This window comes from Zea mays, chromosome 2, assembly GCF_902167145.1.
Source record: "Zea mays cultivar B73 chromosome 2, Zm-B73-REFERENCE-NAM-5.0, whole genome shotgun sequence".
In the NCBI taxonomy this organism is placed as follows: domain Eukaryota; kingdom Viridiplantae; phylum Streptophyta; class Magnoliopsida; order Poales; family Poaceae; genus Zea; species Zea mays.
The window spans coordinates 19,603,165-19,673,169 of NC_050097.1; the positions used below are offsets into that span (position 1 = coordinate 19,603,165).

At 44.8% G+C, this 70,005-nt stretch overlaps 4 protein-coding genes and 1 pseudogene across 8 annotated transcripts; 3 read left to right on the plus strand and 2 right to left on the minus strand.

Moving 5' to 3' along the window:
* Nucleotides 1-16,709: 16,709 nt before the first annotated feature.
* Nucleotides 16,710-24,497, plus strand: LOC112935967 (U-box pseudogene; annotated as a pseudogene). 3 transcript variants are annotated; one of them, NR_157845.1, is made up of 5 exons: nt 16,712-16,846; nt 17,007-18,050; nt 20,364-20,546; nt 23,819-24,003; nt 24,088-24,319. The product of NR_157845.1 is annotated as a U-box pseudogene, transcript variant 1 (transcript). The 3 variants fall into 3 exon arrangements; NR_157847.1 differs by lacking the exon at nt 20,364-20,546 and having other exon boundaries at nt 16,775-16,846; nt 17,007-17,231; nt 17,828-18,050; nt 23,819-24,011; nt 24,088-24,497; NR_157846.1 differs by lacking the exon at nt 20,364-20,546 and having other exon boundaries at nt 16,710-16,846; nt 24,088-24,361.
* Nucleotides 18,423-24,092, minus strand: LOC103648456 (U-box domain-containing protein 33). Its single transcript, XM_035965205.1, has 8 exons — nt 23,801-24,092; nt 21,735-21,862; nt 21,463-21,584; nt 20,938-21,042; nt 20,257-20,719; nt 20,058-20,168; nt 19,446-19,973; nt 18,423-19,360 (listed from the first exon to the last, which is right to left on the minus strand). Exons 1-8 carry the CDS (start codon nt 24,060-24,062, stop codon nt 18,536-18,538), a joined length of 2,544 nt encoding a protein of 847 aa, XP_035821098.1. The 5' UTR covers nt 24,063-24,092; the 3' UTR covers nt 18,423-18,535.
* Nucleotides 24,498-24,692: 195 nt separating the features above from the next.
* LOC100283367 (branched-chain-amino-acid aminotransferase) lies at nt 24,693-31,746 on the plus strand. Of its 2 annotated transcripts, NM_001156268.2 has the most exons (10): nt 24,693-24,946; nt 25,054-25,148; nt 26,972-27,149; nt 27,240-27,416; nt 27,492-27,623; nt 27,710-27,808; nt 28,341-28,457; nt 30,752-30,847; nt 30,962-31,074; nt 31,431-31,691. In NM_001156268.2, exons 1-10 carry the CDS (start codon nt 24,857-24,859, stop codon nt 31,549-31,551), a joined length of 1,218 nt encoding a protein of 405 aa, NP_001149740.2. In that variant the 5' UTR covers nt 24,693-24,856; the 3' UTR covers nt 31,552-31,691. The 2 variants fall into 2 exon arrangements, 1 of the variants encoding a protein (NP_001149740.2); NR_158662.1 differs by having other exon boundaries at nt 24,766-24,946; nt 25,054-25,238; nt 27,240-27,623; nt 27,710-27,834; nt 31,431-31,746.
* A 20,052-nt stretch (nt 31,747-51,798) lies between these two features.
* LOC103646084 (Phosphatidylinositol N-acetyglucosaminlytransferase subunit P-related) lies at nt 51,799-57,632 on the plus strand. The gene is made up of 7 exons (XM_008670810.3): nt 51,799-52,993; nt 53,410-53,593; nt 53,716-53,768; nt 54,400-55,873; nt 56,246-56,340; nt 56,435-56,681; nt 56,767-57,632. The coding sequence occupies exons 2-7, from the start codon at nt 53,458-53,460 to the stop codon at nt 57,342-57,344; spliced, it is 2,583 nt and encodes an 860-aa protein (XP_008669032.1). The 5' UTR covers nt 51,799-52,993; nt 53,410-53,457; the 3' UTR covers nt 57,345-57,632.
* A 264-nt stretch (nt 57,633-57,896) lies between these two features.
* LOC100382507 (Rop guanine nucleotide exchange factor 2) lies at nt 57,897-60,118 on the minus strand. The gene is made up of 7 exons (NM_001175244.1): nt 59,683-60,118; nt 59,473-59,589; nt 59,229-59,383; nt 59,065-59,139; nt 58,701-58,988; nt 58,287-58,610; nt 57,897-58,195 (listed from the first exon to the last, which is right to left on the minus strand). Exons 1-7 carry the CDS (start codon nt 59,990-59,992, stop codon nt 58,076-58,078), a joined length of 1,389 nt encoding a protein of 462 aa, NP_001168715.1. The 5' UTR covers nt 59,993-60,118; the 3' UTR covers nt 57,897-58,075.
* Nucleotides 60,119-70,005: the final 9,887 nt, after the last annotated feature.

Consider the following 70,005-nt stretch of genomic DNA (forward strand, 5'->3'; position numbering starts at 1 on the left):
ATGCTAATCTCCCATTAATCCTCTCATCCTCCCACTAATCCTCTCATCCCTCCCCCTAATCCCCCCACCATGGCTATAAATAGAGGGGCAAGGGCCTCCTCTCTTCCCACCCCAAGCCATTTCATGGCAACTCTCTCCCCCCCACACACACCCACTCCATGTTCCACACAAGCACACACTAGCACAAGGATCGTTCGATCGTTCTTCGATCGTTCGTCCCCTGTTCTTAGTTTGTTCGTTCGTTCGTCCGATCGTTCGATCGTTCGTCCGATCGTTCATGGTTCGTTCGTCCGTTCGTCCGTTCGTTCGTCCAAATAATCTTTTTCCTACCGTTATGCTGCCGAAATTCCGATCGTTCGTTCATTCGATCATTCGATCGTTCATCGTTCGTTCATAGTTCCTATTCATCGTTCATCGTTCGTTCATAGTCCCTATTTATCGTTCTTCCAGATAATCTTTGTCCTGCCGTTATGCTGCCGAAATTCCGATCGTTCGTTCGTTCGATCATTCGATCGTTCATCGTTCGTTCATAGTCACTATTCATCGTTCATCGTTCGTTCATAGTCCATATTCATCGTTCTTCCAGATAATCTTTGTCCTGCCGTTATGCTGCCGAAATTCCGATCGTTCGTTCGTACGATCATTCAATCGTTCGTCCGTTCGTTCGTCCAAATAATCTTTTCCTGCCGTTATGCTGCCGAAATCCCGATCGTTCGTTCGTCCGTTCGTTCATAGTTCCTATTCATCGTTCATCGTTCGTTCATACGAACTATTCACTATCACTATTCACCATTACTATTCACCATTACTATTCATCGTTACTATTCACATACACTATTCATCATCGTTACTATTTATCATTACTATTCATCATCGTTACTATTCATCATCGTTACTATTCATCGATGATATCTATAATTTCTTTTCCATCGCCACTATTCATCGTTACTAATCATCGTTACTATTCATCAGTCATCTAGTCATCCCAAATTTCAACTACTCATCCATCATGCTGTCCAGTCCACCTAAGACCAGCCAGACCCATGTTCCAATCATACGAACTCCGGTGACTGTGGTTCTCCTTCCAGTGGGAACTTCCCATCTGGTCACCCATCCCAGGTTTCTCCAAGTTGAGCACGCTTAACTTTGAGATTCCTTCGAACCAGGCTCCCAAACTCAGATTCCAATAATTCTCGTTTCTAAATTCTTATCAAACTATTCCCTATCCAACCATGTCATCCCTTAAGCATGGTCCATATTCTAGAAAACTCCCAAAATACTCTTGTCCCATATCCTGCCTATAACTCTTCTGTTCATACTAAGTCAGACGATTCATTCGTCACTATTCTCACCAACAGTGAACTTCACTGTGCTACACCACATACACCCAGCTATAAATACACCCAGCTACCCTCTCCCTCTCCACACACACTCAACACCCTCAGCCAAGGCAAACACTCCACCCACTCAGTTACTCTGCTCTGCCGGCTACACGCATAGTGTCGCTTCGCCTCCAGTCCACCCTCCTGGTAAGCACCTCCGCTCCACCACTAGTAGTATCACAACACCACATGACACATATTCTACTCAAGACTCTACCCATCCATGTATCACTATTCTGACCACTATACTAAATATTTGTTGGTATACTTGCTCGTTTGTATGTTTGCTTGTTCATGTTGCATAGTTATCGGAGCGTTCGTGCTGTCTCGTGGAGGCCAGATCCACGAGTCTACGCTAAGCGGTGGAGCCAGAAGCCAGTTCTGCGAGCTCCCCTTCCCCCTTCGCCGAATAAGCACGGCAAGCTCACTGGATCCCTTTGATGCATAAATTACCTATGTTTTACAACCACAACCCTCAGCCTGTTATTTTATGCATGATATGATTTTAAGACGAGTTATTATGGCCACCCAGCCGCTTGCCGCAATCAATCCCTGATATATTTGTTACAAAAGATTTGAGGAAAGGTGTGAGTTTTCAAAAGAAAATGTTTTTCAAAATGTGTATGATGAAGGGTTTTCACCCTTATCACCTTTGAGTAGGGATAATCAGGGACTCCCTGGTTTAGGGGAGGGCCTAAGGTGTTGGCTCAGCTGGTTTAGGCGTGAGCAGAAGGATTGTCCCCTCATATAAGGACCGGTTTGTCATATTCACTACCTGTACTCTTTAATAGTACAACCACTCGAGACTGTGTGGGCAGTCACTCAATCTGAACTCGTACAGTCCAACCCCAGGGTTATGAAGGTTGGGGAGCACCGGGAGGATAAGGAGGGGGAAAGTTTTGTCCGGTTTGGACATGGCGGTGGCCTGACTCCTTCCGGATAACCGTTAAGGTTAGGACGTGCGAGGAAAGAAAGAGATTCGGATTCGGATCTCATTGATCATGAGATCGCAGAGCCGGACTAGTGGGTAAAGTGTACACCTCTGCGCAGAGTTTGAAAACCTATTCGAATAGTCTGTGTCCACAGGAATGGACGAGTCTGGTATGGTATGGCAATTAATGTTTTATTTTCCAAAAAAAAGAGATGCTTTTGAGAAAAGTGGTTTCTAAAAAGGTTCGGCGGTTGAGCCGTGAGCTATGGTGGACGGGAAGTCCAGTAGCTGTTTTTGAAAAGGAAAACCAGTGGGAAACTGCTGAGATACCTGGATGGTTTAGTCCAGGGGATTTTGTTATAATACTGAAAAACTTCCTGCTCCTTTTGGAGAGGATGCGCTTTGCAAAAATACAAAATGTTTTTCAAAACAACCCTGCATAAAATATTGTTGTTTCTGCAAATATCCTGAGCTCTACATATTCCATGCATTATATCTGATTTCCCCATTCCACGGGTGAAGGTGGGCTGCTGAGTACGTTTGTACTCACCCTTGCTTATTTGTTGTTTTTTCAGAAAAAGGAGATCGGGTAAGAGTTACGACTGTTCCCAACCTTGCCTGTGGCTGTTGGACCGCTGAATTGCTTCGCTGCGTATATTGGGCTGCTTCAGCCCCACTCTGATGTTATGTCCCGAGTTGTGGACCAACTCTTAAAGTTGTTCGCCACCTTTGTAGGTTTGTCTCGTTTAAGCATATTTGGTATCATCTGATGTATAAATGTGTTTACTAGCCTCCTGGGACTAGTAATTGTATCACATTTGAGTCCCAGAGGATTGGGGACGCTTCACTATCCGTCTGTTTATATAGAGATGCAGTTAAGAAGGTGAATCGCCAGGATTTTTACACCAGGCGAACAGCTGCTTGCACCCGCTGCAAGGTGGGACCGCTACGCGCTCGGAAACTAAATCGTTTCTCGACAACGAGCTCAGGGAAGGTGTTTTTTGGACCTTCGGCTTCCCGAAGCCTAAGAGACTTTTTTCATGGATCAAGCTTGTTACGAAAAACGATCTAGCACCGTGAAGGGGCTACTGTTGGGACTATGCTTCGTCGCCGGAGGTCTTGTAGGGAGAAACAGCTTCGGCTGAAGCTGTCCGCATGTGATGACCGAAGGTTCCTCTGTATGAAGCTTCAGAATTACAAACCGACTTAAGAGTAGAATGACCTTTTAGTCCATAAATGTTTGAGTCGCTGTTGTAATTCCTTATGAGGGACATAACTGTAATTCCTCACAGGCTGTGTCTCGTGCCTATAAATAGTGAACAGTATTCCTTTACTGTTCACGCATTCCTGTAATTGCAATCGCATCATTCGAGAATCAACCTTTGTCAAGGCAAAGGTATAATTGTATTCAATGCTTAAATATATTAAATCAATTTAATATGTAAGTAGTGTTATTCATTTGTAATTTATTTACCTTCGACGCTTCGTATTCTATATTTACTTTATTCAATCTATTACGAAGATTTAACCTTCGTAATTGTATTGCCTTTAACCTTCGTCCAAAGTTCATTAATCCTTAAGGGAATAATGCTTCGTTGGACGAAGGGCATCAACATTTAACACTTTGTGTTGCCTTGTTCTTAATTCATAGCATTTGAGAACAAGTCCCCAACAATCACGATGCCCAAGAGGGGGGGGGGGTGAATTGGGCTTTTCTAAAAATCAACACTAATTAAAACCTAAGCAAGAGCTAAGCAAGAGCCCAACTTCACCCCAACAACTAGCACTAAAAATATAATACTAGAAATGCAACAATACTAAGACAATACTTCAAATACTTGCTAAACAAAATACACAATGTAAAGTGCTTGAATTAAGTGCGGAATGTAAAGCAAGGTTTAGAAGACTCCTCCAATTTTTTCCCGAGGTATCGAAGAGTCGGCACTCTCCACTAGTCCTCGTTGGAGCACCCGCGCAAGGGTATCGCTCCCCCTTGGTCCTCGCAAGAACCAAGTGCTCACTACGAGATGATCCTTTGCCACTCCGGCGCGGTGGATCCCTCGAGACCGCTTACAAACTTGAGTCGGGTCACCAACAAGATCTTCACAGTGATCACCGAGCTCCCAACGCCACCAAGCCGTCTAGGTGATGCCGATCACCAAGAGTAACAAGCCGTAGACTTTCGCTTGACCAAGAGAAGCCTAATGCAAGTGGTGTGTGCTCTAGATGGCTCTCGCTAGTTGAAAGTCGCCTAGAGGGGGGTGAATAGGGCGAAACTGAAATTCTCAAAAATAATCACAACTACAATTCGGGTTAGCGTTAGAAATATAATAGAGTCGCGAGAGAGGGTGCAAAACAAATCGCAAACGAATAATGAAGTGAGACACGCGGATTTGTTTTACCGAGGTTCGGTTCTCTCAAACCTACTCCCCGTTGAGGAGGCCACAAAGGCCGGGTCTCTTTCAACCCTTACCCTCTCTCAAACGGTCCCTTGGACCGTGTGAGCTTTCTCTTCTCAATCACTTGGAACACAAAGTTCCTACAAGGACCACCACAAGATTGGTGTCTCTTGCCTCAATTACAAGTGAGTTTGATCGCAATGAAGAATCAAGAAAGAAGAAAGCAATCCAAGCGCAAGAGCTCGAAAGAACACAAGCAAATCTCTTTCACTAATCTCTAGGGCGTTGTGTGGAATTTGGAGAGGATTTGATCACTTTGGTGTGTCTAGAATTGAATGTTAGAGCTCTTGTAAGTAGTTGGGAAGTGGAAAACTTGGATGTCTTGAATGTGGAGTGGTTGGGGGTATTTATAGCCCCAACCACCAAACTAGCCGTTTGGTGAGGCTGTCTGTTCGATGGTGCACCAGACAGTCCGGTGCACACCGGACATGTCCGGTGCGACAGCCACGTCACCAAAGCCGTTGGGTTCCGACCGTTGGAGCTCTGTCTTCTAGGCCCGCCTGGATGTTCGATGGCGCACCGGACATGTACTGTAGGGTGTCCGGTGCGCCAGCATGGGCGTGCCTGACCTCTGCGCGCGCTGGCGCGCATTTAATGCATCGCAGGTAGCCGTTGGCGCCAGAAGTAGCCGTTGCTCCGCAGTTACACCGGACAGTCCGATGAATTATAGCGGAGCAGCTTAAATGAATTCCCGAGGCTAGCGAGTTCCGGAGGCCGCTCTTCCTTGGAGCACCGGACATGTCCGGTGTACACCGGACAGTCCGGTGAATTATAGCGGAGTTGCCTCTGGAATTTCCCGAAGGTGACGAGTTTGAAATTGGAGTCCTCTGGTGCACCGGACATGTCCGGTGGCACACCGGACAGTCCGGTGCGCCAGACCAAAGGTGCCTTCGGTTGTCCCTTTGCTCTTTTGTTGAACCTAATACTTGGTCTTTTTATTGGCTAAGTGTGAACCTTTGGCACCTGTATAACTTATGCACTAGAGCAAACTAGTTAGTCCATTTATTTGTGTTGGGCAATTCAACCACCAAAATTAATTAGGGACTAGGTGTAAGCCTAATTCCCTTTCAATCTCCCCCTTTTTGGTGATTGATGCCAACACAAACCAAAGCAAATGTAAAAGTGCATAATTGAACTAGTTTGCATAATGTAAGTGCAAAGGTTGCTTGGAATTGAGCCAATATAAATACTTACAAGATATGCATGGATTGTTTCTTTATTATTAACATTTTGGACCACGCTTGCACCACATGTTTTGTTTTTGCAAATTCTTTTTGTAAATCCTTTTCAAAGTCTTTTGCAAATAGTCAAAGGTAAATGAATAGAATTTTGAGAAGCATTTTCAAGTTTTGAAATTTTCTCCCCTTGTTTGAAATGCTTTTCCTTTGACTAAACAAAACTCCCCCTCAAATAAATTCTCCTCTTAGTGTTCAAGAGGGTTTTTAAGATATCAAGTTTTGAAAATACTACTTGCTCCCCCTTTAGAACACAAAGAGATACTAATTTGAAATTTACCAATTGAAAACCATTAATTTTAAAATTAGGGTGGTGGTGCGGTCCTTTTGCTTTGGGCCAATACTTTCTCCCCCTTTGGCATGAATCGCCAAAAACGGATACTTGGAATGAAATATAGGCCCTTTCCTAACTACTTTCTCCCCTTTGGCAAATAAAACATATGAGTGAAGATTATACCAAAGATGGAGAGTGATGTGGAGCGACGGCGAGGAATGAGTAGTAGAGTGGAGTGGAAGCCTTTGTCTTCGCCGAAGACTCCTATTCCCTTTCAATATACCTATGACTTGGTTTGAGATACACTTGAAAACACATTAGTCATAGCATATATCAAAGAGACATGATCAAAGGTATACTTAAGAGCTATGTGTGCAAATTAGCAAAAGAAATTTCTCGAATCAAGAATATTGAGCTCATGCCTAAGTTTGGTGAAAGATTGTTCATCAAGTGGCTTGGTAAAGATATCGGCTAATTGATCTTTAGTGTTAATGTATGCAATCTCGATATCCCCCTTTTGTTGGTGATCCCTAATAAAATGATACCGAATGGCTATGTGTTTAGTGCGACTATGCTCAACGGGATTATCCGCCATGCGGATTGCACTCTCATTATCACATAGAAGTGGAACTTTGGTTAGTTTGTAACCATAGTCCCGCAGGGTTTGCCTCATCCAAAGCAATTGCGCGCAACAATGTCCAGCGGCAATGTACTCAGCTTCGGCGGTAGAAAGAGCGACCGAATTTTGCTTCTTTGAAGCCCAAGACACCAAGGATCTTCCCAAGAACTGGCAAGTCCCCGATGTGCTCTTTCTATTAATCTTACACCCTGCCCAATCGGCATCCGAATAACCAATCAAATCAAATGTGGATCCCCGAGGGTACCAAAGCCCAAACTTAGGAGTATAAGCCAAATATCTCAAGATTCGTTTTACGGCCGTAAGGTGGGATTCCTTAGGGTCGGATTGGAATCTTGCACACATGCATACGGAAAGCATAATGTCCGGTCGAGATGCACATAAATAAAGCAATGAACCAATCATCGACCGATATACCTTTTGATCCACGGACTTACCTCCCGTGTCGAGGTCGAGATGCCCATTGGTTCCCATGGGTGTCTTGATGGGCTTGGCATCCTTCATTCCAAACTTGGTTAGAATGTCTTGAGTATACTTTGTTTGACAAATGAAGGTGCCCTCTTGGAGTTGCTTGACTTGGAATCCTAGAAAATACTTCAACTCCCCCATCATAGACATCTCGAATTTTTGTGTCATGATCCTACTAAATTCTTCACATGTAGATTCGTTAGTAGATCCAAATATAATATCATCAACATAAATTTGGCATACAAACAAATCATTGTCAAGAGTTTTAGTGAATAAAGTAGGATCGGCCTTGCCGACTTTGAAGCCATTAGCAATAAGGAAATCTCTAAGGCATTCATACCATGCTCTTGGGGCTTGCTTGAGCCCATAAAGCGCCTTAGAGAGCCTATAAACATGGTTAGGGTACTCACTATCTTCAAAGTCGAGAGGTTGCTCAACGTAGACCTCCTCCTTGATTGGTCCATTGAGGAAGGCACTCTTCACGTCCATTTGATAAAGCTTGAAGCCATGGTAAGTAGCATAGGCCAATAATATGCGAATTGACTCAAGCCTAGCTACGGGTGCATAGGTTTCACCAAAATCCAAACCTTCGACTTGTGAATACCCCTTGGCCACGAGTCGAGCTTTGTTCCTTGTCACCACACCATGCTCGTCTTGTTTGTTGCGGAAGACCCACTTGGTTCCTACAACATTTTGGTTAGGACGTGGAACCAAATGCCATACCTCGTTCCTTGTGAAATTGTTGAGCTCCTCTTGCATCGCCATCACCCAATCCGAATCTTGAAGTGCTTCCTCTATCCTGTGTGGCTCAATAGAGGAAACAAAAGAGTAATGCTCACAAAAATGTGCAACCCGAGATCGAGTGGTTGCCCCCTTATGAATGTCGCCGAGGATGGTGTCGACGGGCTGATCTCGTTGGATTGCTTGGTGGACTCTTGGGTGTGGCGGCCTTGGTTGTTCATCCTCCTTGTCTTCATCATTTGCATCTCCCCTTGATCATTGTCGTCATCTTGAGGTGGCTCATCATTGTGTTCTTCCTCTTTATCAACTTGAGCCTCGTCCTCATTTTGGGTTGGTGAAGATGCTTGCGTGGAGGAGGATGGTTGATCTTGTGCATTTGGAGGCTCTTCGGATTCCTTAGGACACACATCCCCAATGGACATGTTCCTTAGCGTGATGCACGGAGCCTGTTCTTCACCTATCTCATCAAGATCAACTTGCTCTACTTGAGAGCCGTTAGTCTCATCAAACACAACGTCACAAGAAACTTCAACAAGTCCTGAGGACTTGTTAAAGACTCTATATGCCCTTGTGTTTGAGTCATATCCTAGTAAAAAGCCTTCTACAGTTTTAGGAGCAAATTTAGATTTTCTACCTCTCTTAACAAGAATAAAGCATTTGCTACCAAAAACTCTAAAATATGAAATATTTGGCTTTTTACCAGTTAGGAGTTCATAGGATGTCTTCTTGAGGATTCGGTGTAGATATAACCAGTTGATGGCGTAGCAGGCAGTGTTGACCGCCTCGGCCTTACCGATCCGGTGTCTTGTACTCATCAAGCATGGTTCTTGCCATGTCCAATAGAGTTCGATTCTTCCTCTCCACTACACCATTTTGTTGTGGGGTGTAGGGAGAAGAGAACTCATGCTTGATGCCCTCTTCTTCAAGAAAGCCTTCAATTTGAGAGTTCTTGAACTCCGTCCCGTTGTCGCTTCTAATTTTCTTGATCCTTAAGCCGAACTCATTTTGAGCCCGTCTCAAGAATCCCTTTAAGGTCTCTTGGGTATGAGATTTTTCCTGCAAAAAGAACACCCAAGTGAAGCGAGAATAATCATCCACAATAACTAGACAGTACTTACTCCCGCCGATGCTTATGTAAGCGATCGGGCCGAATAAATCTATGTGTAGGAGCTCCAGTGGCCTGTCACTTGTCATGATGTTCTTGTGTGGATGATGAGTGCCAACTTGCTTCCCGGCTTGGCATGCGCTACAAATCCTGTCTTTCTCAAAATGAACATTTGTTAGTCCTAAAATGTGTTCTCCCTTTAGAAGCTTATGAAGATTCTTCATTCCAACATGGGCTAGTCGGCGGTGCCAGAGCCAACCCAAGTTAGTCTTAGCAATTAAGCAAGTGTCGAGTTCAGCTCTATCAAAATCTACCAAGTATAGCTGACCCTCTAACACTCCCTTAAATGCTATTGAATCATCACTTCTTCTAAAGACAGTGACACCTACATCAGTAAAGAGACAGTTGTAGCCCATTTGACATAATTGAGATACAGAAAGCAAATTGTAATCCAAAGAATCTACAAGAAAAACATTGGAAATAGTATGGTCAGGTGATATAGCAATTTTACCCAATCCTTTGACCAAACCTTGATTTCCATCCCCGAATGTGATAGCTCGTTGGGGATCTTGGTTTTTTCCATATGAGGAGAACATCTTCTTCTCCCCTGTCATGTGGTTTGTGCACCCGCTGTCGAGTATCCAACTTGAGCCCCCGGATGCATAAACCTACAAAACAATTTTAGTTCTTGATTTTAGGTACCCAAACGGTCTTGGGTCCTTTGGCATTAGAAACAAAAACTTTGGGTACCCAAACACAAGCCTTTGACCCCTTGTGTTTGCCCCCAACAAACTTGGCAACTACCTTGCCGGATTTGTTAGTCAAAACATAAGATGCATCAAAAGTCTTAAATGAAATGCCATGATCATTTGATGCATTAGGAGTTTTCTTTCTAGGCAACTTGGCACGGGTTGGTTGCCTAGACCTAGATGTCTCACCTTTATACATAAAAGCATGATTAGGGAAAAAGTGAGACTTCCTAGAATGAGTTCTCCTAATTTTGCTCTCGGGATAACCGGCAGGGTACAAAATGTAACCCTCGTTATCCTGAGGCATGGGAGCCTTGCCCTTAACAAAATTAGACAATCTTTTAGTAGGGGCACTAAGTTTGACATTGTCTCCCCTTTGGTAGCCAATGCCATCCTTGATGCCAGGGCGTCTCCCATTATAGAGCATACTTCTAGCAAATTTAAACTTTTCATTTTCTAAGTTATGCTCGGCAATTTTAGCATCTAATATTGCTATATGATCATTTTGTTGTTTAATTAAAGCCATGTGATCATGAATAGCATTGATATCAACATCTCTACATCTAGTACAAATAGAAGTGTGCTCAACGGTAGATGTAGAGGGTTTGCAAGATTTTAGTTCTACAACCTTAGCATGTAACATATCATTCTTAGTTCTAAGGTCAGAAATAGTAGTATTGCAAACATCAAAATCTTTAGCCTTAGCAATCAAATTTTCATTTTCTACTCTAAGGCTAGCAAGAGAATCATTCAATTCCTTAATCTTAGCAAGCAAATCATCATTATCATTTCTAAGATTGGGAATTGAGACATCACATACATGAGAATCAACCTTAGCAATTAATCTAGCATTTTCATTTCTAAGGTTGTCAATGGTCTCATGGCAAGTGCTTAGCTCACTAGACAATCTTTCACATTTTTCAACTTGTAGAGCATAAGCATTTTTGACCTTAACATGCTTTTTGTTTTCCTTAATAAGGAAGTCCTCTTGAGAGTCCAAGAGATCATCCTTCTCATGAATAGCACTAATCAACTCATTTAATTTTTCTTTTGTTGCATGTTTAGGTCGGCAAAAAGGGTACGCAAATTATTTTCCTCATCACTAGCATTATCATCACTAGAGGATTCATATTTAGTGGAGGATTTAGATTTAACCTTCTTCTTTTTTCCGTCCTTTGCCATGAGGCACTTGTGGCCGACGTTGGGGAAGAGGAGTCCCTTGGTGACGGCGATGTTGGCGGCGTCCTCGTCAGAGGAGGACTCGGTGGAGCTCTCATCGGAGTCCCACTCCTGGCAAACATGGGCATCGCCGCCCTTCTTCTTGTAGTACCTCTTCTTTTCTCTCCTCTTTCCCTTCTTGTCGTCGCCCCTGTCACTGTCACTAGATATAGGACATTTTGCAATAAAATGACCGGGCTTACCACACTTGTAGCAAACCTTCTTGGAACGGGATTTGTAATCCTTCCCCTTCCATTGCTTGAGGATTTGGCGAAAGCTTTTGATGATTAAAGCCATCTCCTCATTGTCGAGCTTGGAGGCGTCAATTGGCTGTCTACTCGGTGTAGACTCTTCCTTCTTCTCCTCCGTCGCCTTAAATGCCACGGGTTGTGCTTCGGACGTGGAGGGTTCGTCAAGCTCGTTGATCTTCTTTGATCCTTTAATCATACATTCAAAGCTCACAAAATTCCCGATTACTTCCTCGGGGGTCATTAGTGTATATCTTGGATTACCACGAATTAATTGTACTTGAGTAGGGTTAAGGAAAAAAAGTGATCTTAAAATAACCTTAACCACCTCGTGGTCATCCCATTTCTTGCTCCCGAGGTTGCGCACTTGGTTCACCAAGGTTTTGAGCCGGTTGTACATATCTTGTGGCTCCTCCCCTTGGCGAAGACGGAAGCGACCGAGCTCCCCCTCGATCGTTTCCCGCTTGGTGATCCTGGTGAGTTCATCACCCTCGTGCGCGGTCTTGAGAAGGTCCCAAATCTCCTTCGCACTCTTCAACCCTTGCACCTTGTTATATTCCTCTCTACTTAGAGAGGCGAGGAGTATGGTTGTGGCTTGGGAGTTGAAGTGCTCGATTTGGGCCACTTCGTCCGTATCATAATCTTCATCCCCTACGGATGGTACCTGTACACCAAACTCAACAACATCCCATATACTTTTGTGGAGTGAGGTTAGAGAAATTGTATTAAATCACTCCACCTAGCATAATCTTCACCATCAAACATTGGTGGTTGGTGGTTTGCCTAATGGGACGGAAAGCAAAGGTGTATGTTTAGAAATGCGGGGGTAGCGTAGGGGAATCTTACTATACTTCTTACGCTCTTGGCGCTTAGAAGTTACGGACGACGCATCGGAGTCGGAGGTCGATGTTGATGAAGTGTCGGTCTCGTAGTAGACCACTTTCCTCATCCTCTTGTGCTTGTCGCCTTTCCGATGTGACTTGTGGGAAGAAGATTTTTCCTTCTTCTCTTTGTGGTGTGAAGACGAAGATCTTTTCTCCTTCCGTTTGGAGGAGTCCTTCTTCTTCTCCTTCCTCTTGGTGCGGGACTCTTCCGATGAAGTGCTCCCTTGGCTCGTAGTGGGCTTGTCGCCGGTCTCCATCTCCCTCTTGGTGTGATCTCCCGACATCACTTCGAGCGGTTAGGCTCTAATGAAGCACCGGGCTTTGATACCAATTGAAAGTCGCCTAGAGGGGGGGGGGTGAATAGGGCGAAACTGAAATTCTCAAAAATAATCACAACTACAAGCCGGGTTAGCATTAGAAATATAATAGAGTCCGCGAGAGAGGGTGCAAAACAAATCGCAAGCGAATAATGAAGTGAGACACGCGGATTTGTTTTACCGAGGTTCGGTTCTCTCAAACCTACTCCCCGTTGAGGAGGCCACAAAGGCCGGGTCTCTTTCAACCCTTACCCTCTCTCAAACGGTCCCTTGGACCGTGTGAGCTTTCTCTTCTCAATCACTTGGAACACAAAGTTCCTACAAGGACCACCACAAGATTGGTGTCTCTTGCCTCAATTGCAAGTGAGTTTGATCGCAATGAAGAATCAAGAAAGAAGAAAGCAATCCAAGCGCAAGAGCTCGAAAGAACACAAACAAATCTCTCTCACTAATCTCTAGGGCGTTGTGTGGAATTTGGAGAGGATTTGATCACTTTGGTGTGTCTAGAATTGAATGTTAGAGCTCTTGTAAGTAGTTGGGAAGTGGAAAACTTGGATGTCTTGAATGTGGAGTGGTTGGGGGTATTTATAGCCCCAACCACCAAACTAGCCGTTTGGTGAGGCTGTCTGTTCGATGGTGCACCGGACAGTCCGGTGCACACCGGACATGTCCGGTGCGACAGCCACGTCACCAAAGCCGTTGGGTTCCGACCGTTGGAGCTCTGTCTTCTAGGCCCGCCTGGATGTTCGGTGGCGCACCGGACATGTACTGTAGGGTGTCCGGTGCGCCAGCATGGGCGTGCCTGACCTCTGCGCGCGCTGGCGCGCATTTAATGCGTCGCAGGTAGCCGTTGGCGCCAGAAGTAGCCGTTGCTCCGCAGTTACACTGGACAGTCCGGTGTACACCGGACAGTCCGGTGAATTATAGCGGAGCAGCTGAAATGAATTCCCGAGGCTGGCGAGTTCCGGAGGCCGCTCTTCCTTGGAGCACCGGACATGTCCGGTGTACACCGGACAGTCCGGTGAATTATAGCGGAGTTGCCTCTGGAATTTCCCGAAGGTGACGAGTTTGAAATTGGAGTCCTCTGGTGCACCAGACATGTCCGGTGGCACACCGGACAGTCCGGTGCGCCAGACCAGAGGTGCCTTTGGTTGTCCCTTTGCTCTTTTGTTGAACCCAATACTTGGTCTTTTTATTGGCTAAGTGTGAACCTTTGGCACCTGTATAACTTATGCACTAGAGCAAACTAGTTAGTCCATTTATTTGTGTTGGGCAATTCAACCACCAAAATTAATTAGGGACTAGGTGTAAGCCTAATTCCCTTTCACTAGTGCTAATGAGGAACAAACGCGGATTAAGATTCTCTAATCTCCTCACTAGGCTTTTGGTGTTTGCAATGCTCTAGCAATGTGCTGGAATAAATGTGGAGTGCAAGACATTGAATATGGTGGGTGGAAGGGGTATAAATAGCCCTCACCCACCAACTAGCCGTTACCAGCAACTTTCTGCGCAATGGCGCACCGGACAGTCCGCTGCGCCACCAGTGCGCCACCGGTGCGCCAACGGTCATTTCCAACGGCTAATTCTGACAGCTAGCCGTTGGACTCATGGCACACCGGATAGTGAACAGTCACTGTCCGGTGCACACCGGACAGTCTGATGCACACCGGACAGTCCGGTGCGATGTCCGGTGCGCCACTAAAATTCAATTCTGAAACAGGCGCTCTCGGGTTTTCTGAGAAGAAGGGAAGCTTCTTCCCCGGGCCAGCCTGGGCCCCACCTGGCAGGGTGCACCGGACACTCCGGTGCACACCAGACAGTCCGGTGCCCCAGGGCCAGAAACCCCAACTCTTGTTTTTCAGCTGATTTTCAAATCGGTTTTCGTTCTAACATGTGAGTGAGTTCTAGAGTGACACCTAGCACTGTATGTGAGTGTGATTGTGCACCAACACTACACTAGAACTCTCTTGGTCAAACTACTCATCGACAACCCCTCTTTATAGTACGGCTAAAAGAGAATAAAAGACCTAACTAAATCACGAGTGTCCACATCTCCTTGACACTCGGACTCCGTAGTCCTTCACCTTTTGTTCCGTCGTTTTAGCCGTCGCTTCAAGTTCTTATTTCCGAGATTGTTTTCACCGTTGTAGTACTTCTACCTGTAATGCGACCTAACTTACCATTTGTTTTTGCAAAACACACGTTAGTCACGTATAACAATATGTTGTCATTAATCACTAAAACCAACCAGGGGCCTAGATGCTTTCATTGCCCAACTACTTCTTGCTGCTTGCTGTATGAAAAAATTGCTTGCTATCAGATTCTGGGAACAAACTGCTTGCTGCTTGCTTCCAGAAACCCACATGCTTGCTATTTGCTATCAGATTCTGGGAACTCATGCAGAAACTGCGTTTCTGGGAACTCTTCCAGAACCTGCGTCTCATGCAGAAACTGCTTGCTGTCTCATGCAGAAACGCAGTGATGGGATCTGAACTCTGGCGTGCTGAGAACTGCGTTGCTTTGGCCAACTAAAATCAGAAAACATTTCCCAGAAACAGTTCTCAGATCCTGAACTGCTTGTTTTGTGAACCTGAACGCACTGTTCCCAGAAGCAGTTCCCAGAACCTATTCCCAGAATCTGAACATTACCTGAACGCACTGATACATTAAGTGAACAAACTAATACATTAACTGAACACACTGATACATTAACTGAGCACAACTAACTGCATAGATAGTCTTTAATACATAGATAGTCTTACATAAACACAAAAGCATCACATAGAGATGTTTCAAGTACATAGTCTTCACATCACAAAAGTCTACATAACTGGTTACAAGTTCATCTCATGACACAAACTGGTTACAAGTTCATCTCATGACCACAAAAGATAGAACCACAGAAGATTCATCTCATCTCACGATCAAACATCTGGTCGTAGTCGTAGCCGTAGCCCATAATACGACAATGCTCGAACAAAGAGACATGCACTTTGTTCTCCTCCCACTTCATGTCTTCAAAAACCATTTCCCACAGCTTCGGATCTTCTGACACATATCCATCCACTTGGCCCTCAAAATCAGAAGGGTTAGAGTTGTCTTCAACATCTGAAGGGGGATGATCAAGGTCCCAACCAGGACATTTGTTCTCTAGATCCTCTTCACACACAATTGAAGCCTTCTCGAGACTCTTGCACACTTTCTTCAAATGGCCAGCAAGCTTTCCAACCTTACCCCCTTCAACTTCTGGGATGCTACAACACAACCTATTCATGTTTTGTAAAAATGAAGATTGCCTCCTCATCTCTTGAATGGCATATCGCAGTGAGTTCTTGATGCTAATATGATACTTCAAGTCAACATGTTCATGTACAAATTAAACTACTTGTTGGTCCAGTGGATGACTAATTTACCATGCTTGTGAAGAACTAACCCTAATTTGAATGAACAACAGCCCTGTACCCAATGCAGCAAAATAAGAGAGAACGAAAATCAGTTACTTGTGATTCGACCGTGGAGTCATCTTCAACAAATCTTCGATACTTCACAGCAGAGACGGCCAGGTTAACCTTATCTGCTGCAATAGTGGCAGATTCAACAGCCGCACGTGCCTCCTTCTCAGCAACCAACGCCGCACATCTCGCCTCCGCAGCTGCAACAGCCGCAGCACGAGCAGCATCAACAACTTCTGCAACAGCGACGACCGGAGCAGTTTGATCCATCTTTGCGATTTGGGTGAGGCGCCTAGGGTGCGGCGGCTAGGGTTGCGCAGGAAGAAAATAGGAGAAAAGAACGACGGCTGCTAGGAGAAAGGTAACAGATGTAGACGACGTGAGTATCAATGGTTTCAATCAGAGAAGTTACCTTGTAATGGCGTGGTCATGTCCATTTTGGAGTGTGGGTTGTCCCCAAGTTTTTCATATCAGCGAATCTCTCGCCTACGTCTTCAAAACGTCGAAGCCGCACCTGAGGATTTCCATAATGGCAAATTTCTCACAAACCCCAGGATGGATACCGGATCTGCTGTTGTTTCACGGGCCCAGATTCAATGGGCTGCTCTGCATGAGAACAGGAGACAGCGTCTCTCTTGTGCTTGCCCCGTGGCCGGCGCTAGCTCCGATCCTTCGCCCCGGTTCGGCCTCTCCCGGCGCCTCGGGTCATGCCCACGAGACCACGAGCTACGCGCCGCAGACGGCAGGTGCGCTCTCCCGTCTCCTCGTCTTCCCGAGCTGCCTCACCGGCCACCGCATCCTTCTCCTCGCGGCGACCTGGCTGTTCCCTCGCGTGCGCCCGCGTTGTTCAACTCGTCTATTTTTGTTGTTGTTGTTACAATCACTTGATCGTGATGTCGTGGTTAGGGTTCCGGAGCCAATGTATGCTGCTGAGGCGGCAGGACTCTAGCAGCTCTCCTATCTCATACCCTATTCCAAACAACACTCTGTAAAAAGTGTAATGTGACGCCCGACGCGCCTGGATGCCGAATCGCCTGGATCGAGACGAGTCTGGGATGAGCACGGCGGCGCCTCCTCCTGGCCAGCGGTGAGCGTCCGTGCTGTGAGGAAGACGTCGGCAACATGATGAAGGCATGACGCTCAACAGGAGACTCAAAGATAAGTCTGGTTTGTGTTGGTATTATTTCATTTCCTCTCCTCTTCTGATAGTGTTTTATACGCTCCTAATCTGGGCCTAAGTACCAGATCTATTACAAAGCTGTTAACCCTAATCTGGGCCAGCCCACAATCACCATGTAAAATCGCTAAGAATTCAAACCAATCCAAGTACACAAATGAAACAAAGCTCATTACTACTATTTCCTACTGATGCACACCCTGATCCATGACATGTAATGACAGGCCAAGGGCCTGCTTGAATGCGCTGCACCTATTAGCGCCTGGCGCGGTAGCAATTAGTTAATTACTAGCCACACATTGCTTCCATTTGCTCCTCCGTGGCTGCTGATTGCAGAAGCACACTTTTGCAGTTCCATGCGGACTGTCCTTGTTGTCATATCATATCCCAATTGACGATCTAATATTACATAGAACGCCGTTATGAACCCTAGAGAACTTCAGCTTTTGTGTAGCGGGACTGCAAACAACATATGTTTTGCCACCGCTACCAATTCCTTATGCTTTACATTCGATCCCTAACTCTGCGCATGCAACTTTGTAACTTACAGTCACACGATGGCAAAACAGCATCATCTGCATCCATGCATGGGTCGTTCGTCGTCGTCACTGCCTCTCCTGCTGGTTCCACTCGAGTATTGCCGAACGAAGGGCCCTGTTCGGCACGAGAAGGCTGCGCTCGAGGTCGAGATTCGTCATGGGTGATGTGCTATGCCCGCTGTCAAGCCAGCCCCTAATAGCTTCACCCTCATAAGTGAATCCATCCGCTGCAACGTAAGGGTCTCTCATGATCTCCTGGCCACCATCAAATTACAGCCATGAGTTTACCCATTTCAATGTATTTAGGTGTTGTTTGGTTCACATATTTGTAACGTGAACGTAACTCATGACGTTTAACCATGTTTAAGTCCAACCGTAATCAGATACCACACTAGGAACTAATACCGGCCTATTCAAACTTGATACCACTAATACTCTACTGTGAATCATTACCGCTGTCATTTATGTTACATTTGATGAACCAAACAACACCTTAGTGTCGTTATGTGTCAAATGACAGTTCTTTACATTTTATTAAAAAAAGGACATGCACTGAAAGCATCACAATTTTACCACTGCAAACGTGCAATGTTTCCACTCAGTATAATTATAGTTGTTCATCTTTTGCTTCATTTTTTAATAGTTTAATTAGCTAACACTAAAATTAGTATACGCTATAGGTTGACTAAAATATTTTAATGGACCATATTTCCAACAACTCATGCATATGATACTTGATGATTGGATATCTGATGAAGATAGGTGTGCCTATTGTTTACCTGCAAAATTGGACATATGAAGTACGATGGGATGCAAGTCTCATCTGATGGAGCTGTGCATGAAAGTGGTCGTGCTGTCATTGAAGCTGCCTTCATTAGTGGCTCAACCACTTTCCACACATCCACTGTTAGATCTGGCCTTCGTCTCCTACTTAACTCAGCACATCTCAAGGCAATATGCGCAAGTTGGTTGGCCTGTATGAAAGGCCAACTTCCAGCAGTGCTATCGATGATGGAATGCAAATTTTCTTTCTCAATGGCATCTTCCACTATTTCGGCAATCCTTTGAGGTTGTTTCCCTGTCAGTAGTCGCAGGATGATAATGCCAAAGGAGTACACATCAGACCGTGGTGTGAGTTCACCAGTGGTCAGAAATTCAGGATCCATATAAGAGAAGGTTCCTCTTGGGTTTGTTGTTCGGTAAAGATTTGTGCTGCAGGTGTTTGTCTGTATCAACAATCGAGAAATTCCAAAATCTCCTAATTTGCTAGAATAATTGGCATCAAGAAGAATGTGGTCTGGCTTTAGATCACCGTGTACCACAGGGTGAGGTTTGTTTGAATGAAGAAAAATGAGAGCAGAACACATCTCTCCAATTATTCGAGTGCGGGTCTGCCATGTTAGTGGTCGCGTGTTGTTCTTGCATCCCAAGCAATCTTCAAGGCTTCCATTTGGAAAGAACTCGTATACTAGACCAAAAGCTTCTGGGCATGTACCAATCAGCGTGACAAGGTTTGGATGCCTTACTGTGCTGAGAACAGAAGCCTGCATTAAGATTATCATACCAATGCAACTCACACTTCCTTGTAACAGAAAATGTAGTTTTCATACAAAAAGAGTGATTACTTACCTCTTGATGGAATTCTGATTGTCTCTGCATGCTTTCTGGATGTAGCAACTTTATAGCTACTGTTGTATTGCGGAGGAAACCTTTATAGACACTTCCGAAACCACCTTCACCAACCTTGAACATTGGATTGAAGTCTTGTGTTGCTTGTTGCAGCTCAATAAGAGAGAACTTGGTGTTTAGGGCTTCAGATGGTGCAAAAACTCCCAGCCGATTCTTTTCATGCAGTTCAGTAGCTTCCCTTATGGCAGCATCTCTTTCTTGTTGTATCCTGTCACAATCTGCTTGGAGCGCTTCCAGTTGGTGTTTGTTTCTTGCTAGCTCATCTTCCTTATCTTTAACATATAGCTCAATCTCACTTATTCGTTGTTCTAGTGTGACCTTCTGCTCATTTGCATTGTATAGCGCAGCATATGCTTCTTCTTGCTGTCTTCTCATCACATCAATCTCCTGCCTCTGTTTTTCAAGCATTTCCTTGAGTGCCTTCTGCTGCCTTAATTCGTTCATATACGATTTTTCTAATTCTTTGCTCTGCAAGAATACATGTGATTTCATTAATAAACAAACATTCAATCTGGATTCTGGACTAGCATAGCGAATGAGCAAATCCTGTACCTTTTGAAGAGCTGATTGCAGTTCTCTTTCAGCATTTTGCTGTTTATTGCATTCTTCTTGCACTTCTTTTTCTAGAAGCTGTATTTTAGTGAGAGTTTCCTTAAGTTTGTCCTGAGCCATTAAATTTGATGTATCAGAACCTATATGCCATTTAGGACTGAGATAATCCCCATTGAGAACAATAGCACACAGTACATACCAGGTCATGTGGTGTTGGTGAAATATGGTCGTATGAATTGTTAGTTGAAAGATGCATATTTGATGCAACTTCACTTATGTTATCGTTATCAACCACTGCTGTTCTAGAGATACTGGCTGCCCCATCATTTGGTGGACAACTGGAATCAGAGTTCTGCGTCTGCGATCTGCCTGAGTCAACAGTGAAGTCCTCTAAACTCCGTAGTCTCCTTGGCTTGCCTTTGAAAGTGGACTCAACATCTTCAAATGATTGAAGCAGTGTATCACCAGCATTTTCATATAGAGAGCAAGGTACATCTGTTCTTGATTCTCCCATATCGTTCGCCATACTTAAATTTGAGCTTGATGCTTTGTCCTTTGAATTGTGGATCATCATTGATCTCATTTGGCTAGAAATGTTGAATACTGGTAATGGTGCTGTGTTTTGTGATGATGGTACTGTAGGTGTATCTGCATTGCCGCCCCTGTCAAAGTGACAGTTAACAATCACAATTATTGTTATATCCTACAAGGTACTATACTTGTCCGAAAAAGAGGCTGATAGCACACTGTAATTTGCTGATGTAGATTAATGATGAATCACTATATATCCTAAACAGCTAGATACAGATAGATAGCACTACCGAGAAAAGAGCAACGTAATTAATTTAGGTGCCTTACTACCAACCCATCTCAACCTTACTTGACAACAATTAGAGATCCTTTGCAAGTAAACCATATCTTGCATGGTGAAGCTGCTCCTTCCATTATCTTCAATGCTGTATTGGACGTTGGTGCTTTCATTGTCCTATGATTTGATAACATTTGTTAGGTTGTCAATTAAAGGAACTATACTTAGCAAATCTTTTCTTACTCTTTGTGCTCGAAGTTCATAAGATTATTTTTTTGAAATAAATGGGAACCTGCACATCAGTTTTCAACTTTCATAACCATAGAACTTTTGGAGTACTTTGAATGCTAGATTTTAAACATTGAGCTATCAGGGAACTGTCTGACCATCCACATTTCTATAGTTGACAAATCGTTCTTTACTATATGAGAAGCTACTCTTGCAGTTTTGATTACTCAACTGCTAGATTTTAAGAAACTTATCATAATTTGGATAAACATCATCCCTTGATCCTTTAATGGCTAGAGTCCTCTATTGTCGACAAATGACAGATGCTAGAACTAGAAATTTGAGACACTATAGATGCTTGAGCCATACTTTGAATATTTTTTATCTGATGCGGCTCCCACGACAAGCTTTTTGATCCCATGTAAAGAAATAAGATTGATGACCCCATTAGCTATGTCGTCATTTTGAATAGCTACTATGTCGCAATTAACCTGGCACAGGAAAATTTGGATGATCATTATGCAATATTGGGATATATGTTCCTCATCTCTTAAGATTTCATTCCTGTTCTTGTTCTCAAAAAAAGGGAAAATAATTTAGATTGAATTAACAATGACAAATAAGAGAACGTAAACAAACACCTTCAATCGCCTGCATATCAAAACATATTCGTTTAGTTTTTTCTCCATCTTTTCTCGCTCATGCTGCCTGTATGCACGGAGTTCTTGTGGTCTCATTGTGCTGTAATGAACACTTGCCCCTAGCCCCACTGGGAAAACATGAAATATGTTTGAGCTGGAAAATATAATAGACTATGAAGTTTCTTTGTACCATGAAACAAACTTTAGTGTAGGAACACAACATGGAGTACCTCATGACAAAATTTCGTGCATAAAATATTAATTTGCCTATAATCAGACAGGTTAATCTCTTCGGGCACAGTTGAGCAGTTGGCTACAAAAAATGGTTAAAAAGGATTAAGTTTATGTTTGGCCTATCAACTCTCACCTTTCTATAATTTTAACTCCTAACTACAAGATTGGGTCATTTCTCATTTGGGCAACTCAACTATCAAAGCCATTCAATTTTGATCCTAGACTCATCTAAAAACTAATCAAACTAGCTCGGGGGTCAAAACTATATGTTTTGATAGTTGGCGTGCCAACAATACCTTTTTTTAGTTTAGGATCAAAATTAGACAAACACAAATATTAAGAAGCTATCCTATCGGTGTGGAGAAACAGAGATGGAAACCTTACAAAACCTGATACCATGTGAGATGTTTAACTTTCCTTGTAAATATTTGAGAGTTCTCATATTCTTGAAGAAGCTACCTAAGTGTAAGGAAAATGAACCGCCGTCCAAATTGTTAGTGATTTTAGTGTGATGATCAACATAAACTTTTGGACTAATACGTTGGCTAGTGTTTATAGTTCAAAGTATGCAGAGTGGACTTGGACTGAGCTATGGAGAGCAACACCTTAAAGAAGACATTAGAGCATCTCCAACAATGCCTCAAACTAGTGCCTCAAATTGAAATATGGGCTCTACACAGGAAAAACCACTCCAACAATGCCTTATTTTATAAAATTTTGTCAAAAAACTATAGGACTCTCTCAAGTGCCTCAAATATATTACACCGTAGTGAGCTGCCCTATAATCAAGATTTGGGGCTTTACTGTTGGAGCGAGGTGTTTTGTTGGTGCCCTAAATTCTATAAAGTATATTTATTTTTAAATTATAGGACATTTTTATAAATCACGTTGTTGGAGATGCTCTTAGAAGACTCATTAAAGACTTACCAACGTTACGCAAAAATCCAAGACACAAGACAAGAAAAGCCCAAAAAAGAAACTTAGAAAAAAGAAATTCTGGCTACATAGAGGTGCACCGTACCGGCCGGTGGGACCTATGAACAGAATGAAGACTAGCTAAAGACTGGAGCACGTGGCATACCAGACCTGATCCGGCGCATCGGACGCACAGCTCCAAGGTCGATAATGGCTATCCTTGGACCTAGTGTGGTGTACACTGGTGGCTCACCGGACCGGTCCAGTGTGTTGTTAGAAAGTTGCTAGCCTCCAATGGCTAGCTGCCCAACTTGCTGGTTTATTTAGCCATGGCTCTGGATCTATCTAAGGGTGTGTTTTGGTTGGATGTATAAGGAAGGATGGAATGATGCAGCCATAATTTCTATATTGTTTGAATGAGAGTCATGTGAGGACGAGGTGAACACCAAAGTAATTTTTTGTGGCGGCGTGATCCTAAAAAATCGAGGGGACGGTGTCGCTCTCGCCTCATCCTATTTTAACCTATTTTAACGTCAAACCAAACATATCCTAAATGAACTGTTGAGGCTATTGATAAGGTTAGAAAATACTTTTAACGGAGAGACCGGAAGGAAGCTAAAGGCGGGGCATTGAGTGGTGGCATGGGGAAAAGTGTGCAAACTGCTGGAACTTAGAGGATTGGGAATTGGCGAATTGCTAGTCTCCAGGAGATGGCCTGGGCTCTAATAATGCAATTGTTATGGCTAGAACATACTAAACCCAATGGGCCATGGACGCTCTGCCCATAAATGTGCCTGAAAAAGTTACAATTTTTCAGAGAGGAAGTTATGGAACCTAAAACGAAATTAGTTGGAGAATTCGCTGTTTACCTTGAGGCAGAAAAAAGAGCGGTGTTCCTGGCTAGCTGAGTTACTTACTGGTTATCATCTGGGCAGGAACGTGGACATGAGCAATGGCAATCCGGGAGCTGGAGGCGTCCCTGGCCAAGTTGTGCAGCGCCCACAGCAAGTTGCTCTTGCCGTGCTTGAGTTCTTCGGGGACAGCAACGAAAATCTTGTCGTCGACAGCCAAAGGCGGGCTCTCCGCGGCCTCCCTGGTGTTGCTCACCGCCGTTCTTAAGGTGTGCTGGTGCGTGCTCTCCGGTGTCTGTCCTCCCCTCCCTGTCCCGGCGTTAGCCATTTCAGACTTTGCTGCTTCTGCGCAGGAAAGAACGAAAGATTGCAGTCACGCGGCGCGCAGCATGGATTGTAATGCTGCCCTCCAGGACCCGGAATTAAAATGCGAAAGACCCGAACGTTACAAACGAAGGCGAGGTTGTAGCATCATTTAAAAAAACCCGCTGTCGGAAGAAATCACTTTGGTATCTTCGTGAATCGGGACCGGATATTCATGGCATTTGGTAGACTTTTCTGGCTGCGAGGTGAAATTACTGGAGACCTGCATAGACGAAGTACCGTCTGTTGCTCGTTACTGCTCTGCCAGTCGTCGTCTAACACGATTGTTTCGATGCATCGATGTGAAAATGCTCAGCAAACAGCATATTCTGAGGCTGCATTTGCTCGCTGCCGCTTCCTCTGCAGAAACCTTTTGACTTCTTAACAATCACGAGATTCTTCGCCGTGTGTGTCTTTTGTTATCACGGTCTGCCTGAAATTCATCAAAAAACAAGTGGCATCAAAATTGCCCTATGCCACATTTCTCTTGCTAGCCCGGCCCCGATCAGAACTGAAGCCCATGATGGATGAGGGCCCAGTCCCCTGCATGGACCACTTCCTCGGCGTCGGGACTCGGGACTGCGACCCGGCAACAGAAGCACGGAAGCAGGAGACGACCAATAGGCAATAGCAACGCGCCGGCGGCTCGGCGGCGTCGAACGATTCGGGCAATCGACAAGCAGCCCCACCAAACCAGGAAACTGCAAACCTACCCCCGGTCGCCGACTCGCCGACCTCGACTCTCCGCCCAGACTACAAATGGAGCTCTGCACCTGCGCGGCCCGCAGTTCTGCGCCCCCCTCTTCTAGCTGCCGCGCGGCGCCATTCCCGCGAGTTCTCTCCCATCGCGTGAGTTACTTTGCTTAAGATCATGCGGTTTTGGTGGTACGCGGCCGCCCCAATATCATCTGCTCGGCCGGCCAGCCGGTTCTGACGCGACAACGTTAATCCTGCAGATTTGGAGCCGATCGGGATACTGCACTGTCTGCTTTACCCCGTCAAGCCCTGTTGCTAGGAGTCGATTCTCTACTCTAATGACGACTGCACACAAGTATGATGCGACAAGTCTGTATAACTGACCCTCTGTTTTGCTTTGGGAATTGGGACGATGCACCGCCGCTAAGATTAACTAGCAAAAAGGGTATGATTAATCATTTTAGTTTTGCAATGGTGATGCAATTGGAAATTTGCTGCTCAAAACGTTCGCCCTGGTTATTATTAAGAATTTAGGTATTTTCATGTTTAATTTAATCTAAAACATGGCAGTATAATTGTGAAGCCATATGCACACATGTGTAAAATATTATTACTCATAAGTTTAGCAGAGACATATAAAAAAAATACTAACCACAAATTCATGGATCCATTCACATGAATCGATATTGTGTGTTGCTCGAATTATTGGACCACAATCGGTGCAGACAAATATTCCCAGTGTTGTCCCTCATATGTCCACCAAGAAGATTAAGCATCCACCAGAAAGAAGTTGATCTTCTGGTCCGTTCAACAAGCGATCACAGTGACGCTCCTTAAAAAAAACCTGATCGCCAATACTTGAGCAGGTATTGTACATGTAGACGATGGTTCCACAGAGGCCTGTTCTCCCAACACTCTGTGTTTGCAGAGGATTGGAATAGGGAGACTTCGATGCAACTCGACTTTTTAGTGAAGGGTAATCGTGTGTTGTATTTGTCTCGGACTGGTCTTCCAAAGAAAATGATATAATGGCAGGAGTTTCAAGAAAATAGAAAGATGGAGTGATCACCGTAACGTGCGTCTCCATTATTTCATGTTACATGTTCATTACACCTCCATTAGTGTAGCCATTTCCTCCTCCATAGACCAAGTGAAGTGGCATAACAAGTCCACCTACACAACACAATCACACCAAGGTCGCGGCCATGGCACGCCACAACGAGCCCGAAGGCCCCGAGGCCTCCAAACAGCCCCGACAATTTAATATGCGCCTAGAATTTATTTGATATAATTAAAAAAAAATATAATATATCCACATATTAAGTCTAACAATTTGCAACAACCCCCACCAAAACTAGGACACATAAATACTCTCACTTCTCTGTCGTTTGGTTTTACCAATGTTTCAATGGAGATTGTAAAGTTGACATCCACTTAGAATAGAGGTTATACTTCCTCACAACTAAACAATAGACTATCTTTGAATTGACAGTTTTATGTGAAATAAGTTTTACTTAAACTCTTTACTGGTACTAGGTTGCCAAAAGCATCTCCTTTAGTTGGGGCATATAAGTGAAACTTTATGGCTGTTCATGAATATCTAGAGATCACCTAGACAGACTGTTACTAGCAGTCACACCACGCCACGACGAGCCCGAAGGCCCCATGTTCCGGATGTCTACGGCTCTCGCTCTCCTGAACAGTCTCAATGCATTCGAACGCCCCGACACATTTAATACATGTCTAGAATTAGTTCAATTCAATTTAATTTAATATAATATGAGCCATCCCCATATTAAATCTAAGTGAATGACACTCTGGTTATGGGTCTGGTGTTAAATTGGTGAATCCCAACATTTACGGTTGGAACGATAAGGTGGATCCATTCATGATGTATCAGCACTACGTTAAATTACATAAGGTAAAACTAGGTGTGAAAAACAGAGTTCCGAGGACACATGTGGTTTACAATCCATTTTCTATGATGAGGTACACAAATTGACAGCATAGATCATAAGTATGTTAGTCTTATCAAGGAAGGAAATGAAGAATCAACTTAGTGACTAGAGGTTGCTATAGTACCAAGTACTCGCAGTTACAAACAGCTGCATACTTATTATCCCGTTGTTGTTTCGGCTTTATTATGGGTTCATTTGTTCTGGGACTTGTGTTTTTCAGCACAGGGACCCCAGATCTAGTTGACTTCAATTGGGATGATCTTGGGTTTCAACTGATCCCAACGGACTTCATGTATTTAATGAGCTGTTCTTCAGATGGGGTGTTTATGAATGGTAAATTAGTGCCATATGGGTCAATTGAGCTGAATCCAGCAGCCGCCGTGCTGAATTATGGTCAGGTTTGAGAACTCTGCATATCAGTTCGAGTACCATGGTCCTTTTTCAACATTGTGTTGATATGCTCTAATGTGCTTATAAAACTTCCGCAGGGATTGCTTGAAGGTCTACGATCACATAGAAAAGAGGATGGATCAATCCTTCTTTTTCGTCCACATGAAAATGCACGGCGGATGGAAATTGGTGCAGACCGGTTATGCATGCCTGCACCAAGTGTAGAGCAATTCCTAGAAGCTGTGAAACTAACTGTTCTGGCAAACAAGCATTGGGTGAGGGCGTTGCACACCTCTTGTTGAATATGTGATGCATCTCTCATGTCTCACCCACCATGTTCTGCATTACAGGTGCCTCCTTTTGGTAAAGGTTCTTTGTATATCAGACCGCAGCTAATTGGAAGTGGGGCTATGCTTGGTGTGGCACCTGCCCCACAGTACACATTCATTGTGTTTGTTTGCCCAGTTGGGCATTATTTCAAGGTCAATGATCTTACCTTGTTTCTTTTCTGCTTACAATTGGTGTTGTATTTTACTAGATCTGTAAGAACTGTCTTGTTTACTTTCAGGGTGGTCTAGCTCCAATCAGCTTGTTAACTGAGGAAGAATACCACCGTGCTGCACCTGGTGGAACTGGTGATATAAAAACTATTGGGAACTATGCTTCGGTAATGCGCAAATGTGAATTTTCAAAGTATTTCCTGATTCCTCATTCTACTTCAATTTCAGTACCCTATAACAGGGTTAAGAAAATCATAAAGAAATCTAATAATGAACGTTAACCCATCAGGTTGCTGTGTTTTGAATCTGAAACACATTTGGAATTTTAAACCTTTCTCAGCTTGTTCAATTCCAATTTTTTTGCTTTAAACTTGAACCTAGAGCCAGTTCAAGAACACTGTCCTTGATGACACATTTTAATTTTGTGCTTCTACATATGATTTGGCTTTCCACTATTTGTCCTATTTATTTATGTTTGACTGAACCCTCAATTTATATCATGTCAGTGCTGTGCTGTTTAATGCAACCTTCTTGACATTGACTTGATTTCCCTTCTGTATGTAAATGTATTACTTGGTTTCTCTGGTTACAGCTACTACCCTTATAACAAATAAACTTGGATTGTGTAATCCAGCATTTCGTCTTGAGAAATATTAGTACATTTATGTGTGGTTCTTGATAAGTGATGCACGTGTACAGGTTGTCAGTGCTCAGAGAAGATCCAAGGAAAAAGGCCATTCTGATGTTTTATACTTAGATCCACTCCATAATAAGTTTGTTGAGGAAGTTTCTTCTTGTAATATATTCATGGTGAAGGTATGTATGTTAAACTTTGTTTAGGTTGCTCGTCTTTGCAGTTGCATCTAGGACAATAAGGGCATAAAGCAAATTCAACACATCATAAAATTTTGGAGGGAGTTTAATTGTGTAGTCTCAACAGTGAAGTTGCCACTTGATTCTGAGTATATCTGTGTAATCTACTAGTCATGTCTTTGAATCTTTGACAATGATACAGTGATCATTTTGGTGTTCTGTGAGCAAACTGCAAAACGTCCTATGCATGCTATCCTCAACAGTTAGCATTCTATTAAGTTCTCTACAATTATTAACTAAGTTAGCTATCAGGTTCAGAATTTCTAGAAAATGCGTTCATGATACAGTTAGCATTCTATTAAGTTGTCTACAATTATTAACTAAGTTAGCTATTGGCAGGGCCCAAGAGGACCCGCTACAGTGTCACTACAATAACGGTGGCACTGTAGCACACCCCTCAGGTTGTTTACATAAAGATAAGATTAGAATTAGAGATAAGATTAGATCTATTGCTTAGGGGTCAAGTAACCCTCTCTATATAAGGAGAGGGATTGTATCAATTGAAGGAAGCAAGAGATTAGAAGGAAATCTCTTCTCTTTTGCCGGTCGTGGGCAAAGCCCGATCGGTCTCTCCAGCACCTCTAACCCTAGCCGTCGCCCTCTAACCCTAGCCATCGCCCTCTAACCCTCTCAACCATCTGCCGCTCATAAGATCTGGTATCGGCTAGCTTGGGTTTCGATCCGATCTCATGGCTTCTACTGCGGTGCTGCCAATTTCGTGGCGTCGTCCTGGCAACCGACGTCCCCATCTCCATAGGACGCGTTGCATGCCACCTTCGTCACACCATCCTGGCAACTGGCGTCCCCATCCCCATGGGCTGCGCCGTATGCCACCTTCGTCACGCCGTCCTAGCAATCACTGTCCCCATCTCCATGAGCTGTGTCGCATACTCTCATGCCACCTTCGTCACGTCATCCTGCCCAACTGGCGTCACCATCTCCATGGGCAGCACCGCCTGCCAATTTGTCACCACATCCCCGACGTCGGTGTGCCCATCTCTAGGGGCAACGCCAAATTTTGTCACATCATCTTCGCTGACGGCGTCTCCGTCCCCATGGGCGACGCCACTAGGGGCAGCCACGGCTCAACAATCACCAGCTCCATCGATAGGGGACTTGTGGGCCAACATAAGGGCAAATCTCGCAAAGATGCAAGCCTCACTCCTGGTGGTTGAGCAGGGGTTGCTACAAATCAAGGCAGCGAAGCAACGTGAGCGGTAGTTGGCGTTGGCCACATGGCACCAAATGTTGGCGACTGCAGGCTGTGGTGCGTGGCCTCCTAGTGCGCTGGTGGCTGCAGCGGGTGCGCCGGCAGTTGCTCGAGGCAACCCTGGTGGTGGTTGACCTCGGCACACAGGGGCGCAACCTCGCCCTGTCGGACGGCCATCAGCCACCGAGTCGGCCTGCTGTCTCCAAGTGCGAGCATGGTACGTGTCCTGCGGGCGATGAACTTCAACTCTATGGCAGCGGCGGTAGGGAAGGCACTCCCCTCGTCATCGGCAAGGGCGCACTACTTAGCGCCACCACATTCCACTACCGGCCGCCACGAGGGCGCCTCCGCTGGTCATTGTTGCGACCTACTCCAGGTGGCCATCCACGTGTCCCCCTTTGGTCCAGATGGCGTCCATGGGATTCAGGTGGCTGCACACGTGCAAGTCCAATGCGCCGAGGGTGTTCGCCTTATCTTAAGGGGTAAAAAATAAAGAGGCACAGTCACATTCATATTCGGAATAATAAAATAAGCCAAGATGTAAAACACTTTTTTTAGGTGTTAGGTTGGTGTCTAGAGGAGTCATCGCTAGGTTGCAGCTCGAGGACGACCTGTTTGTCCGGGAGGGGTGTAGTGTCAGGGTCCAAGAGGGCCCACTACAGTACTACAGTGGCGCGGCACTGTAGCACGCCCTCGGTTATTTAGATAAAGATAGGCTAGTTTGGGATAAGATTAGAATTAGAGATAAGATTAGATCTAGTGCTTAGGGGTCAAGTAATCCTCTCTATATAAGGAGAGGGATTATATCAATTGAAGGAAGCAAGAGGTTAGAAGGAAATCTCTTCTCTCTTACCGACCGTGGGCAAAGCCCTGTGGCCGGCCTCCCCAGCGCCCCTAACCCTAGCCGTAGCCTTCAACCCTAGCCATCGCCCTCGAACCCTCACATCCATCTGTCGCAGCTATCAAGTTCAGAATTTCTACAAAATGCATAGATGATATCAGAGCTGTCATCACTTTTTCCTGGCAGGACAATATTATTTCTACTCCACTGTTAACGGGGACAATTCTTCCTGGAATCACAAGGAGAAGTGTGATTGAAATTTCTCAGAATCTTGGATTTCAGGTAACACAAACAGGCATATTTCTGCTCGTGCTGAATCTGTATTGTATCCATGGCATTTGACATGTAAAAAAACTTATCCTTTTTCTCTTTTTGTCTGTTACAAATATTTTTCAGGTTGAGGAGCGTCTTATCACAATAGATGAACTGCTTGGGGCTGATGAAGTCTTTTGTACAGGAACAGCTGTTGTATTGTCACCTGTTGGGAGCATCACTTACCGTGGAAGAAGGTAAGTACTTCAGCCAAACTACTTGTTTTCCAGTAGTTGTGCTATTTGAGTGCATGAGGAAATGCTGACGCTCCACTTAAGTACTAGTCTGAGTTATAAATGACTACAAGCAGCATTTGACGAGACATAGGAACATATTGGACCTTCAGTTTCACTAAATAGTTGGTAAAGACATATGTGTTCCAATTATCTGACCACTGTGATTATTGTTGATTTATTTTCACATAATAACTCGGTTGCTAGCCCACCTTCGACACTAAAGAAAAAGAAATGTGCTCCTCAACTCGATCAATAATTGTTGCGCTTTCACGAAACTAGTAAATGTTGGCTGTCTATCGACTTCTTGTCCACTGCAGAGTGGAGTATGGGAAGAACCAGGAGGCCGGAGTCGTGTCCCAACAACTCTATGCCGCACTCACAGCTATCCAGAAAGGTCTCACGGAGGACAGCATGGGATGGACGTTGCAGCTAACTTAGCAGCTTTTTTCACATGATCGAGCTCTACAACTCTTATTTCCGTTTTCTCGATAAGTCTCACTTCTATCAACTTGTTCTTCTGTTGAAACAGAGTACTTTAAAAGGGATCCCCAATAATGACTTTCCCTGTGTATTGCTGATATGTTGGCACTAGATATTTTTGGAAACTCTATTTAAAGCACAGTGTTTTGCACCACAAGCATTATACTACATCCGTTCATAAAAAAATAATTAGTTATCATTTATTTTTTGTGATTTGTTTATCACTTAGTTTGTGCTTGACTTAAAATTTTATATTTTTGAATAAATATTTTGAATAATATGGGTGGTCAAAGTTTTCAAAAAAAGTCAACAGTGTCATATATTTGTGAACCGAGTTAGTACAAAATAGCGCGCTATTGCAAATATGCAATGCTATATCAGGATATAGTATTGATGCTATAGCAGTGAGTAGAGATGGCCAAACGGGCCGGACGGCCCGGGCACGGTGAAGCTCGACCCATTTTGGACCCGGCCCGCCAGGCACGGTTAGAAAACCGGGCTGGCTGTCTAAGCACGCGGGCTCAATTTCCTGTTCGAGTCCGGCCCGCAGCGGGTCGGTAAGCACGTTTTAGTGTAAAAAAACGGGTTTAACGGGCTTAGAGGTAAATGGGCCGTGCTGGGCTAGCCCACCATGCCTAGTTTTCTGTCTGAGCCTGGCCCGCTTATTCGTGCCGGGCCGGGCCGGACCCGCATAGAACGGGCCGTGTCGGGCTCAGACCGGACCCAAACAGCGGGCTTCGTGCCGGGCTCGCGGGTCTCGTGCTTATTGGTCATCTATAGCAGTGAGTATTGGTGTTGTTCTGAAGCAGGTTGGAGAAGAGCGAATGTCGTGGGAAATGGCAGTTTACGGGTTGTTTACTGTTGGTTTGGGGGTGTGGGTGTTTAAAAGCTCTGATTATAGCTAAGAGAGACTATAAATCCCTGGAATATCGAAGCCACCGGCTAGCTCCCAAAGCTCATTTTCTTCTCCGGCTAACCAATGCTCTCATCTAAATGATATAGCCCGGTATTTAAAAAGCCTTTTATTTTTTAGCCATTAAAAAGGTTTAAAAATTCAGATATACCATTGAAAGAAGTTAATTCACTAAATTTCCTCTAGACATGGACGTTACTGTTGTCACCTCCTTTAGGGCTCACATTTGCATTTGCTAGATCAGAGCTTCAATATTTGTTTGAAATGGAATATCAATTTTGCTACTCTCCATGAAGCCTCTTCTTGGTTGACTTGCACTTGACCATCGTTGTAGCTCCCCTCTTCCCTACTATCGTAGATGACAAACTAAAGGGGTGAAAAGTTCTTTCTAAAATTTAAACATGCCGGTTAATCGAACCAAATGCAAAAATTAAATTGATCACTCTAGCCAAGATTATACCTCACTATCTATCACAAGTACATTACAAAACAACTAAAGTGTCTTAGCTAGATAGAGCAAACCTACATAATTCTAGTTAGCAATGCCACATAAACCTATGCAAGACATGCAACTAGTATTCAAACACATCAGGAACTCCTACATACCAGTTAGCAAAGCACACAAACGCTAAGCACACTAGCGCTACTCAACTAACAAGGCTACATAAGCTAAATTAGATAGCTAAACAACATAGTTACACATAAACTTAGCAATGCTACTAAGGTACTCAAACTTACTAGCACAAGAGAGCAACTACTTTGTTACATAAGCAAACTAACTACATAAAGGCAACCACTACTCACTAGCAAAAGTAAGAACAAGTAAATACAAACTAATGATGGGGATTACAAATTAATGGGAAGAACAATGGTTTTTTATCTCTAGGTTTGGTGGTTTAACAACCACTTAATCCCCATTGAGGCAAGACCATGGTTATCGATGATCGTCTTGTTAATTGGTGATCCCATAAGTCACACTCTCCCATGTGGAGTGCTCACACACGAGCTCTAACACTTGATCCGGACGAAGCACTTATCGCTCTTCACATCTCATTCTACTAGTATTGCTCTTCGCGTCTCGTGTGGGGTGAGCACGGTACCCCTCACAATGCCTTCGTCGAAGCCACACACAACTCCATGCATGTTTCAATAGAGCTCACAACTTTCAAGCCATCTAAGAGGTGACAACCTCTAAGAGTAACAAGCACCACCGATTTAAAACATGATCACCTATCGCCGCATCTTGCAATCTCTCAATGCAACACACTAGCGATCACTCACTCGCAATTGGATGCAATTGCTACTTGCACAAGTGAGTTAGAGGGCTTCCAAGCACACTCAAGTAACACAAAATCCCTAAGATGCTCAGCCCTCGGCCAATCCCGACCATCATTTCTACTTATAGCTCCAATAGCTAACTCGTTGTTGTCCATTCACTAGGTAGGTTGCAAGGGCATCAAACTGTTTGATGCCCGACACCTGACCAAAGGCCAAGGGTCACTACTCACACATGGTACTCGATCATTTGAACTAGACTTTGCTCACTAATGTCTACTAAATCAAATGATTTGACACCACCTATTTCCATGTCCATTGGACCAACGGGCACCACGATTTGGTGTGTTCCAAAGAGCTTACAAAGCGGATCAAATACCATCGGATTGGGCCGATGCCCTATATCGGACCAAAGCCCATGATCCAATGCCCTATATCGCACTACCTTGTTCGAGAAAATTAACGGATTTTCCGACCGTTCTCATCCTTACTCCACCCTATATCCAATGGAGTTTTATGGATGATTGGACTTAGGTGAACCTTACCCGTGTGGCCGTGTCCTAAACTATTATTTGCCATAAAACATGTTTAATTACTCATGTGGTTCTAATCTCTGAGGATCCGTTCATTTTATACACAATCTATATGGATCGGATGGGATTGAGAATCCCAAACAAGTCAAAAAAAATCCTATTTTTTAATCTCATCTAATCTATATGAGATGTGAATTATCAAACAAAGCCTGATGTGTATGTAAATCACCGGCCTGATGTGTAAATTACTGGCACATTTGGATTGCTGGGCATAGGCAGGGCGCGCGCATTCAGGATCGTGCCTGCTGGTTACATTTATTTGATTTCGTGAGGTTGCAACCGGGCAGAGCAGACATGAGAGCATGTCGCCAATAATATAATAATGACTACAACAGGCAGAAACAGTGAACAGAGCCCCTGCGCTTCTTCACTTGTGCCTACGTACGTACACCTGGGGCCATCTGGTCTCTTCAGTACAACCACAGGCAGGAGGCCAGGAGCACGCGATGCATGACGCGCATTGTCAATTCATCAGGAACCCTAGCTAGTCGGCAGCTCCATTATATGCAACCATGAACAGCAGCTTCTTCATGTATGGACAAACCACGCCACCGGTCGCATTGTTCGCGAGGACGCATCACGCCTTGAGCTAGGGAGGCAAAAGTTCGCTTACCTGCTACTGTTTCTGACGTGTGAAAGGCGACTAGCGCTAGCAGACAGCAGTTGCACGGAGATTATATTGAACTCGCCAGTGCGACACCAACAGCTCAACAACCGGCCAGTTGTTCTTATTCCAAGCACGGAAGTTCCATCTGCACTAGCAGCTATACACCATGGAATGGACGAATTATCCGCCTGATCCAAATTAAGCTGTTGAATAAGGCTTGAAGCCATGGACTCTGTGAGGGTTTTTTCTCTCTCACTGCAACGACTATAGATGACCAAACGGGCGGCACGGCCCGACCCCGACTAGGGCACGGCACGACAGGCCCGAGCACGCCAGACCCGTTTACATAATCGGGCCATGTCGTGCCGCCCGACGTGTCCAGCCTCAGGCCCAAGCACGACACGGGAGATTGTTAACCGTGTCGTGCCGGCCCGGCAGCCCGAAAGCACGTTAGGGCTCGTGCCGGCCCGACAGCCCATAAAACTCAGTACAGAACAACAGCAACATCTAATACATATATTTGCTCATCAGATCAGAGTTAATAACATATTAATACAGCAAAATCTAACACAATCACAACACATAACACATTATTTAGTTTGAGCTGGTGCAATGGCTGCCTCGTTAAAAACCTATCTAGGTAAAACTCACACCTCGTGAGAAACCCTAGATAGGAAAAGAGTACAACCCAGCTCAATAATTTCATTATTTCATCACTTAGTTCATCACAGACTTTAGTTACATGTCCAGAACCCACATTACATGTCCAGAATACCAGAACATACTAATCAATGAATAAATCTCTGAAGGACTCTTCAAGGATCTTATCTTCTGTTGTGTGCTGCATTCTTGCATCTGCTGCCTCCCAGTCCTTTAGCAAGGAAAGCATCTCCACCATTCCTGAGCCAAGTCGACGACGCCGCTCCTCAATGAGCCTACCTGCAAGACTAAATGCTGAGTCTGAACTCACAGTAGAGACAGGAACTGAAATGATATCTTTAGCTAGGATTGAAAGTACTGGATAAGCAGCTAGTTCAGAACCAGAAATACCAGAAGTGCTTGCTGCATGAAGCAAAGCACTAGCAGATGTCCTTCTTGACAGTTCAGGAACCATCCCAGAACTGCTACTGGCACCAAAGGCACCCAGACCAGCACCCAGTGCCATTGAAGAACTGCTACCAATGCCATCTGCACCAAACACCAAATCCCAAGCATATTTGCTCTTACCTTCACCAGGGGTAGCATTTGAAGTCCTCTGCAACCTAACAGAACCAAATTTGTCATCATATTTATTAAATAAATCAGATAAATCAGCCCTCACAGAAGTTAGATATCCAGAGTAATCAGAATGAGTCATGAGTGCAAGCATATTGTTGAAACCTCTCATTTTAGCTCTAGGGTCCAGTATAAATGCAAATGCATATAACAAAGGAATTGTACCCCAATATTTTAAGAATTTGTCTTTCATTGGGACAACTATATGTCTAAGCAAATTATCATTCTCATACATGTTCGTGTGCTTATTAATATGAAGAATGTGGTGCAACATTAAAGGTGATGTAGGATAGTACACACCAGACATCACAACAGTAGAATCATAAAACCTTTCAAGGAACTCTAATATTTTTTCAGCAACATACCAATGTGCTTCACTTAAAAGTGTAGTACCCTCTTCTCTAGGGTGATAGTGGGTCTGGATAAACACAGAGAATGTGCTCTTGTAAGGTATAAGATGTTTGAGCATAAGGTAGGTAGAGTTCCATCTCACTTCCATATCTAAACCAAACTTACGAGGTCTTACTCCCATAGCAACACAAAAACTTTTGTATGCAGCAATCCTTTGGTTTGATGAGTTCAAAAAAGAGATGGCAGTTCTAAAATCTTCAAGATGAGGTTTCAGTTCCACAAATGTGGCATGCACAACAAGGTTAATGATATGGCATGCACATCGTTGATGCAATAATAAAGGACCAACATAAGCAGATAGCAAAGGTGTAAGATGGTCCATTGCCCTAGTGTTAGCAGATGCATTATCCAAGGTAATGGAAAAAACCTTTTCAGCCAATTCATATTCATTAACAACAGCATGAATCCTCTCTGCAATGTTCTTGCTAGAGTGGGAACAATCAATGAGACGCATAGCAAGAATCCTTTTTTCTAACTGCCAATCAGAGTTAACATAATGTGCAACAACAGACAAATAATCTTCTTTAGCATTGCCACTCCAAATATCAGAAGTTAAAGCAACAGAAGTAACAGACTTCAATTTTTCAGCAACTATAGCATGTCGTTCTTTAAAGTACTTTTGAATATCTCTAGTTGTAGTTTGTCTAGAAACATTGCAATGCCTAGGATTATGGGTAGTTTTAATGTATTCATCAAATGCATCACAATCAGCAAAGCATAATGGAAGGTCCAACCTAGCAATCAAACGACATAACTGAACACGTGCAACTTCAGCACTATATTCCCAACGAAAAACAGTACCATCAGCATTATATCTAAGCATAGATTGGTTCCCAGTTCGGCCATGGAGTCGTTTACATTTGTCCCTATGCCGAGACAAATGACCAGTGCCAATGGTAGAACGGGTGATAGTCGCCTAGAGGGGGGGTGAATAGGGCGAAACTGAAATTTACAAATATAAACACAACTACAAGCCGGGTTAGCGTTAGAAATATAAACGAGTCCGAGAGAGAGCGTAAAACAAATTGCAAGCAAATGAAGAGTGTAACACGCGGATTTGTTTTACCGAGGTTCGGTTCTCGCAAACCTACTCCCCGTTGAGGAGGCCACAAAGGCCGGGTCTCTTTCAACCCTTCCCTCCCTCAAACGGTCCCTCGGACCGAGTGAGCTTCTCTTCTCAAATCAAAGCCGGGAACAAAACTTCCCCGCAAGGGCCACCACACAATTGGTACCTCTTGCCTTGATTACAAGTGAGTTGTGATCTCAAGAACAAGTGAGAAAGAAAAGAAGCAATCCAAGCGCAAGAGCTCAAATGAACACGGCAAATCACTCTCACTAGTCACTAGGGCTTTGTGTGGAATTGGAGAGGATTTGATCTCTTTAGTGTGTCTAGAATTGAATGCTAGAGCTCTTGTAGTAGTTGAGAAGTGGAAAACTTGGATGCAATGAATGGTGGGGTGGTTGGGGTATTTATAGCCCCAACCACCAAACTTGACCGTTGGCTGGAGGCTTCTGCTCGATGGCGCACCGGACAGTCCGGTGCACACCGGACAGTCCGGTGCCCCTGCCACGTCATCACTGCCGTTGGATTCTGACCGTTGGAGCTTCTGACTTGTGGGCCCGCCTGGGTGTCCGGTGCACACCGGACAGGTACTGTTTGGTGTCCGGTGCACCGGTATGGGCGATTCTGACTTCTGCGCGCGCTGTGCGCGCATTAAATGTTCCGCAGGGAGCCGTTGGCGCCGCAGGGAGCCGTTGCTCCGCTGGCACACCGGACAGTCCGGTGCACACCGGACAGTCCGGTGAATTATAGCGGAGCGGCTGCCGCGCGAACCCGAGGCTGGCGAGTTCAGGAGGCCGAGCTTCCTTGGAGCACCGGACATGTCCGGTGCACACCGGACAGTCCGGTGAATTATAGCGCGCCGGCTTCCGAGAATTCCCGAGAGTGAAGAGTTGGAGTCTGAGTCCCCTGGTGCACCGGACAGGTACTGTTCACTGTCCGGTGGCACACCGGACAGTCCGGTGCGCCAGACCAGGGGTGCCCTCGGTTGCCCCTTTGCTCCTTTATTGAATCCAACACTTGGTCTTTTTATTGGCTGAGTGTGAACCTTTTACACCTGTATAATCTATACACTTGGGCAAACTAGTTAGTCCAAAGATTTGTGTTGGGCAATTCAACCACCAAAATTATTTAGGAACTAGGTGTAAGCCTAATTCCCTTTCAATCTCCCCCTTTTTGGTGATTGATGCCAACACAAACCAAAGCAAATAGAGAAGTGCATAATTGAACTAGTTTGCATAATGTAAGTGAAAAGGTTGCTTGGAATTAAGCCAATATAACTACTTACAAGATATGCATGGAATGTTTCGTTTTCTTATGTAACATTTTGGACCACGTTTGCACCACATGTTTTGTTTTTGCAAAATTTTTGTAAATTCATTTCAAAGATCTTTTGCAAGTAGTCAAAGGTAAATGAATAAGAGTTTGTAAAGCATTTTCAAGATTTGAAATTTTCTCCCCCTGTTTCAAATGCTTTTCCTTTGACTAAACAAAACTCCCCCTAAAAGAGATCCACCTCTTAGTGTTCAAGAGGGTTTTGATATACCATTTTTGAAATACTACTTTCTCCCCCTTTTGAACACAATAGGATACCAAATGATAAATACTTTTGGAAAGCACTAAGTTTTTGAATTTGGTGGTGGTGGTGCGGTCCTTTTGCTTTGGGCTCATTTCTCCCCCTTTTTGGCATGAATCGCCAAAACCGGAATCATTAGAGCCCTCGTGTAATTTCTTCCCCTTTGGTCATAAGTAAATGAGTTAAGATTATACCAAAGAAGAAGTCCGGTCCTTTTGCTTTTGAGCTTTTACTCTCTCCCCCAAGGATAGAGTCCTTTTCTTTGATGCTCATTTCTCCCCAAGGAATAGAGAGTTGCTCGGAGTGATGGCGAAGCATGAGTTACGGAGTGGAAGCCTTTGTCTTCGCCGAAGACTCCAATTCCCTTTCAATATACCTATGACTTGGTTTGAAATAGACTTGAAAACACATTAGTCATAGCATATAAAAGAGATATGATCAAAGGTATTCAAGTGAGCTATGTGTGCAAGCTAGCAAAAGAAATTTCTAGAATCAAGAATATTGAGCTCATGCCTAAGTCTGGTAAAAGATTGTTCATCAAGTGGCTTGGTAAAGATATCGGCTAATTGATCTTTAGTATTAATGTAAGAAATCTCGATATCCCCCTTTTGTTGGTGATCCCTAAGAAAATGATACCGAATGGCTATGTGCTTAGTGCGGCTATGCTCGACGGGATTGTCGGCCATTTTGATTGCACTCTCATTATCACATAGCAAAGGGACTTTGGTTAATTTGTAACCGTAGTCCCGCAGGGTTTGCCTCATCCAAAGTAATTGCGCGCAACAATGACCTGCGGCAATGTACTCGGCTTCGGCGGTTGAAAGAGCGACCGAATTTTGCTTCTTTGAAGCCCAAGACACCAAGGATCTTCCCAAGAACTGGCAAGTCCCCGATGTGCTCTTCCTATTGATTTTACACCCCGCCCAATCGGCATCCGAATAACCAAGTAAATCAAATGTGGATCCCCGAGGGTACCAAAGCCCAAACTTAGGTGTATAAGCCAAATATCTCAAGATTCGTTTTACGGCCGTAAGGTGGGATTCCTTAGGGTCGGATTGGAATCTTGCACACATGCAAACGGAAAGCATAATGTCTGGTCGAGATGCACATAAATAAAGCAATGAACCAATCATCGACCGGTATACCTTTTGATCCACGGACTTACCTCCCGTGTCGAGGTCGAGATGCCCATTAGTTCCCATGGGTGTCTTGATGGGTTTGGCATCCTTCATCCCAAACTTGGTTAGAATGTCTTGAGTGTACTTCGTTTGGCTAATGAAGGTGCCCTCTTGGAGTTGCTTGACTTGGAATCCTAGAAAATACTTCAACTCCCCCATCATCGACATCTCGAATTTCTGTGTCATGATCCTACTAAACTCTTCACATGTAGACTCGTTAGTAGACCCAAATATAATATCATCAACATAAATTTGGCATACAAACAAGTCATTTTCAAGAGTTTTAGTAAAGAGTGTAGGATCGGCCTTGCCGACTTTGAAGCCATTATCAATAAGGAAATCTCTTAGGCATTCATACCATGCTCTTGGGGCTTGCTTGAGCCCATAAAGCGCCTTAGAGAGCCTATAAACATGGTTAGGGTACTCACTGTCTTCAAAGCCGGGAGGTTGCTCAACATAGACCTCTTCCTTGATTGGTCCATTGAGGAAGGCACTTTTCACGTCCATTTGATAAAGCTTAAAGCCATGGTAAGTAGCATAGGCCAATAATATGCGAATTGACTCAAGCCTAGCTACGGGTGCATAGGTTTCACCGAAATCCAAACCTTCGACTTGTGAATACCCTTTGGCCACGAGTCGAGCTTTGTTCCTTGTCACCACACCATGCTCATCTTGCTTGTTGCGGAAGACCCATTTGGTTCCTACAACATTTTGGTTAGGACGTGGAACTAAATGCCATACCTCGTTCCTTGTGAAATTGTTGAGCTCCTCTTGCATCGCCACCACCCAATCCGAATCTTGAAGTGCTTCCTCTACCCTGTGTGGCTCAATAGAGGAAACAAAAGAGTAATGTTCACAAAAATGAGCAACCCGAGATCGAGTAGTTACCCCCTTATGAATGTCGCCGAGGATGGTGTCGACGGGGTGATCTCGTTGGATTGCTTGGTGGACTCTTGGGTGTGGCAGTCTTGGTTCTTCCTCATCCTCCTTTTCTTGATCATTTGCATCTCCCCCTTGATCATTGCTATCATCTTGAGGTGGCTCATCTTCTTGATTTTGCTCTTCATCATCTTGAGCCTCATCCTCATTTTGAGTTGGTGGAGATGCTTGCATGGAGGATGATGGTTGATCTTGTGCATTTGGAGGCTCTTCGGATTCCTTAGGACACACATCCCCGATGGACATGTTCCTTAGCGCGATGCATGGAGCCTGTTCTTCACCTATCTCATCAAGATCAACTTGCTCTACTTGAGAGCCGTTAGTTTCATCAAACACAACGTCACATGAGACTTCAACTAGTCCAGTGGACTTGTTAAAGACCCTATATGCCCTTGTGTTTGAGTCATAACCAAGTAAAAAGCCTTCTGCAGTTTTAGGAGCAAATTTAGATTTTCTACCTCTTTTAACAAGAATAAAGCATTTGCTACCAAAAACTCTAAAGTATGAAATGTTGGGCTTTTTACCGGTTAGGAGTTCATATGATGTCTTCTTGAGGATTCGGTGAAGATATAACCGGTTGATGGCGTAGCAGGCGGTGTTGACCGCTTCGGCCCAAAACCGGTCCGGTGTCTTGTACTCATCAAGCATGGTTCTTGCCATGTCCAATAGAGTTCGATTCTTCCTCTCCACTACACCATTTTGTTGAGGTGTGTAGGGAGAAGAGAACTCATGCTTGATGCCCTCCTCCTCAAGGAAGCCTTCAATTTGAGAGTTCTTGAACTCCGTCCCGTTGTCGCTTCTTATTTTCTTGATCCTTAAGGCGAACTCATTTTGAGCCCGTCTCAAGAATCCCTTTAAGGTCTCTTGGGTTTGAGATTTTTCCTGTAAAAAGAATACCCAAGTGAAGCGAGAATAATCATCCACTATTACAAGACAATACTTACTCCCGCCGATGCTTATGTAAGCAATCGGGCCGAATAGATCCATGTGGAGTAGCTCAAGCGGCCTGTCGGTCGTCATGATGTTCTTGTGTGGATGATGGACTCCAACTTGCTTCCCCGCCTGGCATGCGCTACAAATCCTGTCTTTCTCAAAATGAACATTTGTTAATCCTAAAATGTGCTCTCCCTTTAGAAGCTTATGAAGATTCTTCATCCCAACATGGGCTAGTCGGCGGTGCCAGAGCCAACCCATGTTAGTCTTAGCAATTAAGCATGTGTCGAGCTCAGCTCTATCAAAATCTACTAGGTATAGCTGACCCTCTAACACACCCTTAAATGCTATTGAATCATCACTTCTTCTAAAGACAGTGACACCTACATCAGTAAAGAGACAGTTGTAGCCCATTTGACATAATTGGGAAACAGAAAGCAAGTTGTAATCTAAGGAATCAACAAGAAAAACATTGGAAATAGAATGGTCAGGAGATATAGCAATTTTACCCAATCCTTTGACCAAACCTTGATTTCCATCCCCGAATGTGATAGCTCGTTGGGGATCTTTGTTTTTCTCATATGAGGAGAACATCCTTTTCTCCCCGGTCATGTGGTTTGTGCATCCACTGTCGAGTATCCAACTTGAGCCCCCGGATGCATAAACCTACAAAACAATTTTAGTTCTTGATTTTAGGTACCCAAACTGTTTTGGGTCCTTTGGCATTAGACACGAGAACTTTGGGTACCCAAACACAAGTCTTTGACCCCTTGTGTTTGCCCCCAACAAATTTGGCAACCACTTTGCCGGATTTGCTAGTAAGCACATATGATGCATCAAAAGTTTTAAATGAAATGGCATGATCATTTGATGCATTAGGAGTTTTCTTTCTAGGCAACTTGGCACGGGTTGGTTGCCTAGAGCTAGATGTCTCACCCTTATACATAAAAGCATGATTAGGGCCAGAGTGAGACTTCCTAGAGTGAATTCTCCTAATTTTGCTCTCGGGATAACCGGCAGGGTACAAAATGTAACCCTCGTTATCCTGAGGCATGGGAGCCTTGCCCTTAACAAAGTTAGACAAATTTTTAGGAGGGGCATTAAGTTTGACATTGTCTCCCCTTTGGAAGCCAATGCCATCCTTAATGCCAGGGCGTCTCCCATTATAAAGCATGCTACGAGCAAATTTAAATTTCTCATTCTCTAGGTTGTGCTCGGCAATTTTAGCATCTAATTTTGCTATATGATCATTTTGTTGTTTAATTAAAGCCATATGATCAAGAATAGCATTAACATCAATATCTCTACATCTAGTGCAAATAGAAACATGCTCAACATTAGATGTAGAGGGTTTGCAAGATTTAAGTTCTACAACCTTAGCATGCAACATTTCATTCTTAGTTCTAAGGTCGGAAATGGTAGTATTGCAAACATCAAAATCTCTAGCCTTAGCAATCAAATTTTCATTCTCTAATCTAAGACTAGCAAGAGAAATGTTTAATTCTTCAATCCTAGCAAGCAAATCATCATTATTATTTCTAGGATTGGGAATTGAAACATTACAAACATGAGTATCAACCTTAGCACTTAAAATAGCATTTTCATTTCTAAGGTTGTCAATCATCTCACGACACGTGCTTAGCTCACTAGATAATTTTTCACATTTTTCTACTTCTAGAGCATAAGCCTTTTTAACCTTAACATGTTTCTTGTTTTCTTTAATTAGACAATCCTCTTGGGAGTCCAAAAGGTCATCCTTTTCATGAATAGCACTAATCAATTCATTTAGCTTTTCTTTTTGCTCCATGTTAAGATTGGCAAAGAGAATACGCAAATTATCCTCCTCATCACTAGCATTATCATCACTAGACGATTCATATTTAGTGGAGGAGTTGGATTTAACCTTCTTCTTTTTGCCGTCCTTTGCCATGAGGCACTTGTGGCCGACGTTGGGGAAGAGAAGTCCCTTGGTGACGGCGATGTTGGCGGCGTCCTCGTCGTCGGAGGAGTCGCTTGAGCTTTCGTCGGAATCCCATTCCCGACAAACATGGGCATCGCCGCCCTTCTTCTTGTAGTACCTTTTCTTCTCCTTTCTTCTCCCCTTCTTGTCGTCGCCTCGGTCACTGTCACTAGATATAGGACATTTAGCAATAAAATGACCGGGCTTACCACACTTGTAGCAAACCTTCTTGGAGCGGGACTTGTAGTCCTTCCCCCTCCTTTGCTTGAGGATTTGGCGGAAGCTCTTGATGACGAGCGCCATTTCCTCATTGTCGAGCTTGGAGGCGTCTATTGGTTGTCTACTTGGTGTAGACTCCTCCTTCTTTCTTCCGTCGCCTTGAAAGCAACGGGTTGAGCTTCGGATGTGTCGCCAAGCTCGTTGATTTTCCTCGAGCCTTCTATCATGCACTCAAAACTTACAAAATGCCCGATGACTTCCTCGGGGGTCATTTTAGTATATCTAGGATTACCACGAATCAATTGAACTTGAGTGGGATTTAGAAAAATGAGAGATCTTAAAATAACATTTACCACTTCGTGGTCGTCCCACTTCTTGCTCCCGAGGTTGCGCACTTGGTTTACCAAAGTCTTGAGCCGGTTGTACATGTGTTGTGGCTCCTCCCCTTTGCGAAGCCGGAACCGACCGAGCTCCCCCTCGATCGTTTCCCGCTTGGTGATCTTGGTGAGCTCATCTCCCTCGTGCGCAGTTTTGAGCACATCCCAAACCTCCTTGGCGCTCTTCAATCCTTGCACTTTGTTATACTCTTCTTTGCTTAAAGAGGCGAGGAGTATCGTCGTTGCTTGAGAGTTGAAGTGCTCGATTTGGGCCACCTCATCCTCATCATAGTTCTCATCCCCTACCGACGGTACCTGTGCACCAAACTCAACAACATCCCATATACTTTTGTGGAGCGAGATTAGATGAAATCGCATTAAATCGCTCCACCTAGCGTAATCTTCACCATCAAAAGTTGGTGGTTTGCCTAATGGGACGGAAAGTAAAGGTGTATGTTTGGAAATGCGAGGGTAGCGTAGGGGGATCTTACTATACTTCTTGCGCTCTTGGCGCTTAGAAGTGACGGAGGGCGCATCGGAGTCGGAGGTAGAAGTTGATGAAGTGTCGGTCTCGTAGTAGACCACCTTCCTCATTCTCTTGTGCTTGTCGCCTTTCCGATGCGGCTTGTGGGAAGAAGATTTTTCCTTCTTCTCTTTGTGGTGAGAAGAAGATTTCTTCTCCTTCCCTTTGTTGGAGGAGCTCTTCTTCTTCTCCCTCCTTTTGGTGCGGGACTCTTCCGATGAAGTGCTCCCGTAGCTTGTAGTGGGCTTTTCGCCGGTCTCCATCTCCTTCTTGGCGTGATCTCCCGACATCACTTCGAGCGGTTAGGCTCTAATGAAGCACCGGGCTCTGATACCAATTGATAGTCGCCTAGAGGGGGGGGGTGAATAGGGCGAAACTGAAATTTACAAATATAAACACAACTACAAGCCGGGTTAGCGTTAGAAATATAAACGAGTTCGAGAGAGAGCGTAAAACAAATTGCAAGCAAATGAAGAGTGTGACACGCGGATTTGTTTTACCGAGGTTCGGTTCTCGCAAACCTACTCCCCGTTGAGGAGGCCACAAAGGCCGGGTCTCTTTCAACCCTTCCCTCCCTCAAACGGTCCCTCGGACCGAGTGAGCTTCTCTTCTCAAATCAAAGCCGGGAACAAAACTTCCCCGCAAGGGCCACCACACAATTGGTGCCTCTTGCCTTGATTACAAGTGAGTTGTGATCTCAAGAACAAGTGAGAAAGAAAAGAAGCAATCCAAGCGCAAGAGCTCAAATGAACACGGCAAATCACTCTCACTAGTCACTAGGGCTTTGTGTGGAATTGGAGAGGATTTGATCTCTTTAGTGTGTCTAGAATTGAATGCTAGAGCTCTTGTAGTAGTTGAGAAGTGGAAAACTTGGATGCAATGAATGGTGGGGTGGTTGGGGTATTTATAGCCCCAACCACCAAACTTGACCGTTGGCTGGAGGCTTCTGCTCGATGGCGCACCGGACAGTCCGGTGCATACCGGACAGTCCGGTGCCCCTGCCACGTCATCACTGCCGTTGGATTCTGACCGTTGGAGCTTCTGACTTGTGGGCCCGCCTGGGTGTCCGGTGCACACCGGACAGGTACTGTTTGGTGTCCGGTGCACCGGTATGGGCGATTCTGACTTCTGCGCGCGCTGTGCGCGCATTAAATGTTCCGTAGGGAGCCGTTGGCGCCGCAGGGAGCCGTTGCTCCGCTGGCACACCGGACAGTCCGGTGCACACCGGACAGTCCGGTGCACACCGGACAGTCCGGTGAATTATAGCGGAGCGGCTGCCGCGCGAACCCGAGGCTGGCGAGTTCAGGAGGCCGAGCTTCCTTGGAGCACCGGACATGTCCGGTGCACACCGGACAGTCCGGTGAATTATAGCGCGCCGGCTTCCGAGAATTCCCGAGAGTGAAGAGTTGGAGTCTGAGTCCCCTGGTGCACCGGACAGGTACTGTTCACTGTCCGGTGGCACACCGGACAGTCCGGTGCGCCAGACCAGGGGTGCCCTCGGTTGCCCCTTTGCTCCTTTATTGAATCCAACACTTGGTCTTTTTATTGGCTGAGTGTGAACCTTTTACACCTGTATAATCTATACACTTGGGCAAACTAGTTAGTCCAAAGATTTGTGTTGGGCAATTCAACCACCAAAATTATTTAGGAACTAGGTGTAAGCCTAATTCCCTTTCAACGGGCAACAAGTTCTTTCTTGCAAAAATGACACCTTGCTCCTACTCTAACCTCAACACCATTTTCAGTGGCGAAAATCTTATCCATGTCCTCCCAGACATCGGATGTGCATTTCCTCTTTCTACCAGTGCTTGCCGTAGTGGAGGCAGTAGCATCTGGGAGAGCCTCGCCCTCGGCAGCGACATTGTCGTCGCCAAGGTTTATGGTAGGGTTCGGGGTAGGGGCAGTGGAACCAAAGAGATCCTCCAAATCATCGTGCACGTCGTCCACAACGTCTGGGGTTTGACCCATCAACACCAAATCATGATTAATGGAGGTAGGATCATACCTATGCTCCATCGCCGGCACCTGGTCCCTCACGGCCACGACCTCGACCTGCAAAGAAGCAAAGACATAGGGGGATTAGGGGGGTTAGGGTTAAAGAAGCAAAAACAGAGGGGGATTAGGGTTTAGCGAGTTCATACCTTAGCCAATTAGGCCGGAGCACCAGTTCCGTCGGCGATAGAGAAGATCCAGCGACAACAGATCCAGAGACACAGAGATAGAGCCAGATAGAAGAACAGAGAGACTATGAGCACAAGTGCACGATATAGATGGCCAAACAGGGAGAGGAGGTGTGTGTGAAGCTTTACCTTACCAGATCCGCAGACCATCGGTGATGGATAAGACAGAGGAGAGGCAGATCCACAGATCTAGTACACCGGAGTCCATAGCAGAGGGGGGAAGCGCTAGGGAATGGGGATACAAGATTCTGTTACCGACGACGTGCCGAGGACGGGGCATCCAGGATTCCAGGAAGCACGACGCGCGACGGCCGACGCCTCGACGTCGACGGAACTGGGTGCGAGGCGGCGGTCGACGGGGAACCGAGGGAACCGGGTGCGAGCACCGCGAGGGAACCGACGGCCGGCGAGCCGAGCACCACGAGGGAACCGACGGGCGGCGAGGCGAGCACCCACGAGGGAACCGACGGGCGACGAGGCGAGCACCCACGAGGGAACCGACGGGGCGAGGCGGCGACTGGGCGAGGGCGGAGCGGACAGCGGAGACGGAGAGAACGAGACGAGTGCGCGACTGGGGTTAGGGTTAGGGTTACAGACTTCGGGTCTTAGGAAGTAGGAATAGCTAGTCGGGCCTATCGGGCTTTCCGTTTTAAACGGGCCGTGCCGGGCCGGCACGGCGTGCCTTGGTCGTGGCCCAAGCCCGGCACGGGCGTAGTGCCGGGCCGGCACTAGCCCGAATCCCATCGTGCCGTGCCGGGCTCAGGCACGCCAAATCGTGCCGGGCCTCAGGCCGGCCCGACTAACCCGGCCCATCTGACCATCTCTAGCAACGACGACCTTCTGCTCCCAGACACATGCTGCATCCTCCGCATTTTATCACGTACGTTGGAGTACATATGATCAGTCGTTCAGAGATGTGGCCAGTATATTAATATACTAAACCAAAGGGTACGTGATCGATCAGTGACAGACGACGATGCAGGAAGCAATGGGGTTTTCTGGGGTGTGGTTGCGTTACGTTGGTGGCGAGCGAAAAGCAAGGGTGATGTGCATCGGCCACCTAGATCGAAGGACGCAGCCGTCGGCGTCGTCCCATCTATATCAATCAAGGTACCATGACGGGCGGCATGCATGGCATGGCTATCTTCTAATCTATCCCGGCCGAATTTGCCGCTCATCTCTCGTATATATGGCGCTGCCGGCCGGCCGCCAGCGGCGAGAGGGAACAGGCGACGGACGTGACGTGGCAGTGGTTATTGCGCTCACGAATCATGCATGGTGTATGTATCCCTATCATGCATAGCCGGTAGAATATCTCAATTAGCTTTAATTATTTATCAGACGTACGACGTACTATTTCCTTTACCATATTCGTATGCATATATTTATTATCCTTCACCGCGCGCGAAAAAGTATATTGCGCCACTCATGCATCGCTGACTAAGTCTATTGCAAAATTATATGAAATCGAACTACGCGGTTGAGAAAGGGGAGCTTGAAATGTCACACAATATCCATGTGTGTTTGGTTGCCTGTATTTCCTGTTGCTTGCATCGCGGGATGCAATGAACTGATGTTTGGTTGTTATCAACCAGGCTCTACGCGTGCGAGACGTGTGTTTGGTTACCTGCGTATAGATGCGGAGTCAGGCTCGCACGATACTTAAAGCACCCTAGGCCAGGCTCTGCAGGAGCGAGCAAATTGTTCGCATCTCTGGAGCCAGGCTCCCGCCGACCTGGCTCATGCAGCCGGGCTACCGGGAGAAGCCAACCAAACAGGCGGTATATGTATTCATATAAAAGCTAGTTACCTCTTGCTTTTGATAGTACGTAGTCACATAATGGTCGTTGATGTATAATAACTAATTTGGCGAAGGGTCTGATGATATACATAAATGCCATTGGACATAACTTGTCCAACGCGTGTAGACTCGCTGGATGCCGTCATGGTCGTTAACCAAGTTATTGCCTAAGGTGTATGTGGGCCGTCAGACATATGTTATCTTCGACAGTGGCCGTCAGACATTTTTTTTTATCAATTAGAACTGACGGACATATGATATCGGAGATAAGACTTAGACCGTTAGAAATAGTCTTTACCCGAAGGCTTAAAACGTTGGAATGCACCTGCACTACGGAACAATTCCAATGTTTGCTCTACCTATTTCCTCTTAGTAAAAAAAAAGTTAATTGTGCTCCGGTACATGTAAAAAAAAAACTGGCGTCTTGAGAGTACCAAACACACACGAAATATAATGACGACAACGACCCTTTCTCCCACGCTCGGACCGGCGCCCGACAGCTCCAAGGGTCCACGTCGCCCTCCCGCGTCGTCCGCAAGTACGTGGGAATGGCCGAATGGGACACATGCGCTGTTGCGCGCCCTTCCCTACCTGATGGGCAGATGCTGCCATGCTGGAGGAAATCATGTCGGTTGATCCTTCATCGGACGGCTATGAGAACAACCACGTGTACCCGGGACTACCTACATTGAATGCATAGCGGTATATAGGTCATGTATCTTTGGCATGCAGATTTGTACGTATCAGTAATTGCTTTGGATAATGACGCATAAGAGCATCCTCAAACGACTCTTTATTTTTAACTCTCTATTTGATTCTTTATTTTCTATCTATAAATATTAAACTCTATATATAACATTTCATTCCAATAATTTGGCTAGTGACCGAGTTAATTTAGAGAGCCGGATGGTTTGACAAGTTAAATGGGTAATCTGTTGGAGAGTTATTTTACTATTAAGTAGCTAAAATTTAGTTTGACAAGCTATTTAGCTAGTCTCTTGAAAATACTCTAAGGTACACCCACAAGAGTAGACAAAAACCGCCGTGCTGTCAAATTTATGGTACAACCATCATACAATCAAACTAGAAAAATTATAGAAAACTTTTCAAAAAATCTAAAGATATGCTTCATTATTTACTATATACTATATCAAATTTAAAATTTTGATACATTCTATTTTAAGAGATATAAAAAAAATATATCCGATGTAAATACTTAAAAAATTGTAGATTTTTATACTTTAAACATAGAATTCGAATTTGAAATTTGATATATTGGTATAGTAAATAATTAAGAATATCCATCATTTTTGAGAATTTTCTACGACTTTCAATTACACGGGAAACTATAACAGTTTTACCCGCGAGAGTATATCAATAGCGTTTGTGTTTTTTTTTTCTAAAAAAAAGTGCCCGTATATACATGCGCGCGACTATAGCTTCGACGTACGTGTTTTGCTCGTACGTATATGCTGCAGCGACCGTAGTTGAAGGCTGGGAGGTATCAACCATCTCTCTAGGTGAGGTATTGCAATCGGAAACGTTAAACAATAATTCTTTGACACTGTTACAGAGATTAGTTTTTTTGATGGGAAGCATAAAGACCATGGGAATTGTTTAGTGGTTTGTTATGCATCCTAATCCAACTGATTTCTGGCGAATCTTTTTCGTTAGTTGGTTTGTCACATCCTGAGATTTAATTAAAGAATTTGACGACGACTGCTGCTGCTGTGGCCATACTCTTAGTGTGTTATTAGTAACGTACGGAGGGGCCGGGGTATCACCATTCGCACTTTATTCTTCGATCCGACGACAAATTGTTGCATGAATGAAGCGTATCAAACATTACTTTAGCCTAAAAAATATTACAGGACTTCTCTGTGGTGTCTTGCAATCCTTTTCACTTGAGGTAAACCAGTTGTCGGTCGCCATTCAGAGTTTGGCCACGAGCTGCATGCAGCCCGCAGCGCCGATTCAGTGGAGACAGCTTAAACAACCCTAATGTTTCTTTTTCTTTTTTATAGAAAACAAAGTCAGAAAGAATGGGCTAGAGAAACGTTTTGCCCTTGCTATTTCAATCTGGCTTTCTGTATCCACATAAGATAAGTATATTGTCTAATGATTGGTAGTTCTTGTTCGGTACACCGATAATTTAACGCTAGAAAGGACACTGTACTTGAAAAAATTGTCTTCCGACAGAAGAAGCAACACGAGATGAAAATTGAAAGCAATGCATACATGCAGTATTCAGCTGAGTGTTCGTGACACTCCCGTGCACACATGGCGGTCTGTATGCACGCTTTTACATTATTATAACAGGAAAAGAAAATATTTGTACAATATAAACCATTTTATTTTTAGACGCATTTAAGAATACTCTAAAAACCAAGAGGTCGCTTTAATCTGTATTTCCAATTCAGGCCACCTAACTGGCACAAGCATTAATTAACTGTAAAACTCAAGGCTCTATATGCCGATTTGCCCGTAGCGCTGTCCGTTCTTGTTCTCATCTCCCATTTTTTGTTGGCAGCCACTACGTGCTGAGCTTGATCTTGATCGCGCACCTGTTGACGTAGAAAAAGAGGTGGTGGTGGCCAAAATAGAGACAAAAGACAAATCGGACTCCCCTCCCCGCAATGTGATCTACAAAAACCAAAAGTACGGGCTGGGTCACCCTCCAAATCCTACCTTCTCCATCCGCCATTAGAGAGAGGATAGAGAATGCCGAGAATGAGAGAGACAAGGTAGCGGCAGCGGTTGGCGCGCGCGGCCACAGTGGCAAAGCCTCCGTCGTCGGCGAGGACCGCTGCATGCGCTGTTGCCGGGTTGGCATGCTTCTGCTTCCGCGTCTTGAAGGATTTCAAGGAAGGGAGGATCGGAAAAGACAACTGCGATTCGGTTGCATTCATACGGTTCTGTAAAAAAGGCAGTTTTTTTTTGGCTGTGACCTGTGAGTATCCGCCGGTTTGCTGTTTATTTATTCATTCTCAGTTTTGGAGGCCGAAAATTCGATCTTGGCGCTGGTCTCAGTGTTTCGAGGCCTCGAGGGGTTGCTGTGAAGAACCAGAGGAAGATAAAAAGGTGGTTTTCTCGCCGGTTTTCCTTGGTTTTGGGGTACTGAATTCTGAGATTGTTCTGAGGCAGGGGTCTGTCTTGCTGGAGAATGAAGATGTGGAGGTTTGTGTGCTCTGCGCGTTTGTTTTGGTGAAGACAACTAGCTGGAGTAAAAGGAAGAAAAAAAAGTTCCGCTTCCTTTCTTTTGCGTGTTCTGATCCTTCTGAGATATCCCTTCCTGCCGCTTCAGAGTTTCATTTGTTTCCGACTCGGCATCGGCATCTCGTATAAACCGAGGAGACACGGCAATTTCAAGGGCCTTCGTTTGGGACCAACAGAATAACCTGTTCCTGCCTGCAATTTTTTGGTTCTGAAGACTCAAAGATTGGATTGAGTGATCTTTGAAACCAAATCTTCCTTCGGTGTTTTTTGGCATTTTGGGCACTATCTGTGAAGTGTAGCAGGACCGCCTCTGCTTTTATGCTCGGTAGACTTCTGTGATCAAGTATTCAAGTACTGGTAAAAGGTACTTGCCAAAAACCATGCCCTTTGGATGCTCCGAATTGTTATATTTATCTAATTTTAGTTGGTGATTATAGTTCTTATGACTTCTTGTCTCATATATTTACACAAAGGAAAATCATGCAGGTAGAACGTACTTTGAGTACAAATGCTTCTGGCATGAGTATGTCGAAATTGGCATTTGCATAAGTGGGGTCCAACTGTTTTCTTGTCTCCTCCCTGTTTGTTTTCTTCTTAGACAACTGTACTTTTGTGAAACTAGAGTTTGAAACTGTTCATCAGAGTTTGGAAGATATGAGCAAATATGAGTAGTGGGGACTTGTGAGTGCAGAAAATGGGAAGCTTTTCTGTGTTTGTATTTCTAATCTGGATCCTACTACAACATTATTCTTACTCGCTTCATGCATTTCTTGCTTTCAGATTATAAGCTTGTCTAAAGCAAGCCCTTAGAAGGAAAGTTATCTGACCATGTTCTCAGCTATCATGGCAAAGAAGAATTACAAACAGCATTCCAAATCTGAGAAAATTCAGGGGGGTTGTATGTCTGGGCTGATTCGCATGCTTGATTTCCGTCGCAGTCCAAAACTTCTTTCAGACGGGAGAGGTGAGGTTTTCACCAACATTCAGTTTTTATGTGGATAAGATGGAAATGTTAGCTGCAATATAGCAGTATAAGCTAATTTTAATTGAAATAATATGAGATTCCTTATTTATGTGGTCATGCAGTCAAAAGAGATAAAAAAGGTCTTGACGATATCCATGGAAACATATCTGCTAATGTAAGTTTTCAGAACCAAAACTGTTGTATCTAGTATTTCTCATAATAGCTGCATTTTTTTCTACTCACTTTAACTAACAACTGGTAATGAAAAAACAGTTGCAACACTAACCTTCTAGGGCGTTTATTGAGCTGAAAACCTTTTTTCCATTTATAAAGCTGGCCATCATGATGCTTGTACTACTGTCAGCATGATTTTGTCATAGGCTAACATTTTAGATAATGTTGACCAACACTAACTGTTCTGTTAATTTTGAACTTTGGTTTATAAAACTTTTGATATGTCTTCTTCCTAAACCACAAATATTCCTAGTAAACAACAGTATATAGTACTACAAGCCTCCTACTTCATGCAATGATTCTCAACTCTCCTGCACATTTGAGAAAAAAAAAATAGTACTACGAGCCTCCAGATATGGAAGTTTAGGGTTTTTAATAGGCTTTTCAATTTGAAGAAACCTCTCTATGAAAAAAGTAGAATCGGAAAGTTTTAGTGCCAAATATAAAGTAATAAAATCATGATGCTACACAATATTTGAGTATGGCATGCAAGATAACATAAGTTTTTCAAACCTTTGTTAGAGCTGATGAGTGCAGCAATATAAACTTAATTTATTGTTTCTTTTTCTCAGAATGGAAAGGACCACAGGGTTGAATTGATTTATGTTGGTAGGTCAAGTATTAGAACTTTGATGGAAGAAGAGATGGCCAGCAGCACACAGCCCTTGAAGCAAGCACAAAGCAATGTCGCTGGGATATGCTCTGAAGATATTGATCTAAACTTGGCTGGAAGTCTCATGGAAATCTACAGATCTCATACTGAAGGCCAAGAAACCAGGAGGTCGATTGAGTCAGGTCGCAGTTCCATTTCGACTGACGAAGAGAAGAATACTGACCCTCCTGCTCATCACTATCAGATCCCATCTAGTATCCAGAGAGCTCTAGAAGATGTTGCTGAAGCAGTTATAAGACATCAATCTGCAAACAAAAAATACATAAACAGCGGTGATGAAACTAGGTCCAGAGAATTCGTTGATGCCCTACAGCTACTGAGCTCAAACAAGGAATTGTTTGTGATGCTTATGCAAGATCCAAGCTCTAGGTTGTTAGAATGTCTCCAAAACCTTTACATGTCACTAGGAAGTACCAGGTTAGACTCTGAAGAATATGACGAAGGAACTGAGTTGCAAGGTACGACAGATAGTCTAGAGCAGTCAGCGACTTCTCCAAGTAAGGTGAAAAGAAGGCATAATTCTTTCTTGAAGGAGGATGGGTTGGTCACGAGGAAGCCACCAAAGTTAAATGATGGTTCTCGTGGCCTTAGCAGAATAGTAATCTTGAAGCCCAGTCCTGCAAGAGGTCATAGCAGTCTTATCTCAGGTAGCGCAACTTCATCACCACTATCAAATCATATTGATTGGCAAGTTCAGGAAGGCAGTGATAAACATGATTGCCATTTCTCGCTTAGAGAGCTTAAAAGGAGGCTAAGAATTGCCATTAGCAATAATCAGAAGGATCACCAGTTAAACTCCACGAGTAGTGATATTCATGAAGCTGAGGCTGATTCTGGCAAACTGCTTCCAGTCACAAGTATGTCGGAGACGGAGAGTCTGGCAAGTACAGATTCTTCTGACAGGGCTAAGGAACCATCTATTGTTGACGAGAAAATAGTCCCGGAAGATAGTGAAAGTGGGATGAGAAATGATGTTGCTCATGGTGTCGGAGTCAGCTCTTTCTCATATGAAAAAGCTAAGATGTATATAATTGAGAGACTAAATGATCAAGGCGAAGAAAGTTGTCAAATTGTACAGAAATCTGAATCTTTTGAGAGATTGATTTCACTGCCCGAGAATGGTACATTTTCTCCAATTGATTTCCCTCAAGAGGAGAAAATTAGCATAGCGCATGAAGCTACAAAACCATTGAACTTGCATACTGTTGAGCAAGAGGATGGTTCAGCAAGCCCTTACTCAACAATGCAGTACGAGGAGACAGAATCAGCCGACACTAGCAACTTAGGTACAGAAACGTTGATTGAGCCCACGATAGATCATGGTAGTTATTCACAAAATGAGGGCGCTATCTCACAGGAGTTGGTCCGTGAAGGTAATTTGTTCATATTATTTGTATTGTGAGATAGTTGTAGTATTTTTTTATTCCTTAATCTAAAAAAATTTGCACTGTAATATATGCTTTTATTAGCTATTTACTCCTTTCTTCCCAATTTATAATTCATTTGACTTTTTTGTGTCAAGTTTGACCAGCTTGTCTTATTTGATTTTTTTGCGAAAAAATGAAATTAAAAGCCATACTTAAAATATATTATATGCTAGACGATATAACAATAAAAATTAATAATAAATATGATTTTTTAATAAGACGAGCCTGTCAAAAAAATCAAAAGATTTATAAATTCGAACGGAAGGAGTATTTTTTTTCCTTCTTTCTTGTTCTGTTCAAAATATCCACTTTTTGCAGGGGTTAAGATCATGCTAGATATAATGGAGAACTCATCGCTCTGTGCTGAGACTGGAACTTCGCAGGAAGGAGTGGGAGTGAAAAATCCAGATGAAGTAAGACATACTTCGTAGCAAATTCAAGAAAGCTGATAGCATCTGTGTTTAACACTGTTTTATTTATTTATTTATTTTGTCTCCTCCGCTGAAGTGTTCATTGGAGGAACCACAATCCATGAATTTGTTGCCAGAACCGGCACTGTATTCTCCAGATGACTTCGTTAATGAACAAGAGAACCATAGTCCGTCAGAAATTGTTGAATTAGTCAAACCATCTGTATTGACATTTCCTTACTCGCCGGAAAATACTAATGACAAAGAGGAGAAATTGAGTCCACAATCCGTTCTTGATCCCATTGCAGAAGTTACCAGTCCTAGACACAAAACTCCAAAGCAAGGTAATGAACTTAAAACAAAAGGTTTCACATCTGGTGCCCTTCATAGCCTGAACAGTAATAGAACAAAACTATTTTGTTGCTGCAGATGAATTCTCCATGCCTACTTCCAGAGTGCTATTCAAAGAGGTTGACGCCCCTTCAGCATCCCCAACTTTGTGGAATGGGCCACAGGTAGCCATTTTGGATGACAGAGCCACAAGGGTGTCCTTCATCAAGGCCGTGCTAGAAGCTTCAGGATTGCTGTCTGAGGAAAATTCGCAAATTTGGTACACAGAAGAGCCACTGCTTGATGTATCTGTATTGGCTGAAGTAGGAAACTCGTACTGCCTGACAGACGATGCAGTGCTCTTGTTTGACTACGTGGAAGAGGTTCTTCTCGAGATAAGGGACAAGTTCTTTGGTAGCGACCCTTGGGTTAATTCTCTGAAACACAATGTACGGCCAGCTCCAGTAGGAAGACGGCTGGTTCGAGAGGTGGCTAAGGGAATCGATTCTCTTGTAGGTAAAGAATTTCCACACACTTTAGAACAGGTAATGATGAAAGACTTGGACAGTGGGTCGTGGCTGGATCTTGGAGGCGATACTGGAAGTGTTGTAGTTGAGTTGTGGGATGGTTTACTTGATGACTTGCTGGAGGAACTGGTTTTTGATTTGTGGCTTTGATACTGTAGTGCTTTGTAGTAATACATGCAGAGGCATATTCGACTAGTACTGACATGGGGTTAATAGATACAGAAACCTTTTGCGAAAGGATAGGGAAAAGTGAGTTCGGCAGACTGCCAGATGTTGTAGAGCTAGGCATTTCATCAATATAGTTGATTTCCATTTTCTTTTGAATTTGATTTCTTTAAGCTCCCTTTGTTCTCTGTAGAGGCATGGAAACATAAAAAATAAGTGCTCCTGTATATAAAGTACCCCAGTATTTATGGTAAATTTTCATTGTGAACATAATATTGTTTCCGTTACTTTATGAGATACTCTATTGCTTCTGTGTTTCAAGAATTACTTGAAACATTTTGTGAATATATCAGCTGTGAACTTGTGCCGGTCACTCTGTCAGGCGTTGCCCATGTCCTGTATCAAAAGATTCACAAGTCACTACTACTTCAGTTCAGCTGATACCTCCAGCCAATCACACAGCTGTGACAACTGACATCCATATGGTGAATTGGTGATGAAAGAGAAAAGAGGATGCAAAGGCACTGAGGGACCATTGTGATGAAAACCAAGACATGGCTGCCTAGGAGAGTTAACTGCTCGTGCTATCATCCATTGGTAGATGGTACTACTGCTACAAGTTATGGCATAATGTACATTCTGTGGATGGATCATGGACATGGACCCCTTATTTTTTGGTTTCCCGGACCAGGCAGGAAGGATGAACAAATGATCACTCATGCTATCTTTCTGGCGGCTTCATCTGCGAAGAGAACGTCATCTACACATGTTACGATGTTGTACGCCAGGCTCTCCAGCACCCTCGAATAGCTCTCTAGTATTGCTTGCCCAACATCCTGCAGATTCATTCACATCACAAGCTCTATGAGAAACTTCAAGCTCGTACCCATGGCGATGCTCGCCGCTGCATTGAGGAGGTTTGCTCACCTTGTTGTACTGGATCTTGCTGGCGTCGAGCGTGGTCTGCGAGAGGCCGGGGAACCGCTGCTTGAGGCAGAGCAGCACGTCCTCGGCGCGTCTCGCCAGCATCACGTTCTTGTCGGACTCCATCAGGTCCTTGACCGCGCTCCAGGGTGACCTCTGGCTCGCCTTCCGCCGCCACACGTGCATCGCCGCCTCCACGCGGTCCGCCGCCTCCAGGGCCTCGTGCTCCGACGAGATCTCCAGGCAGTCCAGCAGGTACTCCGGAGAGAACTTGCCCGGGAACGACATGTGCCGATAGATCAGATCCCCCACGCTGGCCCGCCCGCACTGCGATGACAAATGAGAATTTCAGTATAGACAAAACATTCAGCGATGCTGATGACTCGCAATTCTTGGGATCCAATGGTCTGATGGTACCTTGGGTAGTGCTTCCTTGTACAGGTCGGGGATCCGTATCTCCGCAAGAACGGCATTGTTGATGGCCATGGCCGCCTTGTGGATCTGGCTCGCGCAGTCGCGCTTCTGCTGCAGGTCTCGCCGCGCCGTCTCCGTCAGCCCGGGCTTGGCGACGCACGGCACGGGCAGCCACCACTTCTCCTCGCCGCGGTGGCTCACCGGACGGCACGGCGTCGCGACGGAATCGTCTTTCTGCCCTTTGTCGTTGACGTACCAGAATTCAGTCTTCTGAAAGCTGTACAGAATCTCCTGCGAAGGTGCAGAAGAACAGCTTATTAGCTCAAGCTCATGTCATGGCGTAGTACGAAGAATCTTTGATCTTTACGAGCAACATGTCGTCCAGCTTCTCGAGGGCGGGGAGGTTGACGTAGATGTCGGATCGCGGTCGGGTCGCCATCACCTGACAGAATCAAAACGCGTCAGTGACTGAATGGCCCGCCCCGCGGAAATTTCCTCTTCAGGCAATCAACCCCTTTAACCTGTTTTCACCTCTCGTATGCTGCCGTCGGGCAAGATCTCCTTGGAAGGGAAGAACTCAACGATGTAGTCGCAGACGGAGAGGAGGCAGTCCATCTCCCGCCGCCACATGGACTTCTTCTCCGGCGGCAGGGGCTTCAGCCTGTGGCAGCTCCCAAAGACAGTCGCTGTAAGCAGAGGAGGCGACGACGAGCATTAGCATTAACCTATCGATCTGAATATGGGAGGTTGGAAGAAGGGTAATAAGGCCGCTGACCGTAGAGGTTGGTGATGGCGTTGGAGATGGCCACGGAGGTCGAGACCCCCTTGCCGCTCCCCGACATGTCCTCGCCCAAGAGAAGCTTGGAGAACCTCTCCTTGATCAGCTGCAGCTCTGCGAATTCATCACAACAAATTACCCGCGTCACCTCACCGAGCAAACAAAACCTGGGAGCAGAAGACATTGACAGGAACAGGGTCGTCGTACCGCCGTCGCCGGCCTTCCCGTCACACGCGCCGACACGGGCGCCGCGCCGCGTCGTGCCGAGCCTCTTGAGCAGCGGCGCGGCCGGCGGCGGCACCCTCGCAGGAAGCGTGCACACCGGCCAGCGCGGGTACGGCGAGGAGGCGTACGGGCTCCCGGGCTCCCCGCTGCACTCGGAGGACGCGTCGGAGGACGGGTCCCGGCGGTGGCGGCCCCGCGGCGGGAGGTCCAGGTCGTCGAAGTCGGCGTAGTCGGACTGCGAGCGCGCGTCGAGCTCGGAGCCCTCGTCGCACGTCGACGAAGGGGTCTCCATCCTGGCATGTACCGACCAGACCGGCGCACGCGGTTGTGCTGGTGGCGGACAGGGCAGGGGTGCCTGGCCTGGCCTGCTGGTAGGCAGCACGCGGCGGGAGTGGCAGGCAGGGCGAGCGGGCGCCGGGTTAGCGCAGGGAATGGAATGAGCAGCGGCAGCGGCAGCAGCCAGCAGAAATAGTTGCGGTGGCGAGTGGCGACCGACTGGCGAGCGGAGGCCCACGATGACGGCGATGAGGTACGCCCGGCCCCTACTTTACGCTGGAATGCAAGGGAAGCGTGCGATTCCCTCGCTTTTCTCGATGCCGATGATGCCCCTCCGGCCCTCTCCGATCCTCCCTGCGCGCTCAGCCTATCCATTCCGTAGTACTACCAGCTCTCCCTCTGCCTGCCCACCCGCCAAAATTTTCTTCGGAACGTGTACCAGTAAACATATAGCATCATGCAGGGGTAGGCTCAGATCCAACACACTCTGCGATTAGTCTGCGTCTGCAGTACTACTGTGACATTGCCTGACGGGCTGACAGACACAATTAGCAGTCTCAAAGCGACAGGGGCTCGAACTCTGCCGACATGCGATCATGGGCTCCGGAGCACAAAAGCACCGGAGCTAAGCACGCTGATGGCTGACCAAGAGCACCATTTGTCTCCTTAAACAGCGCACGAGAGCCATGGGATTCCAATGGCGCACAGTAATCCATGCATTCTGTGTCATGATCAGCACTATTGCACCGAGCTAATCAGACGGCCTGCGCGCGAGTCGACTGGCATCAGTGATGACAGTGGTCAAGCACGGCATTGACGACGCACTGTCAGTGCAGTGCAGTGCAGCGCAGTAGAAGAATAGCCACGGGCGCTCTGCCCGAGCTGCTGGCGTTTCGGGGCCCGGCAGGGGCTGTGGACGGACGCGCTGCCGCTGCTACAGGGAAAAGAAAAGAGGCACCCCAATGGCGCATGTGGGGCCAGCCACGGCGGCCATGTCTGACACAAAGTGATGCCGAGCATGCCGGTCGTCAGAATCATGGCGACATTACGGACGCCAAAGGTGGACGTGGAACGGGGAGGACCGCCGATCATGACCGGCGGTCCTGCGTGCGCCGGGGATTGCCACCGCAAAGGGGCAATCAGTGCCGTCTTTTACCTCGGCTCGTCCCCTCCCTTCCTGGCATCCATGGAATGGACGACGACGGAACGGGAGGATGCGTCGCTTTCTTCTAAAATGTCAGCTTGTGCTGTTCCTGACTTCATTATATGCGGTTCTGCCCTTGCAACATGAACTCCCAGTTCTCCTGATAAAATTGAATGAGCACTAGCGTTTGGTTCAAATATTTGTAACGTAATGGGTAAGTGATAACATTAAATCATGTTTGTTTTAGTTCAACCGTAATCAGATACCATACTAAAAATTGATACCGGACTATTCAAACTTGTTACCGCTCGTAATCGAGTGTAAACTATTACCATTACCCTTTACGTTACATTTCGTGAACCAAACAGTACCCAAGTTCTTAAAGAGAGGAAAAGGAACCCCAACCCAAAGGCCCTCCTCTCACTTGTCCGGAAAGCAGGGCATTTCGGGGTTTCCACATTTGCTCGCAGGTCGCAGCTGACAAGCTGTGGCAGTACGGGCAGAGTACTGGAGTGGCGTAGTAGGGGGTTCATGCAGAGGAGAGGCTGCATAACTTGTTGATAAACTAGCAGTCTGGCGAGCTTAGCTGACGAGGCTTCCTTTTAGTTTATCCTAATAGCACGCTTATGCCAACTCTCTGATTGAGCTGTGTGGCTCATGATGGCCTACGAAATAGCGCCACGTGCCTAGTCCCTTAGTCTAGGCTCGTGGATCTGTGTAAACTGTTAATAACTAAGCCTGGCTGGTTTCATGCTGAATTCTGCTGTCTGTTTATAAAATCCAATGGACAGTGGATAAGAATAGATATGACTACGGTTATTAGTAATGGGTTTATACTTCTGTTTGATTAGGGAGAATGGAAGAGCAAATTGCCTCTTAGATGTAGCGATACTGTAATTTTTAGCCCAATGTTTTCGGTGATTTGGAGAAACTGCTGTTTCGTTTTTCAAATTTACAGCCCCAACCAGAATGGCAAGTTGGGCAGTAGACGTCGTTTATTTTACATGTCCAGACTGCGTTTGTTTTTCTATGCATCCATGCGCCGCCAGCAGTTAGTTGAGATGCCAGATACACTACTACGCGGGCATGCAGCCACCGTGCGTCTCAGTAGTGAGCTCTGTGTGGCCGGCATGACAACCTTCTAATGCCAATTTATTAATCATCTAATAAGGTCTTCAGTCTTTTTTGCTCGATGTTTGCAAATAATGTTTAACGCGTATCAGCACCTTGCTTATTAAGCAGAGGCTGGAAGAAATTTCAAGGGCGTGTATCTCCTCGATGTAATGTGCTTGAAGTTATTAATAAAATCTTCCTTTATCAAAAAAAAAAAGCTTGCAGGAAGCAGAGTAACAAGCAAGAGAAAGAAGACAACGCTTGCCCTAAGGTTGTCTCCACGTGAGAGTGTATATGGTTGTGTAAAACATCGTTTTGTACAATAGATAATACTATTTACAGATTGAAGTTTCAAATAGGAGGTGGGATAGAGGATGTGAAAAGAGAGCTGTTAGAGACAACATTGTTTACTCTTGAATCGGTGAACTCTTCAGCTTAAAGTTCAACTAGCCAAGCAACTCCACCTTGTGCCGCCCCGACCTTAGTGTCCAGATCTAAGAAATCTAGCTTAGTTGAATCCCTAGTTGATTAAGCTAACTTTTCTATCGAGTCTGTCTAAGAAATCTAGCTTAGTTGAATCCCTAGTTGATTAAGCTAACTTTTCTATCGAGTCTGTCTGAGTCGATTTGGTTTTTGAATCGTTTTTTTATATATTTTAACGTGGAAAACTTGAAAACATAAACTTGAAAACATGTTTTTAGTTTATTTCTTACTAAGATAAGACCACCATCTCTATACATACGAGAGGAATATGACCGATTGAGAATGTCGACTTTCAATTGTCAAAATATAAAACACTTCCCCCATTTACATGCTTTTTCTCTAAGCAGATGTTCATCGCATCTTTAGTGCAATTTTATGATGCCCTATCGATCCTAAAGCAACATCCACATGCTTCCCCTTGATAGGTCTTCTTGAAAGATTTTAGGAGTCTACTCGGCAAAAAATAGGCTCAACCTCAACTTAACCAACCACTCAGTTAATTTCATCACCCTGTTGCGTTCTTGCTATAATCAAGGTTATTTGCAATCACGGGCGTACTAGCCCTTGTTGGTGTGTGATCTAGCATCCATATCAGCATCAAGGCACTGTTGGCAACTCCGATAGGAAAAAGGGCAAGATCCAATCTACTAGCGACATATCGAATGATGATAAGACCAAGGGTAGGCCTGCTAATGGCAAAAAGTCCAACCCACTCCCACCCATACCCAAATCTAGTAACTTTGATATCCATCCCACACCCACCTACAAATATTAGAAGGAAGTTAAATCCAATCCATCCAATAACATTATTGACCCCAAACCAACCCGTAATTGGGTGGAAACCCATGGAAAACCCGTGGGCTTATCTTATTGTCTCACATCAAGCCAACTGCATACACTGATACACAGTGACAATTTCATAGGTAGTTTCAGTGACATACAAAAACATAGTTGCATATACAGTAACAATTTTGGTCGATAAACATTTAGGTCTCAAGAGAATAACAAAAAACATTTGTTAAAGATCCTTAATGAACAATAATCTTTTTGGCAAGAAACATAAACTAGCAGCAGTGGAAAGAGTCTGTGATCAAGCTTGAAGCTAGCAACAATGGAAGGGGACATCTAGATAGCATCAGAAGCCCACCGAATGACGCATAAATCACCATGTGAGAAAAACAGCACATTGAACTATTGAGCAAAAGGAGAAATGGCCAAAAGAAAATAAATGAGTGCATGTTGCTTTCTTGCGGAATGTAAAATTAAATATTTTTCTAAATAAAGCAAATAGTTTCTTTATTTAGAAAAAACAACACATATATTTTGTAATCCCACGTACATATGGAAACAAATAAACCCTACACTACAATTCTCCTCTCTGCATTCTTTTATTGTGCCAGCATACATCGCAGTAGTAAAATAGCAAAAAAGAGGATATATTCTTTACTAACCCATTTCCGCTGGCAGGAAGAGTGTTGCTGCTAGCTGGGTCCAAACACAACTGGATAAACTGAAATAGCAAAACAACAATTATGAGGAAAGTAGAGTGATTACTACTTTACTAGCATACTTAGCAATATATTACAGTAAATATAGAGAGAGTAAAAGCAACTAATAAGCTATGTGATTACTAGCATACTTATCAAGTACCTTGAATATTTGGGTATTCATACAACCAATCCTTGCAGCATACAAGGCATTCAAGTGTTTCTGGTGTCATTGAGCTTCGATTATCAGCAAGAATGCGACCACCGGCGCTAAAAGCAGACTCCGAAGGAACAATGCTCAAAGGTATTGCTAATAAATCACACGCCATAGCTGAAAGCACTGGGTATTTGTTTGCATTTGTCCTCCACCAACTTAGAATTTCAAATCTTTCATCTGTTCTCACAAATTCTTCTTCTAAGTATGCGTTAAGCTCAGACTTTGCAAGACGTCTTCCTCTTGTTTGGGACCACTGAGAAAATTCTTTATCCAACCTTCTTTTTCCAAGAATCGGTGAGCCCAAAGTACTAGTATTTGTAGCAACAATAGGTGAGACTGTAGTATCTTTTTGAACATTTTTTGCATATTCACCAAAAAATTTGGTGAACCATTGTTTGGCCAAGGACATGTTTATCTGGATGTCGATAAACTATTGACACGTCTTCTCATAAAAAAGTCCAAAAAATCCATCTTCTTTGATGGGTCAAGTATAGTGGCTATGACAAGTGCCATATTATACTTGCCCTTCTCCCAGTATTTATCGAACTTAGAATCCATTGCTAGTGCCAAATCCTCAAGCACACAATTGATTTGCCAATTTTCATTTCTTAGAGCTTGATGGATACATAGCACATTGTGCAAAAACAAATGAGATGTTGGACTTCTATGTGCTGAGAATGCTTTTGTAGCTTCCTCAAATGCCCCTAAGGAACTCTCCAACTGCCTCAGAATTTGTCCACTCTTCATCATCTGGTGAAGGCTCAAGTTGTTCCTCAGCATATCTCTTCAAGACAACTTTGTACTCAATGGCCTCCATAATCATGTTGTGTGTCGAATTCCAACAATTTGGAACATCAAGAATTAATACGGCCTTTGAAGGCAATCCAGACCTCTCAGCAATCTCATTAAAATCTTGTATGCGAGAGGTTGAGGATATGATATGTCTGACCAGATCATGAATCTTAAAGATTGCTCCATGAGCAATTGCCATTCCATCTTGAACTAGGAGATTCAAGATATGTGCACAACATCGGATATGAAGATGCTCGCCTCCAAATAACATGTCCGAACGTCCACTTTCTCAAAGGAGGTCACATGCTGATTGATTGTTGGAGGCATTATCCTATGTGATAGTAAACACCTTCTCTTTTATCCCCCACTCTATGAGACACTTCGTAGTTACTTCTTCGATTGCTAGGCCTGTGTGTGGATATTTGACATCTTTGAATGCAATAGTCTTCTTTTTCAAGATAAAGTTTGCATCAATGTAGTGGGCTGCCAAGCAAAGATAATCCAACTTCTGATTTGATGTCCAAAGATCAGATGCCAAGCTGAAAGGGAATTAGGCTTACACCTAGTTCCTAAATAATTTTGGTGGTTGAATTGCCCAACACAAATAATTGGACTAACTAGTTTGCCCAAGTGTGTAGATTATACAGGTGTAAAAGGTTTACCCTCAGCCAATAAAAAGACCAAGTTTTGGATTCAATAAAGGAGCAAAGGGGCAACCGAAGGCACCCCTGGTCTGGCGCACCGGACTGTCCGGTGTGCCACCGGACAGTGAACAGTACCTGTCCGGTGCACCAGGGGACTCAGACTCAAACTCGCCACCTTCGGGAATTTCCAGGGCGACTCGGCTATAATTCACCGGACTGTCCGGTGTACACCGGACAGTGTCCGGTGCGCCAAGGGAGGTCGGCCTCAGGAACTCGCCAGCTTCGGGAAACGCCAACAGCTAGTCCGCTAAAAATCACCGGACTGTCCGGTGTGCACCGGACTGTCCGGTGCGACTCCGGAGCAACGGTCATCTCCGCGCCAACGGCTCTCTGCCGCGCAATAAATGCGCGCTCTGCGTGCGCAGATGGCAGGCGTGCCCATACTGGCACACCGGACAAGGAACAGTACCTGTCCGGTGTGCACCGGACACCCAGGCGGGCCCACAAGTCAGAAGCTCCAACGGTCAGAATCCAACGGCAGTGATGACGTGGCAGGGGGCACCGGACTGTCCGGTGTGCACCGGACTGTCCGGTGCGACATCGAACAGGCAGCCTTCCAACGGCCACTTTTGGTGGTTGGGGCTATAAATACCCCAACCACCCCACCATTCATTGCATCCAAGTTTTCTACTTCTCAACTACTACAAGAGCTCTAACATTCAATTCTAGACACACTAAAGAGATCAAATCCTCTCCAATTCCACACTAAGCCCTAGTGACTAGTGAGAGTGATTTGCCGTGTTCATTTGAGCTCTTGCGCTTGGATTGCTTCTTTTCTTTCTCACTTGTTCTTGAGATCACAACTCCATTGTAATCAAGGCAAGAGGCACCAATTGTGTGGTGGCCCTTGCGGGGAAGTTTTGTTCCCGGCTTTGATTTGAGAAGAGAAGCTCACTCGGTCCGAGGGACCGTTTGAGAGAGGGAAGGGTTGAAAGAGACCCGGCCTTTGTGGCCTCCTCAACGGGGAGTAGGTTTGCAAGAACCGAACCTCGGTAAAACAAATCTCCGTGTCTCACTTGCTTATTCGCTTGGGATTTGTTTTGCACCCTCTCTCTCTCTCGGACTTGTTTATATTTCTAACGCTAACCCGGCTTGTAGTTGTGTTTATATTTGTAAATTTCAGTTTCGCCCTATTCACCCCCCCTCTAGGCGACTATCAATTGGTATCAGAGCCCGGTGCTTCATTAGAGCCTAACCGCTCGAAGTGATGTCGGGAGACCACGCCAAGAAGGAGATGGAGACCGGCGAAAAGCCCACTACAAGCCATGGGAGCACTTCATCGGAAGAGTCCCGCACCAAGAGGAAGGAGAAGAAGAAGGACTCCTCCAAACGGAAGGAGAAAAAGGCTTCCTCTTCTCACCACCAAGAGAAGAAGGAAAAATCTTCTTCCCACAAGCCGCATCGGAAAGGCGACAAGCATAAGAGGATGAGGAAGGTGGTCTACTACGAGACCGACACTTCATCAACTTCTACCTCCGACTCCGATGCGCCCTCCGTCACTTCTAAGCGCCAAGAGCGCAAGAAGTATAGTAAGATCCCCCTACGCTACCCTCGCATTTCCAAACATACACCTTTACTTTCCGTCCCATTAGGCAAACCACCAACTTTTGATGGTGAAGATTACGCTAGGTGGAGCAATTTAATGCGATTTCATCTAACCTCGCTCCACAAAAGCATATGGGATGTTGTTGAGTTTGGTGCGCAGGTACCATCCGTAGGGGATGAGAACTATGATGAGGATGAGGTGGCCCAAATCGAGCACTTCAACTCTCAAGCAACAACAATACTCCTAGCCTCTTTGAGTAGAGAGGAGTATAACAAAGTTCAAGGGTTGAAGAACGCAAAGGAGATTTGGGATTTACTCAAAACCGCGCATGAAGGTGATGAGCTCACCAAGATCACCAAGCGGGAAACGATTGAGGGGGAGCTCGGTCGGTTCCGGCTTCGCAAAGGGGAGGAGCCACAACACATGTACAATCGGCTCAAGACCTTGGTGAACCAAGCGCGCAACCTTGGGAGCGTAAAGTGGGATGACCACGAGGTGGTTAAGGTTATTCTAAGATCACTCATTTTCCTTAACCCTACTCAAGTTCAATTAATTCGTGGTAATCCTAGATATACTAAAATGACCCCCGAGGAAGTTATCGGGAATTTTGTAAGTTTTGAGTGCATGATCGAAGGCTCGAGGAAGATCAACGAGCTTGACAAACCATCCACATCCGAGGCGCAACCGGTAGCCTTCAAGGCAACGGAGGACAAGAAGGAAGAGTCTACACCAAGTAGACAACCAATTGACGCCTCCAAGCTCGACAATGAGGAGATGGCTTTAATCATCAAAAGCTTTCGCCAAATCCTCAAGCAACGGAAGGGGAAGAATTACAAATCCCGTTCCAAGAAGGTTTGCTACAAGTGTGGTAAGCCCGGTCACTTTATCGCTAAATGTCCATTATCAAGTGACAGTGACAGGGATAACGACAAGAAGGGCAAGAGGAGAGAAAAGAAAAGGTACTACAAGAAGAAGGGCGGTGATGCTCATGTTTGTCGGGAGTGGGACTCCGACGAAAGCTCAAGCGATTCCTCTGACGACGAGGACGCCGCCAACATCGCCGTCACCAAGGGACTCCTCTTCCCCAACATCGGCCACAAGTGCCTCATGGCAAAGGATGGCAAAAAGAAGGTTAAATCTAAATCCTCCACTAAATATGAATCCTCTAGTGATGACAATGCTAGTGATGAGGAAGATAATTTGCGTTCCCTTTTTGCCAACCTTAACATAGCTCAAAAGGAAAAATTGAATGAATTGGTTAGTGCTATTCATGAAAAGGATGACCTTTTGGATTCCTAAGAGGATTGTCTAATTAAAGAAAACAAAAAAACATGTTAAGGTTAAAAAGGCTTATGCTCTAGAAATTGAGAAATGTGAAAAATTATCTAGTGAGCTAAGCACTTGCCGTGAGATGATTGACAACCTTAGACATGAAAATGCTAGTTTAAACGCTAAGGTTGATTCACATGTTTGTAATGTTTCAATTCCCAATCCTAGAGATAATAATGATTTGCTTGCTAGGATTGAAGAATTAAACATTTCACTTACTAGCCTTAGAGTAGAAAATGAGAATTTAATTGCTAAGGCTAAAGAACTAGATGTTTGCAATGCTACCATTTCCAATCTTAGAGATAAAAATGATATTCTTCATGCTAAGATTGTTGAACTTAATTCTTGCAAACCTTCTACATCTATTGTTGAGCATGTATCCATTTGTACTAGATGTAGAGATGTTGATGTTAATGCTATTCATGATCATATGGCTTTAATTAAACAACAAAATGATCGTATAGCAAAATTAGATGCTAAAATTGCCGAGCACAACTTAGAAAATGAGAAATTTAAATTTGCTCGTAGCATGCTTTATAATGGGAGACACCCGGGCATTAAGGATGGCATTGGCTTCCAAAAGGGAGACAATGTCAAAATTAGTGCCCCTCCTAAAAGATTGTCAAATTTTGTTAAGGGCAAGACTCCCATGCCTCAGGATAACGAGGGTTACATTTTGTACCCTGCCGGTTATCCCGAGGACAAAATTAGAAAAATTCATTCTAGGAAGTCTCACTCTGGCCCTAATCATGCTTTTATGTATAAGGGTGAGACATCTAGCTCTAGGCAACCAACCCGTGCCAAGTTGCCTAGAAAGAAAACTCCTATTGCATCAAATGATCATGTTATTTCATTTAAAACTTTTGATGCTTCTTATGTGCTTACAAGCAAATCCGGCAAGGTAGTTGCCAAATTTGTTGGGGGCAAACACAAGGGCTCCAAGACTTGTGTTTGGGTACCCAAAGTTCTTGTTTCTAATGCCAAAGGACCCAAAACAGTTTGGGTACCTAAAGTCAAGAACTAAATTTGTTTTGTACGTTTATGCATCTGGGGGCTCAAGTTGGATACTCGACAGCGGGTGCACAAACCACATGACCGGGGAGAAAAGGATGTTCTCCTCATATAAGAAAAACCAAGATTCCCAACGAGCTATCACATTCGGGGATGGAAATCAAGGTTTGGTCAAAGGTTTGGGTAAAATTGCTATATCACCT

What these genes read in the sequence shown, in the direction of transcription:
- LOC103648456 (XM_035965205.1), bottom strand. Translation starts at nt 24,062, where the DNA reads ATGGCTAACGCCGGGACAGGGAGGGGAGGACAGACACCGGAGAGCACG. An exon ending in CACCAACACCACATGACCTG is followed by an intron (nt 20,169 to 20,256) that starts GTATGTACTGTG and finishes TTAATGGCTCAG; the next exon opens with GACAAACTTAAGGAAACTCT. An exon ending in AATCAGAATTCCATCAAGAG is followed by an intron (nt 19,361 to 19,445) that starts GTAAGTAATCAC and finishes ATCTTAATGCAG; the next exon opens with GCTTCTGTTCTCAGCACAGT.
- LOC100283367 (NM_001156268.2), top strand. Translation starts at nt 24,857, where the DNA reads ATGGAGCTCTGCACCTGCGCGGCCCGCAGTTCTGCGCCCCCCTCTTCT. An exon ending in CGCGAGTTCTCTCCCATCGC is followed by an intron (nt 24,947 to 25,053) that starts GTGAGTTACTTT and finishes TTAATCCTGCAG; the next exon opens with ATTTGGAGCCGATCGGGATA. An exon ending in CTATTGGGAACTATGCTTCG is followed by an intron (nt 27,809 to 28,340) that starts GTAATGCGCAAA and finishes GCACGTGTACAG; the next exon opens with GTTGTCAGTGCTCAGAGAAG.
- LOC103646084 (XM_008670810.3), top strand. Translation starts at nt 53,458, where the DNA reads ATGTTCTCAGCTATCATGGCAAAGAAGAATTACAAACAGCATTCCAAA. An exon ending in ATGGAAACATATCTGCTAAT is followed by an intron (nt 53,769 to 54,399) that starts GTAAGTTTTCAG and finishes TCTTTTTCTCAG; the next exon opens with AATGGAAAGGACCACAGGGT. An exon ending in ACACAAAACTCCAAAGCAAG is followed by an intron (nt 56,682 to 56,766) that starts GTAATGAACTTA and finishes TTGTTGCTGCAG; the next exon opens with ATGAATTCTCCATGCCTACT.
- LOC100382507 (NM_001175244.1), bottom strand. Translation starts at nt 59,992, where the DNA reads ATGGAGACCCCTTCGTCGACGTGCGACGAGGGCTCCGAGCTCGACGCG. An exon ending in CGGGAAGGCCGGCGACGGCG is followed by an intron (nt 59,590 to 59,682) that starts GTACGACGACCC and finishes ATGAATTCGCAG; the next exon opens with AGCTGCAGCTGATCAAGGAG. An exon ending in AGCTGGACGACATGTTGCTC is followed by an intron (nt 58,989 to 59,064) that starts GTAAAGATCAAA and finishes GCACCTTCGCAG; the next exon opens with GAGATTCTGTACAGCTTTCA.